This window comes from Hippopotamus amphibius, chromosome 9 (assembly GCF_030028045.1).
Source record: "Hippopotamus amphibius kiboko isolate mHipAmp2 chromosome 9, mHipAmp2.hap2, whole genome shotgun sequence".
NCBI classification, from domain to species: Eukaryota; Metazoa; Chordata; class Mammalia; order Artiodactyla; family Hippopotamidae; genus Hippopotamus; species Hippopotamus amphibius.
Window position 1 is genome coordinate 91,582,209 of NC_080194.1, and position 65,551 is coordinate 91,647,759.

A 65,551-nucleotide genomic window follows, 5' to 3' on the forward strand; every position below is an offset into this window, starting at 1 on the left:
GGGGTGGGTCGTCTCCATGCGCCCACATGCGGAACCTTTCCCTGCAAACCTGGTTTCTTGCTCTGCTTCTGCTTCAGTACATTTCCAATCCCTCTCTCTCTCCCCCTCCCTCTATTTCTCTCTTTTTCTTGGTTTGGCTTTACAAATAAAATACAAATTTAGCCAAGTGCTTATACCACAAAAAGGGAAGAAGTGATTAGTATAAGCAGCAAACGGAGCCCAGGGGTTAACACCCTGTTACCACATACGAGGGCTTCGCGGGGAGAGGACCAAGGGTCTGTGTTTCTCTATTCTCAGGGGCCCTCCAGGCTTCCCTTCCTGCTTCATGCAGAGGAGAAGACGTCCTGGGCCCCTCCCCAAACAGCAGTGCCTTTTTCAAGTAGAAAGCCTGCAGCTTCGGGAAGGCTTCCAGCTCTAAATTATCTCTATTGTCAGAGGACTGTTACTCTGAAAAAACAAGCTGACTCTTAGAAATCAAGTATCAGACATTCACATCTTAGTGTGGCTTAGCTGAATTAGCTAGCCAAGATTCAGATTCTTAGGGGACAGTCATTTTGATGGCAGTGGGGAGGGAGGAGAGGAAATTTGGAACATGGTACAGTCAGTTGGCCTGTGGAGCTGCGAGAGAGCTCTGGGCAGCTGGCCGAAGGATGTGTGTCTCTCTGCAGGTGATGACTCCATCAGTACCCTGGGCCTGATCCTCTGTGTCGGGCTTTCGCTGCTGCTCGTGTCCATCCTCGGCTACAGCCTGGCCAGGTGGTACCAGCGTGGGTACTGCTGGGAGGGTGAGTGAGAGCTGGACCCTGTGCCCCCAGCTCAGACCAGCCCCTCCTCTCCTGTGGCGTTTGGCCACACCAAGTGGAGCTGCAAACTCTTCAGCATGGCGTCATGCAAAAATATTTCCTGCGGTGGCCGCAGTGGTTGAAGACTTGGGTGGGTGGCTGAGCACTTGAGGTGTGGGGGGTGGGGTCCTGGGGCCTTCATTGAGGGCGTGAGGGCTCTTCCCCACCCCCACCCCCCAGCAAGCAGTCAGCTTCCTCTTCTCTCAGAGCTCAGAGGAGTCCTTCTCCCGGGCCTGTGTGGGCCTCAAGGCTGAGGGTGACGGGCTAGACAGGCCACGTTCCAGGTGTCTTCTCCCCTGCCTGTGGGTCCCGGGCCCTCTCCTAAGCTTGCTGATGCTTCAGCCTCACTGGGCATCTCCTGGAATTTGCTGGGGCTCTCCCAGCCCCAGTCCATATGTGCGCTTCCCACAGAAGCTGGGAGAACTGGGAGGGTGTGCTGGACTGCCCAGAGGCAGAGAACGCTTCCCGGATCTGCACTTAAGTTCAACAGCTTCCACAGATGTTTGTTGAGCACCTACTATGCGCCAGTACACTTGTGCCTAATACGAGTTTTAAAAAATTTCCAGGCAAAGATGAAATTCTTGTCTCTGTTTTTTATAGATGTTGATGTGAGGATAAAGTCACAGAGTTGGAAGGTGGTGGAGTCAGGATTCAAGCCTCCTTCCCAGAGTAATCAGTGCCCTTGATGGCGGGGTCCCCAGTGGCAGGATCTATCCTCAAAAACCTGGTGCTTCTGTCTGGAAAGAAGGGGTGTACCCATGGGTGCGGGGCAGGAAGCAGACAATGAAGGAGCCTGGGAACCTCCCACTGCATCCTGAGGCCCAGCCTAGCCACCCCACGCCTCCCAGACAGGGGTGAGAGAGCACCAGGTGCTCCCAGAAGAGTGATGGGCTGCTCTCCCTGGAGGTGCTAACCCTCTCTTTTCTGATTCTCTTTCTAGGGCCTAATTTTGTCTTCAACTTGTACCAAATCCGGTGAGTAGATTCAGGGCAGATCTGGGTGGGATGGGCATTGGGGGTTGGGTATGCTTGAGAAAGAATCAAAGATGCAGCTCAAATTTACTGCCTCCCTTCCCTGTCTCCTCCCCAAGTCCCTAAGCAAACAAGAGAAAAGGAAGGAGCCAGGGTCCGTTTAGAAAGTTCCATGAGTGAAAACTTGAACATGGACAGGACCATGTAAGATCCGGATGACAGTGATTCTCTTAGCATTCAGCCCCAGGCAGGATCCATCCATCCATTCATGTATTCACTCACCCATCATTTATTAGGCAAAGAGCTACTGTAGCAGGTATTGTGGTGCTAGTTTCTAATGATACAAAGATAACTGGGCACAGCCTCTGTCTTCAAACATTTCACTGTCTGTGGCAGACACCTGCCTGATTACAGACGATATAATCTCAGGCATAACATGCTGTCAAAAGAGAGGAGCAGATGAAGACAATCAGGTGTTCAGGGAGTGGGATTCGAAAAGTCCTCTCATGCTAAGTCAGCTCATCTGCTCTCTGCCACACAGCAGGCCTGCTCCTCATCCAGCCTGAGAGATGGGGTAACTGATTCTGGAAGCTAAGTCAGTGAGTCAGTGAGTCACTGCCAGGAGTTCTTCCCGTGCTATGGTCCCAGGCAGAGGCCAGGTTCTCAGCCCCGATAACTTGATTGGATCGTCTTTCTCAGGAACGTGAAGGATCTGGAGATGGGTCCACCCTTCACCATTAGCAGCCACATCAGCAGTCTGGATGGCGGCTACATGAAGTTCTCCGACAGGCTGGTCTGATGAGGCGAACATCAGCTTTCTGGAGCCCCAGAGAGGTGAGTGGAAGTTTGGTGAGCTCCTGAGTGAGTTTGATGTACCAGTGTGGTCCTCAGATGGTCCAGGCACCCAAGTCTAGCACCAAGGACTGCTGGAAACCCACACATGATTCGGTTCATCCCCAGCCTTCTGGGGGGTGAGTGCTGTAGGAAATGATCCCAGGAATGAAAGCCTGGGGTCACATTGTACCCCCCACCTCCTGCTAGCACTGGGTCACACCTTTTCCAATGGACCCATGTCCTGCCTGCCTTTACTGGGGAAGTTCTATTTCTAATCAGATGGAAATTTCTAGAATAGAGCTTTCTATCTCAACCCTTTGCTCTGAGATGAAGTTTGCAGATGACCACTCTTTCCAAGAAGCATCACTATAGAGCTTCTGAACTTTCCAAACTTCCTAAACCCAGGGGTCAACCCTGCTTCCGGGCTAGCTGACCTTTTGGTCACACCTTTCCTTGCCCACCTTCAAGGCCATCCTTCTCACAGCACAGTTGCTTTCTCCCATCTAAACATTTCCTCCCTCCAGCAGTCCCTCACAGACCCTTGGTTTCTCTCTCATCTCTTCTCCACAGAACTCCACTCTCAGCTCCTCCGTGTGCTCCTCCCTCTGCCCAGATATGATGGTTTAGAGGAATCCTTCCCAAGACTCACCTCTTTGTCACTTTCCCTTTTCTTTTTCTGCAGGAGGAGGCTCCTGGCTCAGCACCTGCCCCTCCTGGGCTCCCCTGCCTTCACCGCCTGGGTCTTCCAGGCCTGGCTTGGCCCCTCTCATGAACATTGAGGAGTCTTCTCTGGGGACACCACCAGCCTGTGGCACAAAAATCCCTGGGAGAGTCAGGCCTCTGAGGACAGAGTCTGTGGAGTCACAGTGGCTTTCTCACAGAAACAAAGAGACAGCCATTTTCCAGGGAGGAAGGGCTGGTTCCTGGGAGGCCCCAGAGCCTGTGGACAGAGTTCCAGGTACCCTGGAGAGCAGAGCCCTCCTAGCTGGGTGGTGTGGGTGGGGCCTGGAGACTCCAGCGGGGAGCGCTACGTGGGGCAGCCCCAGTCACTTCCCTGCAGGACTGACACAAGGGCCAGAAAACCTGTCTTGTCCTCCATAGGCAAAGTCATGTGGGAGGGAGGGTGATTCCAGATGCTTTTAAATCTTCCTACCGGAAGCCAACTTCCCCTAAGAGCCGCAGCCTGAGCTGAGGCCTTGACTCAGCCCTGCCCCCTCTGCATTTGGTTCTGGTGCTTTCAACAAATCCCCCCACCTCACACCCCTCCCCATCCCGCAACCCCTCATGCCCTCCCACACACCTGTCCACCACCCGGTCTGTTTTTCCTGCAGCTGACCAGCCTCTGTGCCTCCTAAACCATTTTGAGGGCAGTTCTGAGAATGGTCTAGAAACACGTTCTTGTTTTCAGGTTCCTGTGATAGGGTGGGCATGGTGTGTGGACCTCTATCTCCCACGTTCTCTCTTTCCTGTGCAAGGCCTGCCTTATGATGTGGAAAGTGGACCAGAAATGGTGGGAGTGGGGAAGAGGAACCCAGATTAGCCTGAAAAAAAAAACCAGATAATGCACACTGGAGATCAAGAACCAAGTACAGCTTGTTGGACAGGAGAACAGTTTGCTCATGAGTCATCACTCCTTCCCTTGGTCTGTGCCCTACTGGACCCGAGGCGAGACCTGAACCAGGATATCGGTTAGTAGGTACTTAATGCAGATTTGTTCAGTCCAGAGACACTGAGTTCCTCGGGCATCTGTGGATGGAGCAGGGCCTGATGGGAGCCCTGCCACTGCTGAAAACTGCAGTTAGAACTACCAGCCACTGGTCTCCCTGCTGATGTCCCAGCTACAAGGCCGACGAGATGCAGAGACCTCGGACTGTGATAGGCGAGAAGGACAGGAGTCATGTTATTTGTCCTGTTATCCTCTCTATCCCGAGGCCTGATTTCTTTCTTGCTTTGGGTGCTAGCGGATTGCTGAGGAAGGAAGGAAGGAAGGAAGGAAGGAAGGAAGGAAGGAAGGGAGGAAGGAAGAGGGGGGCCTTACAGCTCCTATCGCCTTACTTCCCTCCAGGGTCTGGGGGCCATTCTCCCAATGTAGCTAGGCTCCAACTTAATAAACCAAATCTCTGGATTTGAAGGTCTTCAGCTGGGCCCCAACTCCTCTATTCCAGAGTAGGTGGGGGTGGGGAGGGGCCCCCTGTGACTGTGGATCCCCCCTTCCTTGAAGGCTCATTGGGAGAGGAGGGGGGAGGGGACATGGGCTGACTCTGGTATCCTTCGTCCTTGCATTTCAGCTCTGAGGGCTGAACCGCATTTCTTAACCCAGGGGGTGTCCAGCCTTAATAAACTCTCAGCTATGCCCTGCTCAGTGTGGATCTTGGGTCCGCAGCCCAGGCAGGGCTGTCCTAGGCCCCTGAAAGTGCTCAAGGGAAACCTTTAAGGATGGGGCCCAGGGCCCAGGTGGTTTTGGCCCCTGGTTCGGTGGCTTCAGGTAAGGAGACAGGGACAGCTGCCGAGGGCTGGGAGAATGCAGGGTATTTCCTATCCTTGGGAGCGGAACTGAGACTGGGCCACTTCCTCTTTTTGGGTCCTCTGACGTGTTCCCTGTCCTCTCTGCCTCCCCCTCGTTTTCCTGACTTCCGTAGTCTGACCGGCTAGCACAGCTTTCTCTACCCTGGATTCTACATGTTTTCGTTGGGGGCAGATCCGGCTCCTTCGGATATGATAATGCAGTGGATGCTGAGAAATCTGGTTCCAAGTCTGGTTGGTCTGGGCATCGGCTGGGCACCCAGACCCATGGCCATGCCAGCACCGCCCCCCACCCCACCCCACCGCCCAACTATTCTTCGTCTCACTGGCCCCAGGAGCCAGGAAGCAGTCACGAGCACCGGCTGTTCCTCTTTGGTGTCTTTGCAAGGCCCGTTCTCCTGCTGAGAATGCCTTCTCCTCTCCACCCCCACCCCCCAGGGGCATCTAGTCTCCATGGTTGGCTCAAGTCTCCTCTTTCCTGTGGCTTCCCTCAAGACTCTAGAGTCGATGCCACCCAACCAGGCAGGGTTACGTCCCACAGGTTTTTAGTAACTGCGAAAAGTAGGGTCCATGCAAGGAGCTTAATAAATGCATGCTGAGTGGAGAGAAACACCCAATGTGGCCACAGAAGGCGGCCTTGTCCAAGAGAAAGATGTCAAGGTGAGATGAGGAAAAGCAGCAACTGCTCATATGATACGCAGCCGGCAGAGTCCAATGTATTTGCATGCATGTTACTGTGTTTTGAAATGTGCTGCAACCTTGTGACGTGGAGATGATAATTGGCACCATTTTACATATGGAGAGACTGAGGCTCAGAGAGGTGAGATGCTTTGCCTAAGGCTGCACAGCCAGCCACTGACTGCACTGAAGCCAGAGTAGAGTCTGAGGCCTCGCAGGTGCAGCCTGATCTCAGGGCTGGTGGGAGGAGGGTTGCACACGGTAGAACAGGCTCTGGTCTCGACCTGTCCTGCCATGCTGTGTGGCCATGGGCTGTCACGTCACCACCCTGGGCTTCTGTTTCAGCATATGGCCATCCAGTGACTGGGCTGCTTTTCCAAGGCTCCTCTCTTTTACTTGAAGGAGAAAAAGAGGCTTGTCTTTTTTTTTTTTTTAAATCTCTGTACTCTCTGTGTTTAGCATAGAAACTGTCACTTAGTAGGCATTCAATACACAAAAGAGGCAAGTACAATACAGAGTGTAGTCATAACTCTCTAACTCAGGAGGTGGCAGCTGAAAGGTGATGGCTGTAGTTCCCTTAGACCCTGATGGTTTAGGGTCCTAAATATTACTCAGTCTTTCTTTGACCTTGGCTAAGTCTGACCAGCAGCCGAGACTGGAGCATTCCCAACCAAGCCCTTCTTGAGCAGGAATGTAAAACACTAACATTTGCTGAATGTGGATCAGTGCAAAGCAGGGACTTCAAATGCACTGTCTCACTTTATCCTCCCAGCCTCACAGGTGAGAGGACAGAGGCTCCGGGTCTGGTGAAATGATTTGCTTAAGGCCAGGCAAGAACGTGTTTTCTTTGTATCTCTTCCTCACTTTTAGCCTCTGCCCAAGCTAGCAGCTCCCCGAGCTCCCTGGCCCCCCCTCTCTGGTCTTGAATCTATTTCCCAGGTCCTCTGGTGTGGTGAGAAGGGCTTCTCAGAAGCCTGGGCTCTCCAGGCCCTGTCCTCAGCCCTGAGCTTCTCACTGAGCCATTCCTCATTCTTTCTTTTATTTTTTTATATTCCCTTTTGCCTCCAAATCATTAAATTCTGCCCATTCTTTATGTCAGCTCAAGTTTCACTTCCCCAGAGAAACTTTTTCAAGACCTATGGATGTTCTTGTCTTCTGATTTTTAATTACAAATACTCTCTGGTTCCCATAACTTAATTATTGATCATTCCCTTGTATTCACTCATTCACACAGCTTCTCTAACTGGCCAGGAACCATGCTAGGCACCATGGGGGAATCCAATCTCTCTTGAGATTAACCTCACTCTCTCCTATATGACGGGTACTGCTTGCAGGCAAAATTCAGATCTTATACCTTTCATGAGTTCTTTATGGTGCCTTGCACGCCTCTGGCCATAGCCAGGAACTCCTCGGGAAATTATGTTGAAGGATTCTTCAGTCTCTTCGGGGCATCTTGGGTGTTGCTTCATCCCTGGTCCAATCCCAGGTGCTCTGAAAACCAAAACTTTTGATTTTCTCTTCCTGTCCTCAATCGTGTTTAACCCTTTGATCATCAACTTTCTCCAGATCTGGGGAAAGTGCACACAGTGACTTTTTCTATTTGAGGGATAACCTAACGGATGACCAAACCCATGAAGAAGCTGGGCAGGTGAGGAGGGGGCTCTGCACTCCTCCTGCTTCCTTTTCAGTTGTAATGACCTCAGTCCATGCCAGCGACCCTGGAGGGGGCAGTGTCTCTGGTGCCCCTCTCTCTGGCCCAAGATTCTGAGAACCTCAAAGAGGGAGCAGATGGGTTTATCATTACTGTATTTTTAAAAGTGCTTAGTGATCAAAAACCATCTAGCAGCAGTGATATTTAAGCAGATCTGATACAAAACAGGAAGCCAGTGGCCTGGTGAATTCTCACACTTGGGGACCAGAAGTGAAAATATCCTGCCTGCCCAGAGCAGCAACAGGCCAACAAAACAACAGGTGGGGCAGCGCCAGAGACGCTGGTAGACTCCCTTTGCTGGACTTTTCCTGCAGAGCCATGGGGGTGGTCTCCCCCTCCCCAAAGCCCAGGATGAGTTTTCTCACACACAAGCAGGGAGCCATGGGGAGGGAGGGGGTGGAAAATGTAAAAAACCTCATCTTCAGGTCTAGCCCCAGCAGCTGGTGGGCCCCAGGTGCCTCGTTTGTATAAGGCTGCCTTTGGGCTTGAGGATTCTGAGGTCCCTTCCAGCTGCAAGGCTATTTCAGAGTGTGGGTGACTTCATTTTCTCAGTGCTGGGGGAGGGGGCCAGGGGAGGAGGGAGGCGGAGACACCTCTGAGTGTGTGTGTGGGGGGTGTGTGTGTGTGTGTGTGTGTGTGTGTGTGTCTACTGCAGAGGTGAGCCAAGGAAGAGAGAGATCATGTCTTGTTGCCTGCTGTATTCCCAGAGGGCCTGCCCAGAGTAGGTGCTCAGTGAATATTTGCTGAAGGGGTGAATGGCTGCATGTTCAATGTTTTCACGGTCCCTCACCTTGCCTCCTGACCACATCCCCTTGCTCTAGGCTTCCTGTTTAGTCTGTAGCCCTGAGTCCCTCCAACACCTAAGAGCTACGGGGTGAACACAGCAGGGAAGCGAATAATCATGGTATAATATGACGAAGCCAAGTAGATGACAAGCCTGAAAATAAAATCAAATTTATATCCTGCCTGCTTTCTTTCTGGCTCTGTCTAATGTCTCCCAAGCATCCATTCAGCCTCAGGCTACTGTTATCACCATTGCCATCTCATGTTTGGATATTATACTTCTTCAACATCTTTCACATGCTTTTCTCTGTGAGGAAATCCATTTGTTCAGGCATTCATTTATTCATCAAAAAAGTACTGAGCTCCTTTGCTATATGTTAGCCATTGGTTGGGTGTGAAGGATACAGAGAGAAATCAAGAGGAGTCTCTGCTCTCCAAGAGCTCACAGTGAAATGAAAACTAAATGTTGTACGTTCAATGATAGCAGTATGCCCAGCGCATTAATGAGAGGAGTCGGATTGAAGATTACTCTCTCCATTTGGCAGATGAGAAGACTGAGACCCAGAGTTGACATGACAAGATTGAGCTGAGAAAGGGTAGAACCCAAGTCTCCTGAGTTCCATTCCACTCCTGAGCACTCTTTCTACTCCCTGGGTCTGTCGCCTCTTCCCCTTTGCCCTTGGGGCATCTCCAGACCAACCGCCTTGCCTTGGAAGCCTGTCCATGGACTGGTCCATTCAGCCTGGGTGGACTGGTGGGCACTTCCTCCATGTGAGTGTCTTGCTTTCTTCACTCCATTGCATCATGCCACGCAGGGCTTGTTCTACCGTATGTGTGGTTTCTTTTCCCTTTTGAAGTGTGGACCCAGATCTCACAATATCTCAAGTTTTGAAAGAGTTTCCCAATCTCACTTAGCATAATCTAATAAATTGTGTATTTTACTCCCTTCAATTCAGTCCAACAAATGTGCATTGAATACTCTAGCTGGACCAAATGCCCCTCCTATGACCCCTGTGCACACCTCCATCACAGCACGTTCAGCTGGTGCCCCTGATGACCCCTTACATCCTCTTGGCTCCATCCCTGATTCTGGCCAGTTCTCCGTGGATTCCAGCCGACTTTGTGCTGACACGTCTCTTCTCCAGTGCCCACTGCATATCACTTGCTTTCAGCCCTGACTCCTTCTGCCCAAGGGGAGCCCATGTAGCCCCATGCACCAGCAGCCCAAGAGTACAGAGGAGTCAACATCTCTGGGAGAAGCCTTAACCAGGGGAGTTCAGGAGCTGATGGATCAGGACTTCTCCTGTCAATGCTCAGGGGACGGTTGGAAGAGGCTTCTATATGCTCCAAGGAACATCCCAGTGGGATCAGGGTCCAGTTGCTCCCAGCATGACCAGCTTGATAACATATTTTTGTTTTGGCTTTTCCTTCTCCTGTTCCCTCACTCTTGTTCCCTGTGTTGCCTTCTAAATAAACCACCTGCCCACAAGTCCTTGAATCAGGCTCTGCTTCTGGATGGGGCAATCTAGGCTAAGGCAGCACTTACCACCTTATACTGTAAGTCTGTCTGTATTCATTTATTTACTTACTCATGTATTCCTTCAACAAACACAAACCGAAGTTTGGGAATGTAAGAGTGAACAAAAGAGATAAAGTCCCTGTCTTTACAGATCTCATATATCATTGGGAGAGACAGACTAAACACATAAATAGATCATATCACTTAGATAATGATAAGTGCTCTGATGGAGAAAAGGTGGGGATGGAGGGGCAGAATAGAGATGGGACAGATACTCGGATAGGGTGGTCAGGGAAGATGTCTTCAAGGAGGCTCCATTTGAGGAGACACTTGAATAAAATGAGGAGGGAATGCAGGAGAAGATCTGGGAAGAACAAGGGCAAACGACTTGAGATGGAAATTAGCTTGAAGCAGAGTGGGCAGGGGGAGATTGCAGGAGGTGTTTCAGGAGAGTGGGCAGATACCAGCTCATCTGGATTTTACCTCTCATTTGGACCAAGAACAAAGGAGAGGGCTTCCAGCAGGGGAAATAACATGACCTGAGTCACTTGTTATATAGATCACATTAGCTACTGTATTAGATTAAGTATACGGTACAAATCATGCTATTAGACTAAGGGAGCAGGAGTGGAAACAGAGAGGCAGAAAGGGGATGAACAGTGGTCCAGGTGAGACATGATAATGGATTTGACCAGGATGATAGCATTAGGGTGGTGACAAGTGGTTGGATACACCATCTATTTGGGAGGTAGAGCTGATAGGACCTACCTGATGGATCAGATATGGGTAGTGAAGGGATTACTCCTGGTTTTTTGTTATGAACAGCTGGGTAAATGATGACATCATTTACTTAGGAGGGGAAGACTAGCAGAGGAATGAATGTGTGAGGGACTCAAGAATTCTGTTGTAGACATTTTTTTTCTTTTTGTTTTTTCTTTTCTTTTTTGTTTTTTTTCTCTATTTTTTTTTTTTTTTTTTTGCTTTTTTATTGGTAGATGTATTTTTGAGATGTGTGCTAGATATCTAAATGGAGCTGTTCAGGAGACAGTAGAGTTAGGGAGAAGTCCTCTTTGGGCATTTTGAAGTCATCAGCATCCAGATGGCATTTAAAGGTATGGATTGGGTGATACCATCTAGGAGGAGAGGAGAGAAGTACTGAGTTTAATAGAACAAGCAGCAAATCATCAAGTTATTCTTGAAAGGAGTGACTCTCAGACTTTAATGTGTATGGGAATCACCTGCAACTTGATCACCTATGATTTGTTTAATGAGCAGGTCCCTGGGAACTAGCCTTAGAAATTCTAGGCCTGGGGAGAAGCTTAGGAAGACAAGTACCCCCAGGTGATTCAAAGGCAGGTGATACTTTGAGAAACTGCCCTGGGGGATCAGTAGAGGAGAGGGTCGGAAGGGGAGGGCAAAGAATACTGCTAGAGTTGGCATAACTAGGTAGCAGGATCCTAAAGGATGTTTCTGTTCTCTCCAGGGCCATCATGAGGCCTTAACTTTCGCCAGCCCTTCCTTCCTTGTGCAGGTAGAGGTATACAGGTGTGGCACTCACACTCAGACCTTTGCTGGTCATGTATGTCTTCACCAGCACCCCTCCCCATCCCTACTCCAGAGCTAACCAGCCCTACAGATCAGTTGATTTACTAAAAACCCTCAGCTGCACGCTCATGATGGGCTGCGATTTTCCAAGGAAAAACATGGCACCAAGGACACTGGAGTCTGTAAGACAGGTGCCCAGCACAGGCATGGCTAAGAGCAGAGGAATGGCAAGCTGGTTTTTCTTTTTAAAAATTTTTTAAAAAATTTATTTATTGGCTGCGTTGGGTTTTCCTTGCTGCACATGGACTTCCTCTAATTGTGGTGAGTGGGGGCTACTATTCATTGTGGTGTGCAGGCTTCTCATTGCAGCAGGTTCTCTTGTTGCAGAACATGGGCTCTAGGAGCGTGGGTTTCAGTAATTGTGGCACATGGGCTTAATAGCTGTGGTTCTCAGGCTCTAGAGCACAGGCTCAGTAGTTGTGCATGGGCTTAGTTGCTCCGCGGCATATGGGATCTTCCTGGCCCAGGAATTGAACCCGTGTCCCCTGCATTGGCAGGTGGATTCTTAACCACTGCCCCACAAGGGAAGCCCACCTGCTTTTCTTGAGGTAGACAATCATCAGGTGAGTATTCTAACTGTACATTGCCTGCAGAGGGTCTTGGTGGTCTTTTCCACTCCTTTGGCTGTGGGCTAAACCCAAGATGGTCATAGCACAAAGGCATCCATGTCTGAATCCTCCGCTCTGAGCCCTCACCCAGCGCCAGGTCTGCCTTGCCAACTGCTGGAGAATGTTCTCCTTGGCTGACTTGTCATATCAACTCCAGAACTCACCATCTTCCCCCACACCCATGTCTCCCTTTCACGGCCTTATTTCACTTTTCTCATTAACCACATTCAAGTATGATTAGTAGCTGACTTCTGTTTCTCCCACTCCAGCCTGTTGTCAAATCTTGCCAATTTTCCTTTCAGAAGGAAAGTCTTTTGAATCTGTCACTTCCTCTCCCTTCTCACTGTCTCTGCTCATTTGATTGGGTTATTGTTTAAGCCTCTGCTGTGGACTGAATGTTTTTGCCCCCCCCCCCCGCCCCCATTCATATGTTGAAGCCCTAACCTCCAATGTGTTGGTATTAGGAGGTGGGGCCTTTGGGATGTAATTAGGGTTAGATGAGGTTGTGAGGGTGGAGCCCTCACAGTGGAAAAAGTGTCCTTATTAGAAGAGGAAGAGAAACCAGAGCTCTCTACCACCCCTCCCCCCATCCCACTATGGAAGGAGAAGGAGAAGGGGCAATCGTGAATTTTTAGCTTCATCTGCAAGTCAGGAAGAGAGCCTTCACCAAGAAATGAATCTGCCAACACCTTAGTCTTGGACATCCTGGCCTCCAGAATGGTGAGAAATAACTGAGTGTTGTTGAAGCCACCCAGCCTACGGTATTTTGTTACAGCAGCCTGAGCTGACTAATACAACCTCCTGTTCAGTTTCTCTGCCACTTGTCTCCATCCCTTGTGTGGATGTTAGTTTCTTTGATGGCACTTATCACTGCTTATAGTAATATATATGTTAGTCTGTTGAATAGTTTGGTGACTCCCATCATAACCAGATGGCACCCTCCACCAAGCTGTACATCTTTTGTTCACCACCCTGGACCCAGGGCCAAGCACCATGTCGGGCACATACTACGTGCTTAATAATGTTTTTTGAAGAAATGAAATACTGACAAGGAGTGCCTCCAACCAGTTCTCCCTGTCTTTATTGTGGATTTGCTTTAAAAGAAACCCCCAAACCTATGAGCACTACAGGAAATGGATGAGTCATGCCTTCCAGTACCTACTGTCCTCTAGAATGGGGTTTGATACAATCAGCCCTAACTGCTGGAACTACCTCACATGATTACCAGCATGCAACACACGGTGACAGCCCCCCTTCTTTGCTGTCTGCAGGCAGGGCTCAGAGACCCTCCACCTGCATTGCCCTCTGGGATCCATTCCATGCAGTGGGTGGGACCATCTCAGGGGTCGTGTGTGTTCTGTGACCGTGTGTGCTTTGGGAATGGGGTGGGGAGGGATGGAGATCTTTGGGGGAAGACGAGGCAGACTCTGACTACAGCTATTTACAAACTCGGGAAAACACAGTTCAATAGAATTTCCTCTTCAGTCAATGTTGGCCCACTTCCCCTCTCCTTACTAAGAGGAAGTTCCGTTAGCTCATAGAAACATAGAATCACCCATTCCTCAGCTTGGAAAAGCCCTCGAAGGAGGTTTCTCAGTGTAAGAACAAACGGGGCTGTCTCTTGGGGACTTTATTCCAAATTCCCAAGAAGCCTGGCAGTATCTCACTGCTGTTGGAAGAACTCTCTCAGTTTCCCCCATGACCCTGGCTGTGCTGGGTGGTCAGAGAGCAGCTTAAAAGTGGCGGAGACCCAGCACAAACTCCCACTTATTCCACAGAAGGGAAGCCTGTAGCAGAGCCCTCATCCTCTGACTCCACCCTCTCTTTCGAACTACCCCGTGCTGCCTCTCTTCCATCCAAACTGGCCCCAGTTTCTGAAGAGGGATTCCTCTTACTCTCTGAATCTTCTACTCACGTCTCAGCCAGCCTTCATCCAACCTGCCCCAGAGGGCTTTCCCTTGGGGCAGACGCCACCTCTAACACTCATTTCCAGAAGAATGTGACCAACTCCACACCTCTTAACAATTTGACAAGGAGGCCTTCAGGGCAAAAGTCTGAGCAGGTTCCAAATGGTATGAGATTAGTCAAATTCTCTGAAGATGATAGATCAGTGCTTCCCCAGAATTGGTTATTAGAGTAAAAGGGGAGCGGCATCATAGGAGATGACAGGGGAACAGAGACGCGGCGTCCCCGGCCACCTCCTGGAGAATCCGGGCTGCTCCACCTGCTGGGCTGAGCTGCGGAAAGCCTCAAACCCACATGCGGCTTTTCGTGGAAGGTGGAGGTTGCTTTTAGAATTGAGGGCAGATGGCTTCCGCACTTATGAGAAGCACTCCTGGGACACACTTCCAGGTTGGGAGGAGCAGCTGGTGGGGCTCCAGGGATGCCTGGTTTGCTGTCTGCCTGGGAGGGAGGGGCCGTTAGGATCTCCTTTCAAGTTATCAGAGTTCACATCCAAAACATAGTGTTTTCCGTCCCACGGTTTCCTTTCCAGTCTTCTTACAGAACCCTCTGCACACTCTTTTACTTACATTCATTTTCATTCTTTCATTACATTATATGCCCTTTACATTACGTTGCATTCATTACATTTCCTCACTTTCAGCAATTTCGTTACATACTTAACATGCATTTTCGTGATCTCTTTCATTTTCACCCGTTTCCAAGAAAAACTTTCCATTTCTCTTTACAGCTTTAAAAGTCAATGACAGCTACTTATGCCTAGAACACCACACACCTGGCATGTGTTAAACTCTTTACGTGTGATCTCACTGAAGCCTCCTGACATCCCCACGAGGAATGATTATTTCCATTTCACAGATGAGGAAACTGGGAGTTAGTAAGAAACTTGCCCAAGGTCACAGACAATAAATGTTAACATGAGGACTTGGACCTGATTTGAGCCTAAGTCCTCAGTCTTGGTACCTTAAAGTGACATCACACAACCTACTCATTTATCATCCTTGATCATTAACAACTTGATGCCTCTACCAGCCATTGTGTTATCAGGAATCTGATTGGTTTCCCGAGATTCCTGCGGTTCTGACAATTTCTCGGAAGAAAAAACAGACATCACACATTTACAGAGCACACTCATACCCACGCCCTTGGTGGAGCCGCTCATCCTTATGAATGCAACAAGTCAGGCAACATTTTCTGGTTTCACAGATGAGGAAAAGTGGCTTCCCCAAGGTCACACGGCTAGAAACAGTGAAGCTGGAACAAGGACTCCTAGGCTCTCGAAATACCAAGAACTCTTTCCCTGTATCGTACTGCCTCTTCAACAAATAAATGAACAAAATAAATAAATAAACCTTCCAAGGAAATGCTGAGAAACCCCTCCTTCACGCCTGTTTCTAGAGGGAGTTATTATCAGACTGGCACCTACGAACATTCTGGCAGAGAGGAAGGTGCTCTGGTTGGATTCCCTGGGCCTGATGTCTATTTTCAGGATGCCACGGAGAATACAGGGCCAAGGATGACTTACGGGGGGCATACCCCAGGCCTGTCACCCCTCCCACCTTCCCTGGCCACGGACTGTAAACTGGCTTTGCAGACAGATTCTGAACTGTGGGGAAGCAGGGCCCACACCTGCCCCTCTCTGGGCCCATGGTCTGGTCGTTCTCTCAGCACAATGCCATGTACTCCTGCTACACCCGTTAGCCCTCGGCATGGGAAAGAAGCCAGCTCTGTGCAGACATGTCTTTCTCCCTTTCCAGTGTCAGGTGGGGTTGGAGATGTTACCCCAGAAGACAGCCTGGCTGACATCCATCTTGGAGGGCCCCCTAGAGATTCTTTATGTCACAGATGGGATAACTGAGGCCTTCTGAGAAGTGGCTGGCCCAAGGTCGCACAGCTGATCACTGGGAGAACAGAGATCCCAGCCCAGTGCCCTGTCCTGTAGCTGGACGTCAGCAGCAGACAAAAGTGCAGGTCCTAAGCCTGACCCTCTTGGGCAGATAAGGTGGTATCCAAGCCCAGAAGCCACCTGAAGGCCTCTGTTTTGACCAGTACAACCACCCATAGTTTCCCTGGTACTATCAGCAAGACGGTGGGGGCAGCAGGGTGAGGCAGTGTGTGGCTTGGCCACTCCAAGTGCCCCAAGGGGAATGCTGCTCTATTTGCTCGAAAGAGGGGCTGTTTACAGATGGACACAAGACATCCCCAGAGCACTGGGTTCTGAGCCAGAAGCCCCCTTCTGGATCTCAGCTGTTTGGACCCTGCTCCCTCTTTCCTCCACTAGAAATGGCCCCTGCGGCGAGGCCCCGAAGGCTCCATCCTCCCAGCTCTCCATCTTGCTGGAGGCCCTGACACATGGCTGGCCTCAGCGGGGAGGCCTGGCTTTCTGTGCTGACTTCAGCCTGGTGGCCTCACAACTCCAAAAAGCCCCATGATCCTCCTGAGCAAGCGGTCCTTCACCATATGGGAACTGTCCCCAGGAGGTGGAGATCTCTGCCCTGCCCTTCTCAGCTCTGCCGGAGTCTGCGGGGCCCCGTCTGCAGGGCAGGCTCACGCCACCCGTGTCCCCTGTGCTGGTTTGGCATCCTCCTGCCCTGGACACCTACTGGGCCTGGTGCTGGCCCCACTGGGCTTGCAGAAGAGTTCCCAGACTGGCCTTGTGCTCCACTTCTGTCCCCTGGGGCCTCTCCTCTGGGTTCAGGCAGGGTGCAGCTGAAATCAAAAGCAGCCCCTTAGCCCGAGTCACTCATTTGAGTGCAGGCTGGAGATCAGGGGCAGGGTGACCAGGTCTGAGTCAAAGCTGCCCAGGAGACTGCCCGGGGCTGCCATACATTCTAGAGAGGCAAGATCATGGGCAAAGTTCCAGTCAGATGTTCCCAAGTCACCACAGCTGGGCAAGCCCAGGAGGGACCAATCCGCAGTGGGTAGGTTCCATTGTCCAGCTGGGGCCCCTGAAGGAGCAAGGGTCATTTCTGGGGGGTCCTGTTTCATATAGCCCTTGGCCAGGGCTGGTAGAGGCCAGCCTACTTCAGCATCTGAGCACGTCCTGAATTTGGGGTCAAGGCCGTCTGCTGAGGAGGACTCTTCTTCCAGGCCGCCTGCCTCGGCTGCCTTCTCCTCTGGGCAGCGGGTCTGCTTCAGGTAGCCCTGGAAGGCCTCCGCAGCTGGGTCTTCTTCTGCGGCCACCTCAGGTCCCAGGGAACTAACATGGTCCAAACCTGAGCCACCCTGAACATCTTCAGGCTGCCCCTCAGAGTTCTGGACCAGGCCAATGCCACTGTCATCCTGGTCCCGGCTGTTTCTCCCCACCTGCAGCTCCCAGTTGGGCTCCGTGCCCAGATTCTGGCGGGGCTCCTGCAAGCAGATCCCGCTGTCCGTACTGCTGCTGCCACCACTACCGCAGCTGTCCTCCAGCAACAGAGGCGCCCCCTTTCCCAGAGTCCCCCCGGCCTGGGGGCGGGGGGCAGAGAGGAGGAACTGGACCTCATCAGTCTGTAGTGATGGCTTGGCACTGCTGAAGCCACTGTCCGTGCTGCCGTGCAGCTCTGAGTTCCTCAGCTCTGGGGACACCTTGGGGAAGGCCTCCTCGTCGAGGGGATGGATGGTGTCTTGGGTCTCCGGGGAGGAAAGTTGGCCGATGAAGCTGAAGGGACTGGGCTTCTTGAAGACCTGGGGAGGAGAGGGCAGAGTGAGAGAGGTGGTGGACGGTCACCTGCAGGCACCCACCCCAGTGTGGCCATTGGAGGCCAGGGGTCCAGGAGGTACTGCTCCAGCAGGCGGGCACTGCAGAGCCTGTACCACGCTGCCACTTGCCCTTTTGGTTTGGTTTCAGGATTGAGTTTTCCTCCTCATGCAATTCTCAGTTTGACTCAGGCCAGATACGCAAGAAGCCTGTATTCTCCGAGCTGAGACAGAATGACAGGCAGAATGGGAGGCTGCAGGGAAAGGGGAACATTCCCACGTGGCTCCTTCAGCAGTGCTTTTCAAACCCGAGAGCAGGTTGGACCCATCGACATCTTGAAATGTGTTTCAGGCTTTTTTTTTTTCACTATGACCCCAAATATGAAATGTGTTACATAATAACCTGTATATAAATAACTCATAAGTATATAACTCATATATTGATATAACTGAAATCAATTTCACAAAATAATACTTATGGTTACTACCTGTGCACCGTGATCTATTGTATTCTGTCCTGTCCTATCCCATCATATCCCAGGCTATTCATTTCATCTTTGAAAATGCTGGATGTGAGACACCAAGTTAATTTCTCCACTCCCTGAGTGTGACTCACATAAACACAAGCCTGGCTGCAGCGTGGGGCAGTGAAACAAGCACAGAACTAGCAGCTGAGGAGGCCTCGCTCCCCATTAATTACCAAGAGTCCCAGGGAAGTCCCTTAACCCCACTCCCCCCTTGCTCTTCGGCCCCAGATACACTGTATTCCTTCTGCTCTGGACAGTGCTGTCTCAGGGCCTTTGCACAGGCTACTCCTGGTTGGAATACTCTTCTCCTAGCATTATGTATGGCTGTATCCTCCTTATCATTCAGGTTTCGGCTCAGATGTCATCTCCTCAGAGAGGCTTTCTCAACCACCTCTGCTAAAGCAATGTTCCAGACAACTCTCTTCCCCTTAACCTAGTTTACTTTTTCCTAGCTCTCAGTCCCTGGAGTTATTTTTTTTTGTTTTCTGCACAGACACACACACACATACATACACACACACACACACACACACATACACACACACACACACTCACTCCCCACCCCGAACAGAATAGAAGCTCTTTGAGGGCACGAGTCATCTGTTCTTGTTGGCCACTCTGTTCCCAGAGCTTAAACTGAGCGAGCACATAGTAGGCACTCCTAAGGTTTGCTGACTGCCTTACTGACTCACTGTTGCACATCTGCCCTTGTTCCCTTTGCACATGATGATTCTAATGCAACCCTAATTGGTTGGATCCCTATTGATATCGTATAGCTTGGTGACTAAGGATGTGCATTCTGGAGCCGGACTTCACCGGTTCAAATCCCAGCCCTGCCTCTTATCAGCTGTGTCACTTTGGTCAAATCATTTATCCTCTCTGTGCTTTAGTTCCTCCTACGTAAAATGGAAATAATGACAATATTGCTTCCTGATGTTGTGGTTCATGCATGTCAACTACTTAGTGCCTGATACAGAACAGTGCCTGGTAAGAGAAAGCACTCAATAAACACTTGGTGAATTGACTTTTACTCTCCAATAACTGTCTAAAGAAGCATTATTCTTTCTGCTTCCTAGAGGAGAAAACTGAACCTTAGAGAAGTTAAATGACTTGTCCAGAGTCACACAGAAGCAAGAAACAAATCTGCGATTGGTACTCAACTGTCCTGATTTGTAATACCCACTCGTATTGCTTACTTTGCTTACTTTGCTAAATTGGTGAAGATCAAAGCAGCTAATGAATGAGAACAGGCCAGGGCATGCGAAAGTGCTTTGCGCTCTCTAAGTTATTCATAGAGCTAGTAATGACTATGATCACTAGAGGAAGGAAATGGGGCTGTACTTATTTTGAGGAGGAAAAAACTCATGAGGACAAGTCAATTCTGTTGTCCAAACGTCCAGAAGGAACAAAAAAACCAGAGCTTGCTTGTCATCTCCTTTGGCATGTTTGTATTTATGTCTATTTCACTGGTTTGCATTAAACTTAATAGTTGATTTGTTGGCTGCCCCACCAGACGTAGTCACGCCCCTTGCGACCCGTGGCTGCATCACTCAGCTGCTTTTGTATGACATTTTGCATGTTGTAGGTGCTTGGTAACTGTAACTCAATTGCCACCTCTCTCTTACTAGATGTCTTTCCTCAAGCTCAATAAAGACTCCCATCCAGTGGTCCTTTCCCACCTTTCTGCTTTCCAGTTATCCATCCCTGAGGCAGGCCCCTTGGCGCAAGGCAGCCGCACCCTTCTTCTCTCCCCTCCATCCCCATCCCCACTGAGTTCTTACTCAAAATAATTTCAGAGGGCCTTTTTCTCTCTCATTTTTCCTAGAGATCCTGGGATCCCTGCGGAGGGTCCTCTTCCACCTGTGAACTTCCCTAGGCCCCTGTCTCCCTGACGGAGCCCACCCTTCCAGCCAAGCCCTTGACCATCACAGTAATGCCAGCTGTGGGGACTGTCTTTGGTCCAGTTTGAATCCCAGATCAGAGATGGGCTGAGGTTTGGAAATGCTGCTCAATGCAGCAGGTTGAACTTTCGAGGCCGGCTGACGGCAAATGCAGCGTTTGTCAGCACTGTGTAGCAGGAGGAGAGCCTATGGGAAGGGGGGAGATGCTGCCTCCTCTGTGAAGCCCTCCTCTCAGCATCCTCTCCACTCTGCGCTCTCCCACCCTGACAGCAGCCCTTTGTCTTCCTGTTCCAGAGCGCTCATCACCAGCCTCTAGGGGTGGGAAAGGCTGGGCTCCGGCCCTGACTCTTCCGGGCTGTGGGACCCTCTGCATGTAACAATCTCTCTGCGCCTCGGTTTCCTCAGTTGTAAAGTGAGGCTATAGCTACCTGACTGCGAGGTACTGATGCACAGGGGCTGGTCCGTGGCCAGTTGTTAGCAAATAGTAACAAATGGCTTGTGGCGGTGGGGGGGGGGGATTACTGTGTCTTATCTGGGGCACCACAAGGCAACATTCTCCCTGCTGGGCCTGGCATTCGAGTCCTCCCTCCGCCCCCACGCTGCTTGACGGAGGTGCCTCTGATAATGTCCGGGCTGAGGGCACGGACTGCCTGGGAGGGCACTTCCTGCCTCCCGGAGTCCTGGGGGGGCCGGGAAGGATGGGGCAGTGGCCTCCGCATGAGACTCACCAGGACGGCGGGCAGCTTTCCCCGGCGCCGCACATACAGCTGGAAGGCCAGGAAGAAGCCCAGGGCTCCGTAGAGCAGCAGGACAAAGGTGAAAAAGATGCTGAGGTTGGTCACGGTGAAATCTGCAGGCCCAGAGAGAGGGGTTTATGGCCTGGTGCTGTGGGGTGTGGAGGGGGAGTCCCCGGGGATCCCATGGCCCCTCTTAGGAGCCTCTCAGTGAGTGGCCAAGTGACCACCACCCCCGCCCTCCAGGCTACCTCTAGGCCACAACTCTGGAGGCCATGCCTGGATTCTTGGGAATCCCTGCCTGGACCTCCAACCTCTGCCCTGAAGGATTCCCTCACTAGACACATGGACTTGGCCTATCCAGCTCTCCGTGCAGAACTCACATGAAGGCACACAGAGCAGTGGGGCAGGATGCTACAGCAGGTAAGAAGGGAGGCTTTGGGAGCAGCCAGACCTGGGTTCAAATCCCAGCTCTACCACTTACTAGCTGTGAGGCTGTGGACAAATGAGCCAGCCTCTCTGAGCCTTAGTTTCACCATCTACAAAACGGGCAAAATAATAGTGCCTACCGCATAGACGGTTGTGAAGTACATGGCACTTATCACCTACCAAGCGGTTTATAATAGACCCCCTTATCTGTGGTTTTGCTTTCTGTGGTTCCAGTTACCTGTGGTCAACTGTGGTCTAAAAACATTAAATGGGAGATTTCCAGAAGTAAACAATTCATCAGTTAAATAGTGTGCCGTTCTGAGTAGCCTGATGAAATCTCACACTGTCCCGCCCTGTCCCGCCTGCAACATGAATCATCCCTTTGGCCAGCGGATCTCACCCGTGAGTAACTTAGTGCCTGCCTCAGTTATCAGATGGACTGTTGTAGTATCCAGTGCTTTTGTTCAAGTAACACTTATTTTACTCAATAACGGCCCCAATGTGCAAGAGTAGTGATGCTGGCAATTTGGGCATTCTCTTAAAATTTTCTTAAATTTAATTTATAAATTAAACTTTGTCATAGGTATGTATGTATAGGAAAAAAAACATAGTATATATACTTGCTTTCAAGGCATCCACTGGGGGTCTTGGAACATATGAGCCACGGTTAAGGGGGCACTACTGTACTTATGTTATCTGATTCTCATAACCACCTTAGGAGGTAAATACTATGATCACCCCTGTTTTTATAGATTAGCATCCTGAGGCCCAGAGAGGTTAAGCAAGTTGCTCAAGGTCGTATATTTCATAAGTGGTGAAGCTGAGATTTGAACCTAGATCTGTACACAAAACGATTTCTACATCAATGAGCGGATGTTGAAAAAGTTCTTAAGGCTCCCTGGCACACAGATGGTGCCTTACTCTGCTTCAGTGTGAGTGAGGCTTAGATGACAGTGAGCTTGTGAGTGTCTGCCATAGGCTGAAATGTACTATAGAAAAGGAAGGAGTCCCTCTGGTCATTGCTGGACGCTGCCCACACTGGACTGGGGGCACTCCCAGTGCACTGACTGTTGGCATGATTCGCCGGGCACTTGACAGACGTTGTCCTGCGTAGCCGGCTACAGCCTCCTCTGGGCACACCCTATCTTCCCAGCCAGACTGTAAGATCCTTGCGGGCAGGACCATGGCCTTCACACTCCATATTCCCTTCCCTCCCTCCCCTTCCCAGTACTTGGCTGAGAGCCTGGCACAGTATTTGCTGACTTTCGCAGCTATGGGAGACATCAGCTCAGTTCTGCTTCCTCTGAGGGGGAGGAGGGGAAGTTCTGAGAAGCCTTTGGTGCCCCCAGCTCCAAGAAAGGACAGCAGAGGAATATAACAAACAGGAACCAACACAGCTGACTGAGGGGGGCTGGGGAGGGGCTCCCGGGAGCACAGCGGGGCTCCAGGGGAAGCACCTGCAGAATTGGGAGACCTGGCTCTGTGGCCACACCCTGGAAGTTGCTTGTGGGTACTGAGCCTCAATTTCCATATCTCTAAAATGGGGACAATAGGAGCTCTTTCACAGGGCTGTGTGAGGATGGAGAGCTGTGTTGGGGTGGGAGGCCCGAGCACAGTGCCCTATATCGGCAGCCCTCAATGGATGCTTTCCGGACCTGTGAGGCCCTCCTTGGCTTCCTCCTGCCTCCCTCCTGCCCAGACAGCAGCCCTGACCAACTCACACTGTGGGGCGAGCGTGATGCACTTCTCCTCGGACCAGACCTCCTTGTTCACTCGGGAGCTGACAGACGGTTTCACCCTGACACAGAACTCTCCCACCCCTCTCGGCGCTGGGAGGCTGAAGTTTTCATATGCTACCTTGGCATGGGGCTGAAACGGAAACAACCATAGCAATAAACACAAGAGCCTAGTTCTACGGCACATGGAAGTTGAGAGCTGGAGGGGCCTTTAGAGATGCTCTAAAGCATTGCAGGCCAACCCCCTTCAATGTTCTTTTTCTAAGATAAAAAACCTTGCATTATTAAGGCAGCCCAAGATCTCGGTGATTACTATGATTTAGTTTGTATGAAAAGAGAAAAGGAAGTATTTTAGCGATACTGAGGACCTGGAGGGTCTGGAATCAACTGTGGTGGAAAGGAAAGAGGATGGATTTTGCAGATTCCAGATCCCCCACTTATGGGAGTGTGCTTGGGCATCTACATAGCCTCTCAAGAGTCTCATTTCCCCATCTACAAAAATCCACCTGCAAGGGGATCGGAAACAATAGTTATAAAATGTCTCCCGTGCCACCTGACACCTAGCAGGCATTGTCTTCACCTGGCAGAAGCACAGCTTTGAGGGCTGCGGCCATCTCAACTCCCCCCACCTGCCCCACAACCTCCCTCAACTCTACTGGCAAAGTTCCCCAGCGGTGCAAAAAAGGCACTTCCGGCCCAGGTGACAGGGAAGCCTGGCCTTGGTGAATCCCATACCTTATAGTGTCCCGGTACCTTGCGAACTTCAATCTCGTACTCCCGGAAGTTGTGGAAGATGTTTTCATATGTGTCGCCTGCAGGGGCCACCTTGGGCCTGGGGGGCTGGATCACCCCAAAGATGTTGCCGTTGTGTATCTCTAGCTTCACGCTGTCAACTGTCAGAGTCACTGGGTGGGGAGACAACACCATGAGGCCCGCAGGCTGGGGAGGGCCTGGGCACCGCATGCATGCCTGCCCTCCAGGGTTCAGCTTTACCCACCCTAAAACCTGGGCTACAGGTTTCTCAACCTGGCAGAACATAAGGATTTCCTGGGGAGCATGTTAAAAACACAGATGTCCGGACCCACTCAAGACACAGTGAATCTGAATTTTGGAAGCTGGGCCCTGGAAACATCTATTTTAAACACACTCCTCAGTCATGTTTCTGCAGCCAGTGGAGTACTGGACTGTGGGCAGGCATTTGGGAGACAATGACCTCTAAGAGCATCATTCTGACTTCTGTAGAGCAGGCTTGCCACATAGAGCATGGCCAGTCCTCACCTACAGAATGAAAGAATCCCATCACATCTGGGCTTATTCTTTTCTCTCTGCAGAAAGAAACGCCCAACTTTGCTTCAGGAGCACCTCCCTGCTTTGAAGCCTCACACCCTGATCCTGGGGAATTCATCCCTAAAGGGAGGAGGACCCAATCTGAATCCTGCCTACTGCTTGCTGCCCTCTGCTGAGGGCTTATGGCTTCGCTTCCTGTCCCAGAAGCCTGCAAGGACAGTCACCTGGCCCTCGTGACTCAGCTGCCCCAACTCACCCAGGACTTCTCTTCTGTAGGATAAACAACTCCAGTTCCCTTTTAAATCTTGAACTACTTGGCTGTTTTCATCAAAACCTTCTCCAAAGTCCTGACTCAGGCTTGTTTGGGCAACTAAATCCCCAGCCAGGAAGCTAGGCAGTTCATGGTAAGTTATGGGAACAGAGAGAAAAGTTCTAGACTAGCATGTCTGGCTGGAAAGGACCCTGAAAGCCATGTTCTAGGCCCAGGGGAGGAAAAGCACCTTCGTCCATGGAGAAGCGGGTGATGGGATAGGTCCAGTTTGAGTGCCGGTTTCCATCCACTGCCCGAACTCTGGCTCGGTAGCCATTGCTATGGTACAGGTCCAGGGTCTCCAAGGTGAGATCACAGAACAGCACCAGGGTCTGGTTACAGCTGGGGATGCGTTTCCAGCAGATGGGCTCTACTTCATACCTAGGGAGATAGTGCAGTAGGCATTGGGAGAGGAACTTGTGCTCAAATCTAGCCCCCTTAGAGGTGAAGCAAGAGGCAAGGGGAGAGCTCTCATGACGGTACAGCCCTCAGGGGTGCCCTCCAGTCTGGGGCATCTAGTTGCAAGGCGATCTCCCTTGGTTCTGGGACCCTGTACCGATTTCTCTGTTGTGCAGAGGACTCTTAGATTGGAATATGAACAACTCAAATGCCAGCTCCTTCAGGAAGACTTGCCACTCCCTGCAACACAGCCCAGTTCCTCCCTTCTCCCAACTACATCTGCAGTCCTTAGGGCTTCCTACTCTCCAACTGTCTTATGGATGCTTTTCCTGTTTTCCCAATGAGATGGAAACATCTTGAGGGTAAAGGCAATACCTTGGCTTTCTCACCCCAGAGCTCCCGGCACACTGCTCAGTGCATATGAAACTTGATCAGTGCTTGTCAACTGATGGATGTGTGGCAGGGTCCTCGCTGGTGTCATTTCAGTAACAAGGCAGGTATTTTCCCATGCCAGGGGGTTGAAGGAGATGGACTCACCCACTCCCTTACTCACCTCCCTCCTGTCTCCATCCTCCCTTTTGCTTACCTCAGGAGCTCCACTTCATAGTAGGTACTCTCGGACTGATTCTGGATGGGTGTCCAGTGGAGGACGTGGTGGAAAAATTCTGCTTCAAACCATGCAGATGGAGGTCTGGGCAGTTCTGTCCACAGGGAGAAGAGTGTCAGTACCAGAGCTAGCAGAGCCCCCCGCCACCCCGCCTAGGGAGGACGTGATGGTGGTGATGGTGGCAAGCATTCTAACAGCTCCCATTTAACCGAGCACTTTACCTTGAGCTGAGCACTCAGCTAAGTACTTTACATACATCATCTCATTTAATTACCACAATAGTCCTACAAGGTATGTATTTATTACCCCAATTTTACCAGGGAAGAAATGAAGGTTCAGAGAGGTTATGTGACTTGCCCGAGGCCAATGGGAGTAGTGAGGGGTAGAGTGGGCCCTTGAATCCAGATGTGTCTGATCCCAGTGCTAGTGTGGTGTTCTTAAAGCACTGTCCTGTGCTATCTGTGATCAGAAGCAGAAGTGCTGGCTGAGAAGAGACAAGCTGGGTATAATGTCTCCCACGTAAGAAGGCAGGTGCTGAGGGCTAAGGTGTGCCCACAGTGAGCTCTCAGCTGAGCTGGGGCCCTGGCTCTGCCCAATCCCTCTCCCTGCTCCAGCCCCATCCCAAGGTCTGCTCCCCATCCCCACACCTGGTCCCCGCCCTGGTCCCAGCCCTGGCTCTAGCCCAAGGTCCCCCTCTCTGGAGTTCTTTGGATACACGGATACCCTTCTAGTTGGCATCTACCTGTTTCTCTTCACAGAACCCCAAGCTGAGTGCTTGCCCCTTACCCCAGGGTTCTAGGAGGGCTTTACTACAGCCAGATGTCCAGCCTCAGGCTGAGTAGGACAGGCAGTCCTGGTTCTAGACTGGGCTGAGGATGCTTCCAGAAAGAACTGGCACCCTTGGCTCCAAGGTGAGATACTAAATACCAATGCCTCTTTCCACCTCCTGTCTTTGCCTCCTATCCACACACACCATTCACCATGGGAAACTAACTTCAAGAGCCTCAAACTAGTACTTGCTAGTGTGACTCAGGCAAATCATTTAACTTTGCTGAACTGGTTCTCTCATTTGTAAGAATGAGATAAATACACCTACTTTAAGAGTCTTGCCAATTAAATGCAATTAAGTACATCAAGGTCAATACCCTCACCCAGTACCTCCTCTCTCCTCCTCAGTCCCTTAACGTCTCTCCATCTGACAGCAACTCCCAGGCTCCCCCTGTTCTCCAACTTCTCATCATCTTTCTAATAATGCTTCTTTTTTTCTGACTGTCATTCTCACTTAGAAAGCACATTTGTTCCAGTCCCTTGCTTTCTTTCTTACTCTCTTTGATCCTCAAGTCTGTGTCTCGATTTCAAAACAGTATATAGAAAGTAATTTGTTACAGTGGGTCTTTGTGGTGTTTGGGCTGCACGTCCCCAGCTCAGCTCTCGATCATGTGAATGGTGACTGCATGTTTTACTTCGTATCCTGGCGTCATGTAGAAGCAGTTTCAGTCTCTGCTCTCCCTGCCTCTGCTCCTGGTCCCTCCGACTCCTGGCCCTTTCACTCTCTCCCTCCAGGATTTAGTCTTTTCAATTGCAGAAACTTTCCAGGATCTCTGGCTGGGTTAGGAGAGCTAAGGAATAGCAGGAGGGAGGAGGGAGACAGGTGGCAGTGGGAGTGCACTGGGGGCTAAAGAAGAATGGATGATCCCATGGGGGCCACAGGTCTGAGATGGGGTGACATGGCACGGGGCAGAAATAAGTTAATTGGAGAGCTAAGGGAAGGTAGAGTCAGCCTGAGATCAAAGTAATTCCCCAGAAGGACCAGCAGTCCCATCATTTGAACTAGAACAACAAAAAAGCCGGGGTAAATTTATGACTCACAGGGAGGAGGGTGGACGATGAGTTGGGGGTGGGGGTGGGGGATTCATTTAACTTCTCTATCCACACTTTCCCACCCCCCCCAATCAATCTCAGCCTCCTCCACGTCCACAACGGGCGAGCCTGAGATCCAGGCTTGCCAGAATGAGGGAGATTCGGGGAAGGGGGAGGATAATGGGCGCCCCGCTCCGCAGAGGGCCAGTCAGACCGGATTCTTCGTGGGACGCAGAGCTTTAATGTAGGAGTGACGACGGGTGGGAGAGGGAGCCGGGCGAGCGGGGAGAGGGCAGGGCTGGACCGCGATCCTTACCGTGCGCGCGGGAGCCGAGGAGCAGGCTGAGGAGCGCCGCCAGCGGCACGATCAGGCGCGGCAGCATCCTGGGCGCGCCGCATCCTCCGGAGCGGGAGCCGGACCGGAGCCGAAGCGGGAGCCGGGATGCTCGCCTCCCGTCCCGGCTCTGCCGAGATGGGACTGGAAACCTCCGGCCGCCTGCCCCGCCCACGCCCCGCGAGGCTGACGTCCAAGGGGGCGGGGCCTCGAGACGCCCCGCCCCCGAGCCGCGGCGTCTGGGAGCCAGAATCGCCGCGGAGCGCGCACAGCCCTGGCGGTAGAGAGGAAGCCAGGGGTAGAGCCGGGGATTGCTGTCCCGGGGCGGGGCCGGGCTCTGGCCAACTCTCACCGTCGTCGCCTCTCGGGGCCCCCAGTGTAGCCGGGTGAAAGCCGTCTGGGTAGCCTGGAGGTGTGTGCGTGTGTGCGTGTGTGTTGGGGCGCAAGTGGCGCGGGACAGCCTTGCCCCTGTGGGTGCGGAAGGTGGCGTGAGGCTGTCAGAGCAAATTTTACGGAAGAGTAGGGTTGGGATCCGCAGCCGCTCGGATTTGGGAAGCAGATTGTCCCAGGTGCTCAGGGGCTGTGTGAGAGGACGCGTGTGAGAGCCTCGGTGTTGCCAAATATCTTGACGTCGGGCTCTGAGCTAAACCAACAGTAAAATAGGCAGTCCTCTGCCTGCTTAATATTTTGGAAGGGGTGCTGACGACGTCTTCCAGTCTTTTTTGGTTTCCCTCGCCTGCCTGGAATCTCATGCTTAGAGTTTTTTTGTCTGTTTTGTTTTGTTTTTGTTTGTTTTGTTTTTTGTTTTTTCCTGCTGGGTAATAGCGCTCCGGAGAACTGGGTAAACGCCATCAGTCAGTTGGCTCATATGAGGCTTCGCTCCAAGTGCACAGAACATATCAGGACATGGGACACAAACTGTCCTCTTCACCGTTGTTGGGTGGTGACATATGCTTCAGACTTTGTGTGTGTATGGGGGCGGGGGTGGGGGATGGAAATCCCATCCTGTATGTGAGGATCTACCTTGGAACTAGAAAGACCTCATTTTTGGATGGTGGTTGGTGAAAGTCAGGGATCCACTGGCCACATGGGAAAAGTGTATGTGCGAGCCCAGCAGGACACCTAGTCAGTCGGGGCCACCCTAAGTGGACAGCTCTTGTTGTCACGCTTTCACATCTGCCCCGAGGAAGAGTCCTGGGGGTTATTAATGCGTGAGGATATTTTTTGCACCCTCTGTTGCTCAACTGAGAGATTAAAAGGTAGCCAATTGCTCAGAAGTACCCAGGCATGACCCAAGGGTGTGGCTACTGTTTGAAACGGCTTCTTAGTTCCCATTGACCTTTACAAGGAGGAATATGCTGCACTGTGTTTTTCTAAACTTGTCTTTACTTTTAGTTTTGTGCTGTGCTGTAAGAGTTTACAAGTCTGTACCCCCTCACCATTTTGAAGAAGGATCAGGATTCTTCATCCATTCATATGACATACATTTAATGCATATTATTGTGAGCTTGGGGATATAATGTGCCTGCACACTGTTGAGGCTGAGGATAAAATGGTGATGAAAACAAGGTCCCTTCCCCCAAGAAATGAACTCTCAGCTAGAGACAGAAAGTGAACAGAGATTTTTAATATGCTCTGGAAAGGGAAGTAAAGGCTTGCGTGGGGACACAGGAAACAGACACTGTGCCACAACTGGGGTCAAGGATAAGGAAGGCTTCCTGGAGGAGGTGACAACTAAGCTGAGACCTGAGGAATCAGTACGAGGTAGCTGGGTGAAGAGGGGACAGGGAGGGTGTTCCAGGCACAGGCAAGTATATGCTTAGATATGAGGGGATATGGCATTTTCTGAAGAATCCTGTAGAGTGGGTAAATAAGCATCCCTATTTTAAGAAGAGGAAACCACCATGACTGACAAAGGTTAATGTTTTGTTCAGGGCAGAGTCAGCATTTGAATGTAGACTCTTCCAGTGTATCCTGGTGCCTCAAAGAAGGCACCTAGAACAGGAGTTATGTCAGACGTATGATTACCATATTTTTCTCTTTTAAGAAATTCAGTGTTTATTTTGGTTTGTATTCAGTTATTCAATCTCAGTGTTGTGAAAAGTCCATCTAAGGTTCAGTGATTTCTGGTATTCATACCAGTATCGGGACAGATAATAGAAAGTAATTATAATAGTATCTTTCGTTTATTGAACTGTCACTACATATCAGTCATTCTGCTAAATACTTAATATATTATATCAGAGACTGGCTATCCCATTTCCTTTTCCTGGGCACACATGACAACTACATTTGCTAGCTTGCTTTGTAATTATGGAATATGTGACTGGGTTTTAACCAATGTAAAGTTGAATTGATGGGTGCCACTTTCGGGCCTGGCCTCTAACGCTGACTTTGCTATTCTGTCAGCCATTGGAGGGGGCCTAGTGGAGGACTCCAAGGGGATGGAGGGAGCTTGGGTCCCTGAATCACCTCTTGGAGGGGAGCTATTCAGGAAAGATACCCAATCTACATCAGCCTGTGACTTGAGTGAGGAACAACTCTTATTGTATGTAAATCAACTGAGATTTGGGGATTTTTGTTATAGCAGCTAATGTTAACTACCCTGATTAATGTGCAAACATTGTCTCATTTAATCCTTACTACTACCCAGTTAGATTGACATAATTATTAAGGTTTTACAGATGGGGAAATGAGGTCAGGGACTATACCACTTGTTTGTATCACTCAGCCAGTGAGTGGCAGAGCTAAGATTACAGCTCAGCTCTGGTTGACTCCAGAGTTCCTGCTTTTACCACCATATAAACAATGCCCTTCCCAATCTTGGAAGAGTTCTTGGAAAAGACAAGTGTCTAGTGAGTTGAGAGAGAGAGAGAAAGAGAAGGTGAGGGTGGGGGAGGAGGAACAGCTCAGGGCTGAGTGTGGTGGGAAAAGGGAATGCGAGGACCCCCAGAGAACTGGGTAGAAGAGCTGGGTAGACGCCTTGCCCCCATGGCCACACTAGGAAAATTTTAGGACAAGTTTTGGGCTCTGGATAGTTCTGTTGTCTCATTTTCTCTCTCCTTCGCACTAGGCATCAGGCTGATACTTCTTGCATGGGCACCACCGCAGGGTAGGGTGCACATCTGAGTGGTAGGAAGTCCAGCTCGAGTGTGGTAACAGATATGGCTTGCAGTTTCTGTCCCTGGACTGGTGATTAGGGAAGTTCCAGGCCTTGTGATCACTGTGTCACAGCTAAACGTAACAGGGAGAGAAACTTCGCCGGAATCAACCCTGAGAAGAAATCAGAGAAAAGGAAGCTGTTTGGGGATACTTGGTAGTTATTGGGTCAAGCAGAATGACAGATGTGGGGGGAAGAGGTCACAGAGGGCCAGCTGAGCCCCAGGACGAGCCTTCCTGCTGTTGGGTACAGAACCTAATTTACATCCACATCCATTCACTGTCTGCCTGCTGTCTCCTGGCTGAGAATAGAAGAGCTCAGCAGGGATAGAACCCCCTTCTGAATGTCTCTCTCTCTTCTGTTCAGATGGTGGCTCAGACTTGAATGGGGAGTTGCTTGAATTTTAATTGAGTGGGTGATAGTCCTCCCTAAAGGGTTCTGGGCAGGAGAGAGACATGGCAGATTTGCATTTTAAATAGAAGAGGAAACCCAGAGCATGGAGGTAACTAGCTAAGGTGACTCAGCTAGTTAGTGGCAGAGTCAAAACCCTGGTCTCCTGATTGAAGTTAAACTCTTTGCCTGACATGCCCCAGCAACTGAGCTTGTGGAACTAGGAAAACCATTGTGAGTCGTGTGTCGTGTTTTGTGCCCACTAGCAAAGAGAAAAGGGGAAGAAATACTGGTCTCCCAGGTGAGGGGCCTCCCCTGCTAATTCCCTTGAATCAGCAGAGCTGGGGCCAAGAGCCATCTCAAGTCTGCAGTGTACCCGGGATATCATTCTTGGTCAGTGGTCAAGATTCACAAGGGTGCTGGGAGGAGCCTGTGGGCCTCAGAAACAGGAGATGTAGTTCTCGCCCCAGCTTGGCCACTGCCAGGTGTGTGCCCTTGGACCAGTCCCTTTACCTCTATTAGCTAATGATAAGACTGGAGTAATTGTCACTTTCTTGGGCTGTTGTAAGGCCTGATACTGAAGTGTTCTGACAAGTAATAGAGGCTTCCCAAATAAGAGGGGGTGTGGCTAGTGGACATTTTCAGCAGAAAGGCCTCATACTGACTAGAGGGGAGGGAGTCAGTGCCCTTCCCCGTTGTCTGCAATCACTTGTCCTTTCTCCAGGCTGTATGTTGTGCTGAGCCCCACGCCACTCCAGGATGAACAGGGCCTCTGAACATACTCGGACTCCTCCGCACCTCCAATCATCTTATCAGGAAGAGTGAGGACCTAGTCTATTGCCATTGCTCTCATGAACCTGGATAAGGTTCATGAACATTGTTAAAACATGCCATTCATGTCAAGAAACAGCTGTTTTCCTTCTGTAGTCCAGAAGACTTCTCCAGTTTTTAGGGGTGTCGTTTCCCCTTAATTCTAAACTTAGCAGTGGTCTGAGCGCCCATCCTACGCGTGGAGGAAGTTCGTCTGCTCTTGGGTTTCCACTCCCAGCAAACGTGTGGGGCTCTCCAGGGAAGCCTCCTGAGCCCAGGGCTGTCCTGGCCGTCTCACACCTCGCCTCCTAGAGTCTCATGGTGCTGGGCTGCAGCTGCTCACTTCAAGTGTGGATACAGGGCCTCTCACATTTTGACTTGCTGTTGGAAGCTTGCAAATAGCAGAAGTACCAAAGAGATCGTTTTCAACTACTTCAAGAAGTAGCCACTCGGAGCTCCCACCAGCTCAGTCCCATTCTGGAAACTTTCCTTAAGCTCCTGGCAGTCGTTGTGGCACCTTTGGAAATCTCCAGGCCTCTCTGAACAACTTTCTTGCCCCAGAGAGAGGAGAGGCCTTCCTTCCTCTGCTCAAAGTCCACTATTTCTTATTTTTTGCTTTAAGATGATTCACAGGAAGAACATCAATATCCCTCAAGGGAAATTCCTAGCCCCACCCCAAGGTATAACGTGGCTCCAATGGCCCACAAAGGCTAGTTGCTGGCATATTTCCTTAAGTCTGCCTTAGCCTTAGATAACAGCACAGGTGAAACAGCAGCCGTGTGGCCCAGACAGTGGCACGTCAAGCCCAGTCTGGGGTCTTGCACAGTCATTCCTCCACGGAGGGGAAGAGACCAGGTCTGCCTGCTCCTCCTGCATGTTTCTGGGCTCCTGATCTTCTATGAGCAAAACCAGGACAAAGAACAGTGATTTTCTGGTGTGTGATGGGACAGCCTAAATTCAGACTTGAGGAAAACTATTTCTCTAACTTCTCCGGGCTATGGATCTGCTAAGGAGATACTCAGTTGACATTGCCAAACAAAACCTCTAGATCTTGGTCTGAAGCACTTGACTCTTGGGTCCACCACTGATGTCCAGGGCTTTATCCAAAACGCTGGACGTGTGCTTACTTTCTATTGACGTGACTAAGAAGGTTCACCCAGGACAGGGGGAGGCTCCCACCTAAAGACAAATCCTAATTACTACTCTGTGATGTAGAAATTGCTTGTAACCTCTTGAATTACAGTTTTTCAGTGTGAAGAATTTAAAGGTTTCTGTTCTCCTGTACCTCTGGTAGCAGCGAGAGTGCTGGGTTGAAAGACCTAAGCTTGGGGTTTAAGCCCCAGGTTGTCAGTTGTCATCTGTGACTTTGGGCAGGTCACAAATTCCCCAGGTCTCAGGTTTCTTAGCTATAAAATAAAGGTGATACCTCTTCTCTCAGCATTTGGGGTTGTCAAGAGGATTAACGTAAGCGAGCATTTGTTAAGTACCCTTGGCTAGTGGGATACAGAAATTAGTCATACGCTGGCCTGATCAGGAGCATGTACTTTCAGGTGATTTAAACCTGTAATAAATAATGTATCAGAAGGGCCAGCTTAGATTTAAAGTGTTTTGTAGACTCTGAGGTGTAATACCCATGTAGGGTATTAGTACTGCTGGTATTTTTCTTATGGATCGAGTCTCCTTTCTGGTCCCTGCCAGGCCAAGCATATCTTGACCAGGTCACAACCCCAAGCCTGTTCTCCCCATCCCTCATGGTTTTAAGAGATCTTGCTGCCTCGTGGACTCCTGGAATCCTTATGTGGAGGTCAATTCATCTGTGCCCCTGCTTCTCTTCCAGCACTTTCTGCAGGACATATTGGAAATAAGGCCTTTCGTCTTTCACAGCATTAATGACAAGTACAGAAAAAGATAACTGGAGGTCAGCTGGGCATGGACGTAGAAAGTGAACACATGTGCCCAGCAGATGGGTGCGTGGGAGGGGGGGTACAGAAGAGGGAAGCTCTGCAGTCCGAGGGTGCAGTTCAAGTTCTTATAATTTATAGGAAAATGAAAGTCAGAGAGGAGGAGCTCAGTTAGATAAAGACAAGTTCACACCTCACCCCCAGATTCATTCTGTGGCCATCTGACCTTTTGGGACAGAAGAACAAGTAAGCTGTTGCCCTTCTCACCTTCTTCCAAGCTCTTTTTCACAAGCCAGCAGTTGGGTGACTGATACCAGGAAGTCCTGCTGGCCTCTCTGGTGGCCAGTAGCCCTTCCTTTCTGCCTGCACTAACCCGCCCTTCTTTCCTTCCAGCCCCTCCTCCCAGCACACCAAAGGAAGCCAAGTGGAAAATTCTCAGGACCCATGGCAGAAAAATGAACATTTCTTCTGCAGGTTTTTAAGCGTTCTTGCACATGGTGAGGTTATTTTTACCGTTGTTAAAACGTCGGTTTGGTAAATACATTTTTTAACGCATAAAAATTCTTTGATTAAGTAATAAGTGTTCAGAAATATCTTTGATGTGTGGTATAAAGCTCCAAATAGGTGAATCACGTTTAATGTGACCTACGTAGGAAGTCTAAGCCTGTTTCAGAAAGCTGAAGTAAATAAATGCTCTGAGGTTCATGAAATTCTCGTAAGTGGTCATTATTTGTGTCCACATTTATAAATGAACAAGGGTTTCCATGTGAGTACTGGATACTTGCCCATCCATTGTTCTCAGGAGACGCTCCCTGGACAACCAAAAAACGAAATACTTCTTCTGGCTCCTGGACCCGTAGCCTCTTTCTATTACATGTGTTCTTGAGCTCAGGACTCAATTCTTCCCCCCTCTCCATTTAATTTTCCTCCCCACGCCAACTCTGGTCATCACATACTAAAGCATAAGTCAGTAACTCAGCTCCTCTGAGATCCCACTTCGATGACAAAGTCCATTTTTGCCACATCTTCCTCATGGCACTTCTCCCTTTTGGGTCAACAGCTCGAATCTGCTCATATTCACTGAGCACTTGCTTTGTGTCAGCCATTGTGATTAGCATCAGGGGACAGAAATGAAAAAGAGACTGTTTGCCGTGGAGGATGCTTAGTTTGACAGTGAGGGGAAAAGGAAACTTGGCATTTATTATTGTGCTGGGTAATGCGCTGCTATGACTTCATCTGATCCTATTTGAGGTATTCTTTTCTCATTTCACAGAGACAGAAACTGAGAGGTTATATGATTTTCCCCAGGTTACTCAGCAAATGGTCCAGTCCAGGTGTGTCTGACTCCACATCACCGTGTCTCTCCTCTTCACCCCTACTCCTATCAGCCATGGACAAAAAGAAGCAAATGGGGCATTCCAGCTGTAAGCCAGTTGTGAGGCTGCCAGGCAAAGGACTAGGTTGAAGCCTGTTGGCAGGTGGTTGGGTACAACTGTGTCCCCCTGTGAGAGACCCAAAAACCCAAGGCAGCCAGGGTGAGATGTATGTGTCAGATCTCCCTGTCTCTTTAATAACAAGAATCTCTCAGGAACCTAAATGTAATTGCATGTAGGACTCATTTTTTTAAAGGAATAGTTTTATTTTTATTTTATTTTATTTTTTGGCCACGCCATGCGGCATGTGGGATCTTAGTTCCCTGACCAGGGATTGAACCCGTGTCCCCTGCAGTGGAAGTGGGGAGTCTCAACCACTGGACCGCCAGGGAAGTCCATGGAGCATTCATTTTGCTGATCCTTAATTTAATCATGTCTGCAAAAACCCTGTTTCCACAGGAGGGACCATTCATATGTTCCAGGGATTAGGACATAGCTTCTGGGGAGCCATCTTTATCCTATCACAGTGATCAATGTCAACATTCATTTCTGTATTCATTCAATCATATCTTGATCCAACATATATTTATTGAGCGTTTACTCAATACCAGACACTGCAGGACACTGGGAAGACATGGTGAGCAAGACAGAATCCTCTTGGAGCTTACAGTTTAGAAAGGGAGATGGGCATTGATCAAATAATCACCAAATAATATGCAAAATTGCAACTGTGGTAAGTGCTGTGAGAGTCTGTAATTGGGACTTGACCTGGTGAGAAAGGCCAAGAGAACTTCATGAGGAGGTGCTGCTTGAAATCTGAGGGACGAGTTGGGGTCACCAGGTTAAGAGGAGAGGGAAGAGTGTTGCAGGCAGAGGGAACAGGTGGCAGAACAAGGGCATGACCAGCACCGGTGGGATGTGCAGGGCTTGGGGTGGGGCCCGTGGGGAGAGGGGTGTGGGTTTCAGGGACTGGGTGGGGGGTCAATCTGTTGTGCCTCCTCCCTGTCCTTTACTGCATTCCTAACTCGTGGCCACTGCCTGGTATCCTAGGACCCTTCCTCCCTGTTCCTCCCTCAGGCCTCATCCTTTCACTTCCTGCCCAGTGTGGTATGTGGTTTAGCAAGGAAACCCCCCTGAGTTCAATGTTAAGGGCAGACCTCTAAGCTTTGATCAACAAAATTTCGTAAGAGCCTGCTGTGTGGCAGTCATTGTGTCGGGAGTTACAGAGGTTAAGACAAGAAAGTGACATTTTTCTGGCCCTTGAGGCAAGAGACTATAGGGTAGAGAGGAAAGCATGAGGGCTTGAGTGCTGAGTGGCCTGTTGACCTGTACTGAATCTCATTTCTGCTACTTACTGCTGTGTGATCTTGGGAGAATGACTTCACCTCTCTGTGCACCTTTCTCTCTGTGCACCTTTCAGGAGCACTTAAGTCAACCAACTTTTAATGTGGCCCCACTGAGTGCTAGGCGGTAGGCCATGTGCTGGAAACCTCCAGAGACCTGTCTGACTGAGAGCAGAACACTGAGGTTGATTGTCTCCTCCCCTGGGACTCCAGCTCCAGTTCTGCTGCCTGCAGTTCTTGATCCAAATAGGTTTCCAGGATAGATGCCACCAAACAGTTTCTACACAGGGGCCCCACACAAGGCATAGTGCTCCAGGAGATGGCAGTCAGAAGGAGATGAATGTTCTGGGAGTGTAGACCCATCTGGTCTTCTTTCTGCCTCCTCTTCCCTCCTTTGACAATGTCTACAGAAAACCCTCCTTGATAAACACTAGTCATTCTAGGCTTCCTTCATCACCCCCAACTTTGTGGAGTACTCTTTCGGCCAACAATTTTCATCTACATCTTTGTTTATTGGCCACTATTCCCAGGTGCCTCTACTTGATTTTTTGGTAATGACGCTGGCCCTAGTCTTTTCCATCAAACTATCTGTGTGAAAAGGCCAAGATGGGGTCAGACAACTTGCTAATTCTACTGAGTTTGGCAAATTGCTTTACATCTTTAAGCTTCCATTTCTATGGTAAAGTGAAAATATAAGTCCCTTGTCATCCTTCCAGGGCTTCTGTGAATATCAAATGATATTCTGTCCCCACGTCCTGTTTTCTAACCCCATTGTGGTGCCCAAGATAAGATTTAGGGTGGGGTAAGGAAGGGCAAAACGTTGAGCGTTGAGTGATTGAACTCTCTAAGCCTTATCATTCAGATACCCATGATTCCTCCTCCAAGGGCTGTCACGGGGGCAGGTGGGTTAACTGCCCAGAAATTGTCTTGCTGGGTTTCTTTTCCAACCATAGGGGCTTTTGCATCTTCAACTCCCTCCCTGCTCTCTCACCTTTGAACATCTGGGTGGGGGATTTTGTTCAGAGTGTGAAACAGTCTTCTAGATTGCTCAGGTTTTCATAGGTGTGAGGAGTTGTTTTGGTCCTTTAGGGGGGAGGGCATTTTCCATGTAAGCAGAGGTGTGGGGATGTAACCCCCTCATGCCCTGGGGCTGCTGTGGTAGCCAGGGTCTTGCAGTCTGTGCCTGAGAGTTCAGGCATCCATGGGAAACCATGGAACTGGATTCTGGGGTAGATTCTGGGGCAGACTCTGGGGCAAGCAAAGGAGCCAGCCTAGTTGCTACACAACAAGATCCAGAGGGAAGGGAGGATAGGCAGCCTCAGAGATAGGCTGAGAAATGTGTGAAGAAGAAGAGTCAGAGCAGGGTCTACCTAGCAGCACAAAGTATCTATGGACATTCACTCTAATTTTTTAGGGTATGGTGTGCAAGGCATAGCCAGGAACATCATCGAGTGCACAAGCAGAGTAACTCTGAGTTTCAGTTGCTTCCTCAGTGAAATGGGGATGATAGTATTTGTTGCATAAGCTTATTGCAAGGATTAAATGAAATTAGATACATGAAAGATGTTTAGTGCAGCACATGCTGCATAAGTGTCCAACAGATGTTAGATATGGGAAGGTCTAGTTCAGGGAATGGTGTGATAGTTTGTACTGGATAAACCTCTGCCTGGCAACGATGATAAGCTCGGAGTAAAACATGGAAAATCCCAACGAGGAGAAGAGATAAATCTCCCACATAGAAGAATTTCAAATCATTTTTATAAATACTCCACCCTCAACAAGGGGGTGGGCATCACTCTCCACTCCTTAAGTGTGGGCTGTGCACGGTGACTTTCAAAGAGGATGGTATGGAAAGAGGGGGCAAAGAGTAGCTTTATAGTGGAGAAACCTGACAGACGCTAACTCAGCCAGGTGATCAAGGTCAACATCAACAGTGATAAGTCATGCTGATAGTACCTACCCTTGATATGATGTGATGAGAACAGTACTTTGCCTCTGTGGTCTTCTTCTAAAGATCCTGTCATTTCAGTATAGCCATGAGGAAACCATCAAACAAATTCCAACAGAGAGGCATTCTACAAAATATCTGACTAGTACTCCTCAAAACTGGCAAGGTTGTCAAAAACAAGGAAACTCTGAAAAATTGTCCCAGCCAAGAGGAGCTTAAGGAGACATGATGACTAAACGTAGTGTGACATGGCAACCAATATAATGTGGTACCCTGGACGGGGTCCTGGAACAGAGAAAGGACATCAGGTAAAAGCTAAGGAAATATGAATAAAGTATGGACTTTAGTTAATGAAAATGTATCAGCATTGGTTCACGAATTGTAACCAACTGTTCTCATATTAATAATAGGGGAAACTGGGTGTGGGGTGAACATTCTTTCAGCTTTTGTATAACTGAAAATATCTTTATTTTAACTTTATTTTTGAGAGAGATTTTTGTGGGCATGGAATTCTAGGTGGATTGCTTTTTCCTGGAGTTCTCTAAAGATGTTGCTCGGCAGTCTTCTTGCTCACATTGTTTCTGATGAGACATATCCTTATCTTAATCCTTCCTTTGTATGTAACATGTCCTCCTTTGACTGCATTTAAGATTTTCTCTTTAACGTTGGTTTTGAGCAATTTGATTATAAGGTGCCTTGGTGTAGTTTTCTACATGTTTCTTGTGCTCAGACTTTTTGTTTATTTCTTTGGTTGGTTGGTTGGTTTCTTAGACCTGTGGGTTTGTAATTTTCATTAAATTTGGAAAACATTGCTATCATTTCTTCAAATATTTTTCTGTTTCCCCCTTCTCTCATCTCCTTCAGGGTATCTTTCAGGGAGCCAATCTTAGGCCATTCGAAGTTGGCCAGGTCACTGATATTCTTTTCTTTTTTTTTTTTTGCAGCTATTTTTTCCTCTCTGTTTCATTTTGGGTAGTTTCTATTGCTACCAAGTTCACTGATCTTTTATTCTACAGTGTCTAATCTGCTGCTAATCCCATTCAGTGTATTTTTCTTTTATGATACCTTAGTTTTCATCTCTAGAAGTTAGAATTGAGATTTTTGAAAAGTAAAAGTATCTTGCACATCTCAACTTTTTGAACCTATGAAATATGGCTATAATAATTGTTTTAATGTCTTTCTCTACCAATTCTGACATCTGTGTCAGTTCTGGGTTGTTTCAGTTGATTGACTACTTCATCATTATGGGTCATGTTTTCCTGTTTCTTTGCATGCCTTATAATCTTTAGTTGTATGCCACACATTGTGAATTTTATGTTACTGGGTGCTGGATATTTATGTATTCCTGTAATTATTCTTGAGCTGTGTTCTGGGGTGCAATTAATTTTCCTTAGCAAAAATTTTATCCTTTTGTGTCTTGCTTTTGTGATTTCTTAGGTGAGTCTGGAAACTACTTCTGTCTACTGAGGCATGACTATTCTGTCCCTGTGGATGAATGAGTTTCTCCAATCTGGATAGTGGGGACAGGTACTCTTTCCAGTTGTGTGTAAGCACCAGGTACAGTTCACTAATTCTTTCAGTTGGTTCTTTGAATGGCCTTACGTAGTTTCTTCATTTGGGCACACTAATCAGTACTGTGCTGAATACTTGAAGGGAACCTCCTTCAGATCTCTGAAGTTCTCTCTGTGTGTAGTTCTCTCCTCTCTGGTATTCTATTCTATGAACCCCAGCTGTATAGGCTCTACCCGAGTTCTCCCTCCCTGTACTATGGCCTGGAAACTCTCTCAAGGCAACATTTTGGGACAATCATATGGTTCGTAAGGTTCTTGTCTTTTGTTGCCTGAAGTTCAAGATCTTGAAAAACAATATTACATATATTTTGTCCATGGGGGAGGGGAGGGGCAGAGGTTGTTTCAGATGGGAAGGTAAAATAGTTCCTGATATTCTGTCTTGACCAGAAGTGAAAGTTCTTACTTTCATTTTTGAAGGACATATTTGCTGATTATAGAATTCTAGGTTGGCATTTATTTTCTATAAGCACCTTAAAAATATCATTCCATTGTCTTCTGCTTTCTCTTGTTTCTGTTAAAAAGTATATTAGTTTTCTAGGGCTGCCATAACAAAATAACTTTTAAACAATAGAAATGTACTTTCTCACAGTTCTGGAGGCAAGAAGTCCAAGATCAAGATGTCAACAGGGTTCCACAGAATGGGAGAAAATATTTGCAAATGATGAGACCAACAAGGGTTTAATCTCCAAAATACACAAACAGCTCATGCAGCTCTATGTCAGAAAAAACAAGCAAACCAATCAAAAAATGGGCAGAAGATCTAAATAGACATTTCTCCAAAGAAGACATACAGCTGGCCAAAAAGCACATGAAAAGATGCTCAACATCACTAATTCTCAGAGAAATGCAAATCAAAACTCCAGTGAGGTATTACTGCACACCAGTCAAAATGGCCATCACCAAAAAGTCTACAAACCATAAACGCTGGAGAGGGTGTGGAGAAAAGGGAACCCTCCTACGCTGTTGGTGGAAATGTAAATTGGGATAGCCACTATAGAGAACAGTACGGAGGTTCCTTAAGAAACTAAAAATAGAGCTACCATATGATCCAGCAGTCCCACTCCTGGGCATATATCTGGAGAAAACCATAATCCAAAAGGATACATGCACCCCAATGTTTATTGCAGCACTATTTACAATAGCCAAGACGTGGAAGCAACCTAAATGTCATGGATAAGGAAGATGTGATATATATATATGCAATGAAATACTACTCAGCCACAAAAAAGAATGAAATAATGCCATTTGCAGCAACATGGATGGACCTAGAAGTTATCATACTAAGTGAAGTAAGTCAGACAGAGAAAGACAAATATCATATGATATCACTCACATGTGGAATCTAATTTAAAAAAAGATACAAATGAACTTATTTACAATACAGAAACAGACTTACAGATATCAAAAACAAACTTCTGGTTACCAAAGGGGAAACTTCGTGGGTGGGGGTGTGGTGGGTAGGAATAAATCAGGAGCATGGTATGAACACACACTACTGTATGCAAGACAGATAACCAACAAGCACCTCCCGTATAGCACAGGGAACTCTATTCAATGTTCTGTGATAACCTATATGAATGAAGAATCTAAAAATGAATGAATATATATATATATAACTGAATCACTCTGCTGTACACCTGAAACCAACACAACATTGTAAATCAACTATACTCCAATGAAATTAAAATTTTTTTTAGCTCTTTATTGGCATATAATTTCTTTACACTCTTGTACCAGCTTATGAGGTGCACTAAAATTAAAATATTTTTTAAAAAAGTTGTCAGCAGGGTTGGTTTCTTTGGAGGCCTCTTTCCTTGGATTGCTGATGACAGTCTTCTCCCTGTGCCTTCACATGATCTTCCCTCTATAAATGTTTGTGTTCAAATCGCCTCCTCTTATAAGGACACCAGTCATTTTGGATTAGGGCCCACTCTCATGTCCTCATTTTAACTTAATTACTTCTTTAAAGACTATTGCATTCTGAGGTACTGGGGATTAGGACTTTAACATATGAATTTGGGGAGAGGGGTAAAATGCCACTTGTAACAAAAAGTCAGCCATTAGTCTTGTTTGTCTTCCTTATAAGATTATATACCTTTTTTTTTCTGAATTCTTTTCAAGATTTTCTGTTTGTGTCTGTCTTCAGCAGTTTTAATATGATGTACCTAGCCATGGTTTTCTTGGAAATCTATCCTGCTTGGGGTTTGTTGAGCTTCTTAAGAATTCTGCTCATTTACTGAGACACTCATCTTTTATTCAGAATTCTTGTGTCCATGTCAGCTTCATCTGTGTGCCGCATTCCCTAGATTTTGTATTCCCTGTTTCCTTACAGCTGTCCTGACTCTCCCATTTTGAAAGTTCATCCCTTTCCAGGTACCCTAGGGACAGGCAGTGCTAACAAAGCATAACATTTTGAAGGATTCTTATTCCTAAACAATGAGATTTTGAAATTATTTCATATTTTAAATTAAAAATGTTTTTCTTCTATAAAGAAGTTCATATTTATTAAAGAAAATTTGGAGGTACAGAAAAATTTACAACGAAGGAAAAATAAATCACCCATAGTTCTGTGATATAACTACTGCTGCTAATATGTTGGTGTGTTTTTTCCCTTTTTTTTTTAATGTTTTTATTTTCTCATTCAATTTTATTGTTATAATTGACATACAACATTGTATACATTTCAGGTGTGTAGCAGAATGACTTGACTTGCATGTATTGTAATGTGGTTACCACAATAAGTTCAGTTAACATCCACCATCTCATATAGATATAAAAAAGAAAAAAAAAAGGTTTTTTTCTCTGTGATAAGAATTTTTAGGGTCTACTCTCTTAGCAGCTTTCAAATATACTATACAGCAGTGTTAACAATAGTCACCAAAATGTACATTTCATCCCCAGTACCCACTTACCTTGTAACTGGCAGTTTGTATCTTTTCCTTCACCCCCATCCCCTCACCTCTGGTAACCACAAATATGATCTCTTTTTCTATGAACTTGGCTGTTTTGTTTTTGTAGATTTCACATATAAGTGAGATCATACAGTATTTGTCTTCCTCTGTCTGACTTTTTCACTTCTCATAATGCCTTCTAGGCCCATTCATGTTGTTACAAATGGCAGGACTTCTTTTTTTAATGGCTGAATAGTATTCATTGCATATATATGCATCACAATTTCTTTATTCATTCATTGTGGATGGACATTTAGGTTATTTTCATTTTTGGATATTGTAAATAATGCTGCAGTGAACATGGGGGCACAGGTATCTATTCAACATAGTGATTTTGTTTTCTTCAGATATATACCCAGAAGTGGAATTGCTGGATCAGATGGTAGTTCTATTTTTAATTTTTTGAGGGATGTCCATACTGTTTTCCATAGTGGCTGTACCAGTTTACAATCCCACCAACAATGCACTAGTGGTCCCTTTGCTCCACATCCTTGCCAGTATTTGTCTCTCTCTTTTTTTTTTTTTTGTAATAGCCATTCTGATAGGTGTGAGGTGGTATCTCATTGTGGTTTCGGCTTGCGTTTCCCTAATGGTTAGTGATGTTGAGCACCTTTCCATGTAGCTGTTGCTCATTTGAATATCTGCTTTGGGAGAATGTCTTTTCAGGCCCTTTGCCCATTTTTAAATTGGATTATTTGTTTTCCTGTTAATGAGTTGTATGTTATTTATATACTTTGGATATTAACCCCTTATCAGATACATGATTTGAAAATATTTTCTTCCGTTCTTTAAGTTGCCTTTTCATTTAGTTGATTGTTTCTTTGTGTAGAAGCTTTTTAGTCTGATATAGCCCTACTTGTCTATTTTTTATTTTGTTGCCTTTGCTTTTGGTGTCATATCAAAAAAATTGTTGTCAAGACTCATTTCAAATAGATTTTTCCCCTGTTTTCTTCTAGGAGTTTTATGATATCAGGTCTTACATTTAAGTTTGCAATCAATTTCAGTTAATTTTTCTGAGTAGTGTAAGATAGAGGTCTAGCTTTATTTTTTTACGTGTGGGCATCCAGTTTTTCCAGCAGACACTGTCTTTTCTTCATTGAATATTCTTGGCTTTCTTGTCAAATATTAGTTGACCATATATACATGGGTTTATTTTGGGCTGTTGGTTCTGCTCCATTGATCAATGTATCTGATTTTATGACACAGACATACTGTTTTGATTACTATAGCTTTATAATATGGCTTGAAATCAGGAAATGTGATACCTCCCACTTTGTTGTTTCTCAGAAAACAATGCTTTGGCTATTGAGGGTCTTTCGTGGTTTCATATAAAGTTTAGGATTGATTTTTCTACTTCCATAAAAAATGCCATTGGAATCTTGATAGAAATTACATTGAATCTATAGATGGCTTTGAGTAGTATAGACATTTTAACAATTTTAATTTCTCCAATCCATGAACACAGGCTACTTTTCCATTTATTTGTGTCTTCTTTGATTTCTTTCTTCAATGTCTTGTACTTTTCAGTGTAGAAATTTTTCATCTCTTGGTTAAATTTATTCCTAAATATTCTGTTGTTTTTGATGCTTTTGTAAATGGGATTACTTTTTTTAATTTCTTTTTACAGATAATTTCTTGGTAGTGTATAGAAACACTACTGATTTTTGTATGTTAACTTTGTGTCCTGCAACTTAGTGAATTCATTAATTAGATCTAACAGTTTGTGTGTGTGTGTGTGTGTGTGTGTGTGTGTGTGTGTGTGTGCGCGCGTGCATGTGGAGTCTTTAGGATTTTCTATATATAAAATCATGTCATATGCAAATACAGACAATTTTACTTCTTTTTCAATTCTGATGTTGTTTATTTCTTTCTCTTGCCCAAATGCTCTGGCTAGGACTTCCAGTACTATGTTGAATAGGAGTGGTGAGAGTGGGCACCCTTGTTTCTGATCTTAGAGGAAGAGCTTTCAAACTTTTAACATGAGTGTGATATTAACTATGGACTTATCATATATGGTCTTTATTTATGGTGAGGTACGTTCCTCCCATATCTAATTTGTTGACAGTTTTTATGAACAGATGTTGAATTTTGTTAAATATTTTTTCTGCATCTATTGAGATGATCATATGATTGTTCATTTTATTCTATTAATTTAATGTATCACATTTATTGATTTGCATATGCTGAACTATCCTTGCATCTCAGGGACAAATCCCACTTGATCATGGTGGGATAATAGTATTTTATTGAGAATTTTTGCATTTATATTAATCAGGGATATTGGCCTATAGTTTTCTTTTCTTTTAGTGTGCTTGTCTGGCTTTAGTTTTTGGCTGGCTTCATCAAATAAGTTTGGGAGTGTTCCCTCCTCTAATTTTTTGGAAGAGTTTGAGAAGGGTTGGCATTAATTCTTATTTAAATGTTTGGTAAAATTCACCAATGAAGTCATCTGGATTTGGGCTTTTCTTTGTTGGGAGATATTTGATTACTGATTTAATGTCCTTACTAGTAATTGATCTGTTCAGATTTTCTATTTCTTCATGATTCAGTGTTGACATGTTGTATGTTTCTAAGAATTTATCCATTTCTTCTAGGTTATCCAGTTTGTTGGTGTATAATTGTTGATAGTAGCCTACTTTGATCCTTTGTATTTCTGTGATATCAGTTGTAATGTCTCATTAATAGTTTTGTGGATTTGGGTCCTCTCTTTTCCTTGGTTAGTCTAGTGAAAGTTTTGTCAATTTTGTTTGTCTTTTCAAAGAATGAACTCTCAGCTTTGTTAATCTTTTCTACTATTTTCCTAATCTCTATTTCATTTATTTCTGCTCTAATCTTTATTATTTCCTTCCTTTTGCTAATTTTTGTGTTAGTTTTTTCTTTTTTCTACTTCCTTGAGGTATAAAATTAGGTTGTTTACTTAGGATCTTTCCGTTTTCTCAATGTATGCATTTATAACTACAAACTTCCTCATAGAGTTGATTTTGCTGTATCACATAAGTTTTGGCATGCTGTGTTTTCATTTTCACTTGTCTCAAGATATTTTTCTCTTTCCTCTTTAATTTCTTCTTTCATCTATTGGTTGTTCAGGAGAGCATTGTTTAATTTCCATGTATTTTTGAATTTTCCAGTTTTTCTCCTGTTATTGATTTCTACTTTTATACCATTGTAGTCAGAGAAGATATTTGATATGATTTCCATCTTGAATTTGCTAAGACTTGTTTTGTGGTCTAATGTGGTATATCCTAGGAAATGTGCCACATACAATTAAGAATATGTGTTCAGCTTTTGCTGGATAGATTGTTCTGTATGTGACTATTAGGTACTTTTGGTCTATAGTATTGATCAAATCTTCTATTTCCTTATTGATTCTCTGTCTAGATGATCTATCCATTGTTGACACTGGGATATTGAAGTCTCCAACTATTACTGTATTGCTGTTTATTTCTCCTTTTAGATTATGTTAGTATTTGCTTTATATATTTAGCTGCTCTGATGTTTGGTGCATAAATATTTCTAATGGTTGTACCTTCTTGATAAATTGACCACTTTGTCATTATATAATGGCTTTCTTTGTCTCCTTTTACCATTTTTAGTTTAAAGTCTATTTTGTCTGAAATTTACAAACAGCTCATGTAGCTTAATATCAAAACCAACAACCCAATAAAAAATGGGCAGAAGACTGAAATAGACAGTTCTCTAAAGAAGACATACAGATGCCCCAGAGCCACATGAAAAGGTGTTCAACATCACTAATTATAAGAGAAATGTAAATCAAAACTACAATGAGATATCACCTCACACCAGTCAAAATGGCTGTCATCAAAAAATCCACAAACAATAGATTCTGGAGAGGGTGTAGAAAGAATGGAACCCTCCTACACTGTTGGTGGGAATGTAAATTGGTACAGCCACTATGGAGAACAGTATGAAGATTCCTTAAAAAAACTAAAAATAGAGCTACCATATGATCCCTCAATCCCACTCCCGGGCATATAACCAGGGAAAAACATGATCTGAAAAGGCACATGCACTCCAATGTTCATTGCAGCTCTGTTTACAATAGCCAAGACATGGAAGCAACCTAAATGTCCATCGAAAGAGGGATGGGTAAAGAAGATGCAGCACATATATACAATGAAATATTAGCCATTAAAAAGAATGAAATAATGCAATTTGCAGCAACATGGACAGACCTAGAGACTGTCAGACAGAGAAAGAGAAATACATGATATTGCTTATATGTGGGATCTAAAAAGAAATGATACAAATGAATTTATTTACAAAACAGAAACAGATTCACAGACTTAGAGAACAAACTTATGGTTATTAGGGGGGAAGTGTGGGAGGAAGGGATAGTTAGGGAGTTTGGGGTTGACATGTACACACTGCTATATTTAAAATGGATAACCAACAAGGACCTACTGTATAGTACAGGGAACTCTGCTCAATATTATGTAACAACCTAAATGGGAAAAGAATTTGAAAAAGAATAGATACATATATATGTATAACTGAGTCACTTTGCTGTACACCTGAAATTATAACAACATTGTTAATCAACTATACTCCAATATAAAATAAAAAGTTAAAAAAATAAAGTCTGTTTTGTCTGATATAAGTGTAGTTACTCCTATTCTTTTTTTGTATTGTTTTGTTACCATTTGCTTGAAATATATTTTTCCATCACTTCACTCTCAGTCTATGCTTGTCTTTATTAAAGCTAAAGTCTTTTGTAAACAGCATATCACTGGATCTTATCCTCTCTCTCTTTTTAAAAAAAATCCATTCAGCCATCCTATGTCTTTTGATTGGAGAATTTAATTCATTTAAATTTAAAGTGATTTTTCTTTTCTTTTTTTTTTTTTTTTTTTTTTTTGGCACACGGGCTTAGTTGCTCCGCGGCATGTGGGATCTTCCTGGAGCTGGGATCGAACCCATGACCTCTGCATTGGCAGGCGGATTCTTAACCACTGCGCCACCTAAGAAGCCCTAAAGTGATTTTTGATAGTTAAAGATCTTCTATTACCATTTTGTTAATTGTTTTCTGACTGTTTTATAGATCCACTGTTCCTTGCTTCTTATCCTACTGTCTTCTTTTGTGATTTGAAGTCTTGTGGTATCAGAATACTTTTTCTTTATTGTGTCTTTTTATGTAACTACTACATGTTTTTCCCTTGTGGTTACCATGAGGCTTACATAAAATATCTCAAAATTATAACACCCTATTTTAAACTAATAACAACTTAACTTCAATAGTATTCCTAAACTTTACATTTTATTTCTCTTTCCTATCACATTTTATGTTATTGATGTTACAGTTTACATATTTTTAATATTGTGTATCCAATAACAGATTGTTGTAGTTACTGTTATTTTTAATACATTTATTTTTTAACTTTAAAACTAGAGTTGTAAGTGAATTGCGGACCACCATTACTGTAATAGAGAACTCACTTTGACTATATACTTACCATTCCAATGATTTTTACACTACTTTCACATGTTTTTACAACACTAATTATCATCCTTTTACTTCCACTCAAAGAATTTCCTTTAGCATTTCTTGTAAAGCAGGTTTAGTGGTGATGAACTCCTTCAGCTTTTGTTTATTTGGGAAAGTCTTTATCTCGCCTTTATTTCTGAAGTACAGCTTTGCCATGTATAGTATTTGTGACTGACAGTTCTTTTCTTTCAAAATTTTGAATATATCATCTCAGCTCTCCTGGCCTGAAAAGTTTCTGTTGAGAAATCTGCCTATTATCCTGTGGGGGTTCCTTTGTATGTGACTTGTTGCTTTTTTCTTGCTGCCTTCAAAATTCTTTTTTTGTCTTTGACTTTTTTTTATTTTTTTTTATTTTTATTTTTTTTATTTTTTGGGGGGTACACCAGGTTCAATCATCTGTTTTTATACACATATCCCCGTATTCCCTCCCTTCCTTGACTCCCCCACCTCGAGTCCCCCCCACCCTCCCTGCCCCAGTCCTCTAAGGCATCTTCCATCCTCGAGTTGGACTCCCTTTGTTATACAACAACTTCCCACTGATTATTTTACAGTTGGTAGTATATATATGTCTGTGCTACTCTCTCACTTCGTCTCAGTTTCCCCTTCACCCCCCGCCCCCTCCCATACCTCGAGTTCTCCAGTTCATTCTCTGTATCTGCTTCCTTGTTCTTGTCACTGAGTTCATCAGTACCATTTTTAGATTCCGTATATGTGAGTTAGTATACAATATTTGTCCTTTTCTTTCTGACTTACTTCACTCTGTATGACAGATTGTAGTTCTATCCACCTCATTACATATAGCTCCATCTCATCCCTTTTTATAGCTGAGTATGTCTTTGACTTTTGACAATTTAATTATAATCTGTTTTGGTGTAGCCTTATTTGGGTTCAGCCTATTGGGTGTTCTTTAGACCTCATGGATCTGTTATTCATTTTTCTCAGGTTTGGGAAGTTTTCTGCCATTATTGCTTTAAGTATATTTTGTGCCTTTTTTTCTTTCTCTTCTTCTGGGATTCCCATAATGCAGATATTGTTTCTTTTGGTAGTGTTCTGTAAGTCCCAAAGGTTTTAGTCATTCTTTTTCATTCTTTTTTCTTTTTGCTCCTCTGGATAATTTCAAATGTTCTGTCTTCAAGGTCACTGATTCTTTCTTCTGCGTGGTTGAGTCTGCTGTTGGAGCTCTCTATTGAACAGTTCAATCAGTTTAGTCACTGTATTTGTCAACTCTAGGATTTCTGTTTTTTTCTTTTTTATTCTTTTTTTTGATGATGATGTTTTCTTCTTTGTTGAACTTCTCATTTTGTTCATGTATTGAACTTCTCTCTCATGTGTTGAACTTATTTTTTTCATGCATTGTTTTTCTAATTTCATTTAATTGTCTATCTGTGTGTTCTTGTAGTTTCTAAACTTCTTTAAGAGGATTATTCTGAATTTTTTGTCTGACAGTTCATAGATCTCCATTTCCTTAGGGTAAGTTATTGGACCTTTAATAGTTTCCTTCAGTAGTGTCATGTGTACTTGATTTTCATGATCCTTAATTCCTTACATTGGTATCTGCACATTTGAGTAAGCAGTCTTCTCTTCCAGGCTTTATAGGTTCACTTTGGCAGTGACAGTTCTTAGGAGTTCTAGATGTGTCAGCTGGTAACATCCTTGGACAGGTGGCACTTACTATCAGGATCTATTTTTGGATGAGGTCACTGCCCAAGCTCTGAGGTTGGGGGGCTGCCATTGGCTGAGGACAGTTAGACAGGACTGCTGGCTTAGTTCCCTGCATGTGCAAGACTGTAGGATAGGTTCTGTGGTTGTCTTGGTTCTATGGTCAGGCTTCCTAGATTCTTGGCACTGGGTACTATACTAAGCAGTAGATGGGGCTATGAATTAGCTTCCCTGTGCTGGTGGGGCAGCAGAATGGACCCAAGGCCTGCATGTCTTGTTGTTTGGTGACCTAAATCATGTAAGACTGTGCACTGACTTTCTAGGCAGATGGGTGCACTGGTTTTGCTCTGTAGACAGGAAAAGCTTTGGGATATGCTCTCTGTTCAAATGCCACTGGACAGAGGGTTGTAGGATGGGCTACACAGCTTCTTGTGTGCTTTGGTTAGGTTCCCTGGTTGGATGGGCTGAAGGCTGTATTCAGTAGTGGGTGGGGCTATGAGTTAGTTTCCCTGTTAGGGTAGGTCCTGCAAGGCTATTGTTTAGAGATCAAAGTTCTCTGGCCTGATGGGCCACCATCATAGCTCTACAGATAGGTAGGGCCACTGGCCAGGTTCTTTGCTCAAGTGCTGCTGTAACCAGAGTTGCAAGATAGCTCTGATTAGATTTCTTGTTCGGGTCAGGCTAGCGGCTGTATTCAGCTTTGGGCAGGGCTATAAATTAGTTTCTCTGCCAGCTGGGGCTGTAGAACAGGCCCCAGGGCTGGCAGGGCTATTTGTTGGGTGACCAAATCAGACAGACCTGCATGCTAAGCTCCCTGGACAAACATGGTCACTGAGTTGGCTCTGCAGATTCAGAGCCATCGGCTGCATTCTCCAGTCAAGTGCCATTGTGATCAGGGTTTCAGGGTGGGCTACTGAGATTCCCAGGAGCTCTGGTTAGGTTTCCTGGCTAGCAGGGTTGGAGGCTGTATTCAGCAGTACGTAGGGCTGTGAGTTAGCTCCCCTGCCTGGGTAGAGGGGCAAGCCAGACTCCAGGGTTGACAAGGCTTTTTGTTTGAGGTCTCAAATCAGGCAGACTTGCACCAGTTCTCTGGTCAGACGGCACCATTGTTTTGGCTCTACAGATAGGTAAGTTTCCTGGTTGAGACTACCATATAGGTGCTGCTTGTAGGAACTTGGTCTGCCAAAATCCAAATGCTGGTTCCTACAAGCCCTCCTCCCTTCTCCATCACAATCTGATTCCCAGTGGTCAAGCTCCACAGATTCCCCTGCAATCCCCCTGAGGCAAGACAAGAGTGGGCTCCCGATAAGTGACCCACAATAGTGGGGGAACTGGATGTCCACCCTGGGCTCTCTTTTCCCTCTGGAGGAACATAGGCTCAGGGGAGACCTCTCCATGTGGTACTGCGCTGGCTTGGGGGAGGGGCAATGTGGTCAGTGTGTAGTCGCTCCTCTTACCCTCAAGACATGGTCTGTCTTGGTCTCTGTGGTACAGGGGGTGCTTCAGCCTCACCACCATGTTCTAGGATTTTCACAGTGTTGTCTTGTGCATAAATAGTTGTTCATTGTTCTTCTTGGGGTGGGGAGGGGTGAAGTCAGGAATGACCTTTGTGGTCATTTTGGTGATATCACTCCGTTCCTGTCCTGTTTAATGCAAAAGTTAAACATTAAAAAATATATATGGTTTTAATCATATTGCAGATACAATTTTGTATTTGGCTTTTATATTTCTTATTATATCATGGGTATATATGCACATATGATATACATATGATATGTATGTATATGATTATATGTCTGTTATATGATGTATACGATATATATGTGTATCATATGTGTTATGATATATATCATACTTTTTCATATTATCAAATTATTGCTAACATTTACTGAACAGTTACTAAGTGTTGAACATTGTGTTAATTTTTTTTCATTGATTACCTTGCTCACAACAATATTATGATGTAAAAACAATCATTATCCTTGCTTTACAGATAGCTAGTTGAGGCTTAGAAAGGGAATTGGTGGAGCTGGTATTTCCAATCCAGGTCCATTTGAGGTCAGAATACAGGCTTTTAACCACTGCTCTATTCCACAATAATTTTAAAAATTGTGATGTAATTACATACAGTAAAATCCACAGATCTTAAGTGTATAACTTGGTGAGTCTTGACAAATGTATATATATGTAACCACAATCATTTTTAATGACTGCATAATTCTCCTCTGAATCTAATTAAAATTTTTAGCCTAAAAATAAGAGGATAGCCAATGGTACAATGCCCCATCTTCCCTTCCAGGCTGCCCTGGACACCCCTCCCCAACCTTTTCACAGCCAGGCAACTAGAAGATTAACACCTGCATAGTAGGGGCTTTCAGAATCCTTATCTGTGCTGGTTGTTTAATGTTTTGACTGTTGTTTCCTACCTAGCCAATTCTTCTCTTGTTTGACATTAAAACGCTGCAATGAACAACCTGTACAGATCACAGTCTTTGTGTGACTCTATTATTATTTCCTTAGAAAAGATTTCTGGAAGTGAAATTACTAGATTAAAGGGCACGGACTTTTTTAAAAACAGCTTTTGGTATATCAGTTTTGTGCGTAAAGGTTTTCTCTTTTTAAGATCATTTCCTTAGAGAAATGTCAAGAACTGGGATTATTAGGGCATAAATACATGAAAGGTCTTTGACATGCATTAAGGCAAGAGTTTTTTACCCTGACCAGGCCTCACTCTCTAGCTCACTTAGCAGATTTGGGTTTTGCTGAAGATTAGCTTTCCCTGGGACAGTCATTTGAAGGTTAGAACCATGTCCTTTCCATGGCCAACCCCAATGTGGGGATGATGGGGTCTCAGTGGGCCACTCACCAACTTCTGAATTGGTAGTGGAGATACTGCCTGCCTCCTACAGCACCTGGAGGACACCTTGTAAAAAGGCAGATCCTCTAATGCATCTCTTTGTGCCTCCAAAGCTAGCACTGAGCCTAGCATATCCTTGTGTCCAGTAAATAGTTGTTGAATAAATAAAATGAGCCTCTGCTATGGGGGAGGTCCTGCTCTGTTGGTTCACATATAGTAGCTAATTTAATAGCCAAAGCTGCCGGAGAGGTTGGCCTCATTATCTCTATTTAAAGATGGGTAAATTGGTCAAAGAGGAAAGAAACTTGCCTGAAGTCACAAAGCTAACAGGTCGCAAAGTCAAGATTTGACCCCAGATTTGATATTTCTTTCCATTATCTTTGGACTGTGATATGAGTCACACCATTTTTAAATAACAGTGAAGGGGGCTGTCTGTGCTCAGGTTGAAGGCTGACACTGAGCTTCTAAGGAGAAGACTGTGGGTCAGAGACTCAGGGAGAGGAAGGGCTCTCTCCCACTTTCTCCCTTGCTCCCTCACTCCCACCATCACTGTCTCTAGCTCAGTCTCTGTGTCTACAGATACAAATGAGCTGCAAAGAGAATTACCACCCTTACATTAAGAGGATTTCTCAAAGAGTGGGCTGCAAATCACAGGCATCAGAATCCCCTGTGGCATGCAGATCCCTGGGTATCCTCACAGCTATTAAATCAGACTTTCAGAATCAAACCCAGTCAAATCTGCATTGTAACAATTTCAGTAGGTGGTTCTCACAAGCACACCCTCAAGTTTGAGAACCGTTGCCTTAGAAAGAAGTGTCCACAGTTGGAACTGCAGGCCTGGTAGGATGGGTTGTAATCAGGGACAGGTATTCTCTGTTCAAATTTGGGTTGCCAAGGTGCTCTGGGACTGTCCGGGGAGACTGAGAGAAGGCCCTGGGCTTGTCCCATGCGAGGGTGTCACATCTCTGACGCACAGAGCTGCCCTGTGCTGTGATATGAGCAAATCAACAGTCCCATCTCAACTGACATTTGGTGGAAGCAAGATGTCATGTCAATTACTGATCAGACTGTCCCTGGACAACAGACCAGAGAAGTGTTGCCTCAAAACATAAGTCTGTTTTTTGGCTTTTTCTTCATGTTGTTAGGAATGTTATTTAACCTTCACTTGGCTTCTGGGGCCAGAGACTTCAAAGGCAGACAAGGGGGGTGGAGTGGGGAGTAAGGGAAGGATGGGAGAGGCACTTTATAGCATCAAGAGAGGAACTAGGCGGGGCCCCATGTTTTATTGAAAAACCACCACAGAAAAATATCATCTGTGGTTATTTTGGGTAGAAAAGACTCTGGGGTTAATTATTAATTTTCTTCTAACCTTTCTGTATTTTCAGATTTTCTTTAACAAACATGGAACAATAATACCTACTATGATGATACCAGGTCGAAGACACTGTTCTAAGCACTTACATGAATAAACTCATTTCATCCTCACAACTACCCCATGGTGGAGGTCCTATTTTTACCCCCTTTTACAGATGAGTAAATTGAGGTACAGAGATGTTAAATAATTGTTCCAAGGCTGCACGGCTACTAAGTGGCAGGGGTGGGATCTAGGCAGTTTGACTTCAGAGGCTATGTGGTTAGCCTCTATCCTGCACTGTATATTATGTTTGTAAGAAGATGAGCATTAAAAAAAGACTTTGACACAAAATTATTCAGAGTCCCCCCCACCCCTGCCTCTGTGTGCTATTTCAAGTGGTGAAGTAATAACACCAACATTTACCCTGCGTTTACTTGGGACCAACTGAATTGTGTAACTTCCTAGCACTGCACTGTCCAGTATGGCAGCTACTCCCTACACATGGCCACTGGGTACCTGAAACCTGGTTAGTCTGAATTGAGATGTGCTGTGTATAAAAAATACATGCTGGATTTTGAAGACTTAGTATAAAAAAAAAAAGACTATAAAACAGCCTCTTAATTTTTTCATTGATTATATGTTGAAATGATAATCTTGTGGATATCTTGGGCTAAATAAAGTATATTAAGATCAATTTTGTCTGTTTCTTTTCACTCTTTATAATATAGGTGCTAAATTTTAAAAAATTGCATCTATGTGGTTTGCATTTGTGACTCACGTTATATTTCTGTTGCGTAGTGCTTGTCTGGAAGGTAGGTGTGTGTTGTCACCAGCTCACTTTTCAGATGAAGAAACTGAGAGGTGAAGTAACTTGCCAGGGTGATCCAGGAGGAGGCAGGCTTGACATCCAGGCTCCGGGCTCCACCTCGCTGCACTGTTTTCCCCTCTGCCTTCGCAGAGTATCTAATCCACACAGACTGGACAAGCACATGTGCATGAAATGAGTAGTGAACAAGGAGTTCCGCACTGATTCCCCAAGTCACAAACACGTGCTGGGCACAGGTCAGGAGGGAAGCATGGTGGGAGGTGCCACCACCCTTGCTAGGCCCCATGCAAGGTGACAGCTACGGTGATCACTGACTTTTCCCGGGGGCTCACCTTTGCCAGGCACCGTGCAAGGCACTTCATCTGCATCCCCTCATTTAGTCCTCACACCAGCCCCATGAGATTGCCATTTGTAGCCCTAACGAACAGACGAGAGGACTGAGACTTGGTGAGGTTAAAGCCATCACCCAGGGTCACACAGCCAGTGTGGGCTGCAGGTGGGACTCCGTCTCGACTTTGACCACATGGGGAGTTTGTGCTGTTGAATCTGCCTTGCCAACCACAGACTGAGAGTCAGGAGGCAAGATACATACTTGGGGAACAATTACAGTGTAGGAGGTGACGGGGGTGCCAGCACAGAGCCGGGGTGCCAGCACAGAGCCGAGGCGCAGGGGACAGCCCCCTCTCCCCCAGCCCCACCAGCCATGAACTAGCATTGGTGAATGAGGGAAATGAAGGAGTCTCTCGAGAGCTAACCTAGAAAATCAACACATCTCAGGTCAAATCAAGAGACCTGTTGGCTTCCATGTTCTAAGAAAGACTGACCACAACCTGGGCAACGTGCCTGCAGGAGGAAGACGTGTGGGTGAGGAGGGCGGTTGGCAGAGGAATCCAGGTCTCCCTGGGACTGAGAACTTGAAGGTCATCTGCACCCAAGACTAGAATCTTTCTGGAAGAGTATGGCTTAGTCAGACCTGGAGTGAGAAAAGCACTGTCAACGGAGATTATTGAGTTCATTCCTCTGTGGAGATTCCCTCCAAACTGAATGAGCAGTTGGTTTTCTGAGGGTTTGCTTCTGGGGAGAATTTATTTCTATGCCAATGAGAAAATTTTAGACTGTGTGACTATTAATAATCTGTGGTAAATTAGTGCAGCTTTGGAGAATTCACTAGTCTCACATGGGTGGTATTTGACCTCATTCCTGGGCTCTTTCCCTTTGGCATTTTCCCCGTGGATCTCAGACTATCTCCAGGGCTGGATCTTTCTAGAAGAGCTGCTTCTGGTATCTGTTCTCAGGTGCTAGTGCAGCAGCTCTGGACGACTGGTGCCCAGCTGTGCATAGGTACCCAGGGCTCTTCCTCCCCTGCCTGCTGGGGAAGGAGGTCAGATACGCCAAGACTTTGAATGGACTTGAGGTTTCCTTTCATACCCCTCCTTTGTTTTTTCTAGGGTTTATTGCAATAGCATCTATGAATAGTGGGGAGAGTTCTTACTGGTTTTGTTTTGGTTCTGGGGATCCATCTACTTCAAACATTTAAAAGCTCTAGTACTTATGCTTTTTGGCTTGAGGTGAGTCATTTGTTCAGGACCTTATCATCTCAGAGAATTCATAAAATCTAGGTTCTGGGTTCTTCTAGCTGAGAAACAGCCCCCTGACTGAGGTTAAGTCATCATCAAGATAATGTCAAGTTGGCAAGGTAGTGGCTTTCCTTGATGACATCTTCCACATCAGAGTTTCTCAACCTCAGCAAGAGTGACATTTTGGTCTGAATAATTCTTTGTTGTGGGTCCCCTGCATTGTAAGATGTTTAGCAGCATCCTAGCCTCTACCCACTAGATGCATGCCACCACCATACCACCAACAACCAGAAATGAATCTGGACATGGCCAAATGTCCCTGGGGGAGAACACTTGCTCTGTGTAGTCAAGGTCGCTTTCAATTTGCAACAGACCAGGTACTATGGGGGAGTCAGAGGAGTGAGGAATCACTTGTGTTTATGGGTGTCTGAGTGTTGGGGTGAGAGGGAAGGAGAAGCACTCATTAAAAAATGCATTGTATTCACATTGTAGAGTGTGATCCAGGGCACAGAGTTAGAGTCAGACTTGAATTCAAATCCTGTGTCTTCCACTTATGAGTTACATAATCTTCAGCAAGTTACTTAATCTCTCTTACCTTAGTGTCCTCATCTATCATGTGGAAATAGCAGTGGTACTTAGGTGCAAGGCTAAAATGAGGTATTGGGAGTAAAGTGTAAGTATGCAATAAACACTGGGAATTCTATCCCTACTCCTTGGGATCTAGCTGAGTTTGAGCCCCAAGTCCCAGACTGGCTGTGGTCTGAAGCCCTGCTCAAGAGGAATTCCCAGGGTAGACCTCTGAGCTCACACTTCCTTTATCTGTGCGTTTCTGTTTCTAGACGTGTTTTCTGTTCTGCTCCATGGGTGAAAATCTCACTTCTTCCCTTGATTTCCACCAAAACCAAAACAGAAACAAATGTGAAAAGAAAAAACTCCAAGGAAGAAAGATGGCAGTGAGGTAGAAGGACATGGAATGCATCCCTCTCCACAGATGCATCAGGAATACACCCAAAGATGCAATAATTCCCACAGAGAACCAGCTGAACACCAGCAAAAGACCTTGGATACCAGAAAGGACTGCAAAGATCCCGACATAACTGGGTAGGACAGAGGGGAAAAAAAAAAAGGAGAAAGAGGAGGAGAAGAAAGGAAAGGGACACGTCCCACACCCTGGAGCGGGGGGATCTGAAACAGAGGGGAGATTGCCGAATTTGGGAAAACGTCCCTTATCTGATGGGAAAACCCTTTCTCCCATGGGGAATTTCCCTAGGTCAGAAGGGAGGCATTTGGTACTGTTCAAAGGGGGTGAAGCGGCTGAGCTGTGGCAGATGGGAAAGGGTGAGAAATACATGGAGGGTTTGTACCACAGCTCAGCATGTCCAGACTGAGACATCAGTTCACAGTTGAACAGCGGGTCTGGGAGCTGGAAAGTGGGAACCAGAGAACTGGTTCAGGGTGAGAAACAGTTGTTGGCAGTGGGGAGATGGACTGAGAGGACAGGAGGGAAGAAATCTGCAGCAGAGAGTGCCTACCACGGAAAGCTGGGCGGCCATGGCAGCAGCTCGATACTGCTAACTCACAAGCAGTGGGGAGGAGCCGCGGTTGTAGCTTCTCTCTCGGCACCTGCCACGGACAAAGGAAGGACCCCTCTGGGCCTGGTTAATGCACTCAGGGATAACAAAGGCCCCCAGGTGGGGCTGACCTAGAGTGCCTGCGGCTGAGAGCCAAAAGTCCACAGAGTGGCCCAGCTCTGGAGACATTCTGTTTATACCTGAGCCACTGGCACCCCTCTGCAACAGGCACCGCCATGGCCGACTGAGCCACCATAACCCAGGCAGGGTGCCCCAGCAGTCATAGCAGTGGGGAGGAGCCATGGTTGGAGTCACTCTCTCGGCCTGAGCTGCCCAAGCCACTGTGACCCAGGCAGGGCACAACTGCTTACTCACTCCCAGAGGCAGGAGCGACTATTGTACCCTCTTTCTCCCCACACACCGGCGCTTACAGAGGAACAATAAAGGAAGCTCTGCTGGTCTCAGAGTAATACAAAAAACCCAAGGTGGGTAGACTTACAGCTGAGACCCCAAGGAAACAGAAATATTATTATTAATTTTATTGATCTGCTCCATTCTGGAGTCAGTTCTAGTTTTTGTTTGTTTGTTTGTTTTTTAATTACGATCTTAGTCCTAAGGCATCTACACATTTTATACCATATTTTTAATTCTATTTTTATTTTTAGCCTTTATATATATTTCTATTTCTAGCTAAGTTTTTTTGTAGTATTGACTGTATCTCTTCTACCTTCTTTTCATCTCTATCTTTTATACATTTCCATTTCTTTCTTTTTCTTTTCATATTTCCAGTCACACTAGGCTCTTCTGTTGCCCTGTCTTCTATCCTTTTATAGTTCATTTTATCTTAATATACTTATAAGCAATATTATTGGTCTGCTCTGTTTCCTTGCTTTATTCTCCAGATGACACACTGCTTTGGTTTTTATTATTAGGTTTTGCCTTTATCTTGGTTCTAAGTATAATTGTCTGATTTCATTCTGAGAATCTTCAGTCTGGCTGGTGATACTCTTGCTCTTTATTATATTTTATCCTAGCTTACAATATCTCCCTGGATTTGTGTTTGTGTGTGTGGGTTTTTTGTTGTTGTTGTTGTTGTTGTTGTTGTTGTTGTTGTTGTTGTTTTGAATTTCTGTTGGTTTTCTCTTTGATTGTCTGATAGCATACTAAGTTTCCTCTGTCAGGTCTTTCTAGTGCCTTATGTTCTACTGGATTCAGTATTTGTGTGTCTTATACATGTATGTGTTTCCTTGATTTGGTATTTGTTTGACTCAACACTCTGCCATTAGTCTGGGGCTTGGACAGTCTTCTTTAAACCCCTTTATTGCCAGGACAAGCAGCCTCTGCAGTCTGGACTACTCCATCAGAAGTCAAGTAGGAGGCTCTGGGGAGGGAGCACTGAATCCAGGATGCTAGACTACTAAGGAGTCCTCAGACACAGGGAAGATTAACTACAGAGAATTCTCACAGAGCTCTGTATCAGAGTCTAAGACTCGGCTTCTTCTGACCATCTGCAACTGCCAGTGCTGGACACCTCACACCAAACTACAAATAAGACAGGAACAAAAACCCACCCATGAGCACACAGACTACCTAAAGCCATATTAACCTCACAGATACCCTAAAACACACCACCTGACACACCCCTGCTCATCAGAGAGAAAAGACACAGAGCCACACACTGGAAAGCAGACACCAGACCCCCCCACCAAGAAGCCTACTCAAGACACTGGACAAACCCCACCACAGGAGGCAGAGGGCAGAAACAAGAAGAATTACTGCTAGGCAACATAGGGAAAGGAGACAGCAAATCCTATAAATTAGACAAAATGAGAAAACAGAGAAACACCATGCAGGCAAAGGAGAAGGAAAAAAACCCACAAGACCAAATAAATGAAGAGGAAATAGGAAAATTGCCTGAAAAAGAATTCAGAGTAATGATCGTAAAGATGATACAAAATCTTGATAACAAAATACAGAAAATACAAGAAACAGTTAATAACGACTCAGAAGAACAAAAGAGCAAACAAACAGTAATGGACAACAAAATAACCAAAATTAAAAATACTCTAGATGGTATAAACAGCAGAATAACTGAGGCAGAAGAATGAATAAGTGAGTTGGAAGACAGAATGGGGGAAATAACTGCCACAGAGCAGGAAAGAGAAAAAAGAATAAAAAGAATGGAAGACAATCTCAGAGACCTTGGGGACAACATCAAGTGCACCAACATTTGAATCATAGACATCCCAGAAGAAGAAGAAAGAAAGAAAGGGTCTGAGAAAACATTTGAAGAGCTTATAGTGGAAAACATCCCCAACATGGGAAAGGAAATAATTAATCAAGTCCAAGAAGCATGGAGAGTCCCATACAGAATAAACCCAAGGAGAAATACACCAAGGCACATATTAATCACACTAATGAAAATGAAACACAAAGAAAAAATATTAAAAGCAGCAAGAGAAAAGCAACAAATAACACATAAGGGAAAACCCAAAAAGATAACAAGTGATCTTTCTGCAGAAACTCTGCAAGCCAGAAGAGAATGCAGGATATACTGAAAGTACTGAAAGAGAGAAACCTACAGCCAAGAATACTCTACCCAGCAAGAATCTCATTCAGATTCGACAGGAAATCAAAAGCTTCACAGACAAGCAAAAGTTAAGAGAATTCAGCACCACCAAACCAGCCTTACAACAATTGCTAAAGGAACTTCTCTAAGTAGGAAACACAAGAGAAGGAAAAGACCTACAAAAACAAACCCAAAACAATTAAGAAAATGGTAATAGGGAACATACATGTCAATAATCACCTTAAATGTAAATGGATTAAATGCTCCAACCAGAAGACACAGACTGGTTGAATGGATACAAAAACAAGACCCTTCTATATGCTGCCTACAAGAAACCCACTTCAGACATATACAGACTGAAAGTAAAGGGATAGAAAAAGATATTCCATGCAAATGGAAATCAAAAGAAAGCTGGAGTAGCAATACTCATATCAGACACATTAGACTTTAAAGTAAAGACTATTACAAGAGACAAGGAAGGACACTACATAATGATCAAGGGATCCATCCAAGAAGAAAACATAACAATTATAAATATCTATGCACCCAACATAGGAGCACCTCAACACATAAGGCAAAGGCTAACAGCCATAAAAGGGGAAATCAACAGTAACACAATATCAGTAGGAGACTTCAACACCCGACTTACACCAATGGACAGATCATCCAAACAGAAAATAAATAAGGACACACAAGCTTTAAATGACACATTAGACCATCTTGACTTAGTTGATATTTATAGGACATTCCATCTAGAAACTACAGAATACACTTTCTTCTCAAGTGCACATGGAACATTCTCCAGGATAGATCACATCCTGGGTCACAAATCAAGCCTCGGTAAATTCAAGAAAATTGAAATCATATCAAGCATCTTCTCTGACCACAACGGCATGGGACTAGATATGAATTACAGGAAAAAAACTGTAAAAAATACAAACACATGGAGGCCAAACATTATGTTATTAAACAACCAAGAAATTACTAAAGAAATCAAAGCAGAAATCAAAAAATATCTAGAAACAAATGACAATGAAAACACAACAACCCAAAACCTATGGGATGCAGCAAAAGCAGTTCTAAGAGGGAAGTTTATAGCAATACAGTCCTACCTCAAGAAACAAGAAAAATATCGAATAAACAACCTAACCTTACACCTAAAACAATTAGAGAAAGAAGAACAAAGAAACCCCAAAGTGAGCAGAAGGAAAGAAATCATAAAGATCAGAGCAGAAATAAATGAAAAAGAAATGAAGGAAACAATAGCAAAGGTCAATGAAACTAAAAGCTGGTTCTTTGAGAAGATTAACAAAATTGATAAGCCATTAGCCAGACTCATCAGGAAAAAAAGGGAGAAGATGCAAATCAACAGAATTAGAAATGAAAAAGAAGTAACAACTGACACTGCAGAAATACAAAAGATCATGAGAGACTGCTACAAGCAACTACATGCCAATAAATTGGATAACCTGGAAGAAATGGACAAATTCTTAGAAAAATACAATCTCCCAAGACTGAATCAGGAAGAAATAGAAACCATGAACAGACCAAACACAAGTACGAAAATTGAGACTGTGATTAAAAATCTCCCAACATGCAAAAGCCAGATGGATTCACAGGCAAATTCTATCAAACATTTAGAGGAGAGTTAACACCTATCCTTCTCAAACTCTTCCAAAATACAGCAGAAGAAGGAACACTCCCAAACTAATTCTTTGAGGCCACCATCACCCTGATACCAAAACCAGGCAAAGATGTCACAAAAAAAGAAATTACAGGCCAATATCGCTGATGAATATAGATGCAAAAATCCTCAACAAAATACTAGCTAACAGAATCCAACAGCACATTAAAAAGATTATACACCATGATCAAGTGGGGTTTATCCCTGGGATGCAAGGATTCTTCAATATATGCAAATCAATCAATGCGATACATCATATCAACAAATTGAAGGATAAAAACCATATGATCATCTCAATAGATGCAGAAAAAGCTTTTGACAAAATTCAACATCCATTTGTGATAAAAACTCTCCAGAAAATGGGCATAGAAGGAAATTACCTCAACATAATAAAAGCCATATATGAGAAACCAAAAGCCAACATCGTTCTAAATGGTGAAAAACTGAAAGAATTCCCTCTAAGAACAGGAATAAGACAAGGGTGTCCACTCTCACCATCATTATTCAACATAGTTTTGGAAGTTTAGTCACAGCAATCAGAGAAGAAAACGAAATAAAAGGAATCCAAATTGGAAAAGAAGTAAAATAGTCACTCTTTGCAGATGACATGATATTATACATAGAAAACCCTAAAGACTCTACCAGAAAACTGCTAGCACTAATTGATGAATTTAGTAACGTAGCAGGATACAAAATTAACACACAGAAATCTCTTGCATTCCTATACACTAACAACGAAGGAGCAGAAAGAGAAATTAAAGAAACTCTCCCACTTACCTTTGCAACAAAAAGAATAAAATACCTAGGAATAAACCTGCCTAAGGAGGCAAAAGACCTGTATGCAGAAAACTATAAGACACTGATGAAAGAAATCAAAGATGATACAAACAGATGGAGAGACATACCATGTTCTTGGATTGGAAGAACCAACATTGTGAAAATGACTGTACTACCCAAAGCAATTTACAGATTCAACGCAATCCCTGTCAAATTATCAATGGCATTTTTCACAGAACTAGAACAAGAAATCTTATGATTTGTATGAAAACACAAAAGACCCTGAACAGCCAAAGCAATCTTGAGAAGGCAAGATGGAGTTGGTGGAATTAGGCTTCCTGACTTCAAACTATACTACAAGGCCACAGTGATCAAGACAGTATGGTACTGGCACAAAAATAGAAAGGAAGATCAATGGAATAGAATAGAGAACTCAGAGGTAAACCCAAGCACATATGGGCACCTTATCTTTGACAAAGGAGGCACGAATATACAACGGAAAAAAAACAGCCTCTTCAATAAGTGGTGCTGGGAAAATTGGACAGCTACATGGAAAAGAATGAAATTAGAACACTTCCTAACACTGTACACAAAAATAAACTCCAAGTGGATTAAAGACCTAAATGTAAGGCCAAACACTATAAAACTCCTAGAGGAAAACATAGGCAGAACACTCTATGACATCCATCAAAGCAAGATCCTTTTGGACCCACCTCCTAGAATCATGGAAATAAAATCAAGAATAAACAAATGGGACCTAATGAAACTTAAAAGCATTTGCACAGCAAAAGAAACCGTAAACAAGACAAGAAGACAACCCTCAGAATGGGAGAAAATACTTGCCAATGAAGCAATGGGCAAAGGATTAATCTCCAAAATACATAAGCAGCTCATGCAGCTTAATACTGAAAAAGCAAATAACTCAATTCACAAATGGGCAGAAGACCTAAATAGACATTTCTCCAAAGAAGACATGCAGACAGCCAACAAACACATGAAAAGATGCTCAACATCACTAATCATTAGAGAAATGCAAGTCAAAGCCACAATGAGGTATCAACTCACACCAGTCAGAATGGCCATCATCAAAAAATCTAGAAACAATAAATGTTGGAGAGGGTGTGGAGAAAAGGGAACTCTCCTGCACTGTTGGTGGGAATGTAAGCTGGTAAAGCCACTATGGAAAACAGTTTGGAGGTTCCTTAAAAAACTAAAAATAGAACTACCATATGATCCAGTAATCCCATTCCTGGGCATATACCCAGAGAAAACCATAATCCAAAAAGAAACATGTACCATAATGTTCATTGCAGCACTATTTACAATAGCCAGGACATGGAAGCAACCTAAATGCCCATCAACAGATGAATGGATAAAGATGTGGCATATATATACAATGGAATATTACTCAGCCATAAAAAGGAATGAAATGGAGCTATACGTAATGAGGTGGATAGACCTAGAGTCTGTCATACAGAGTGAAGCAAGCCAAAAAGAGAAAAACAAATACGGTATGCTAACTCATACATACGGAATCTAAAAAAAAAAAAAAAAAAAAAAAAACGGTACTGATGAACCCAGTGACAGGGCAAGAATAAGGATGCAGATGCAGAGAATGGACTGGAGGATGCAATGTTGGGGGGGATGGGGAATGAAGGGGAAGCTAGGACAAAGTGAGAGAGTAGCATAGATACATATACACTACCAACTGTAAAATAGATAGCTAGTGGGAAGTTGCTGTATAACAAAGGGAGATCAACTCGATGATGGATGACAACTTAGAGGGTCAGTACAGGGAGAGCGGGAGGGAGTCTCAGGAGGGAGGGGATATGGGGATATATGTATAAATACAGCTGATTCACTTTGGTGTACCTCAAAAGCTGGTGCAA

At 45.6% G+C, this 65,551-nt stretch overlaps 2 protein-coding genes across 2 annotated transcripts; one reads left to right on the forward strand and one right to left on the reverse strand.

Moving 5' to 3' along the window:
- The first annotated feature begins 592 nt into the window (after positions 1 to 592).
- On the forward strand, positions 593 to 2,612 carry SMIM35 (small integral membrane protein 35). Its single transcript, XM_057749486.1, has 3 exons — positions 593 to 785; positions 1,783 to 1,816; positions 2,513 to 2,612. Exons 1-3 carry the CDS (start codon positions 593 to 595, stop codon positions 2,610 to 2,612), a joined length of 327 nt encoding a protein of 108 aa, XP_057605469.1.
- Positions 2,613 to 14,202: 11,590 nt separating this feature from the next.
- Positions 14,203 to 27,954, reverse strand: IL10RA (interleukin 10 receptor subunit alpha). The gene is made up of 7 exons (XM_057747381.1): positions 27,821 to 27,954; positions 25,624 to 25,738; positions 24,829 to 25,019; positions 23,777 to 23,946; positions 23,027 to 23,174; positions 20,871 to 20,992; positions 14,203 to 17,702 (listed from the first exon to the last, which is right to left on the reverse strand). Exons 1-7 carry the CDS (start codon positions 27,885 to 27,887, stop codon positions 16,776 to 16,778), a joined length of 1,740 nt encoding a protein of 579 aa, XP_057603364.1. The 5' UTR covers positions 27,888 to 27,954; the 3' UTR covers positions 14,203 to 16,775.
- Between the last annotated feature and the right edge of the window lie 37,597 nt (positions 27,955 to 65,551).

Coding starts and splice junctions, on each gene's coding strand:
- SMIM35 (XM_057749486.1), top strand. CDS start 593: ATGGTACAGTCAGTTGGCCTGTGGAGCTGCGAGAGAGCTCTGGGCAGC. Junction 786..1,782: donor GCGTGGGTACTGCTGGGAGG/GTGAGTGAGAGC, acceptor TTCTCTTTCTAG/GGCCTAATTTTGTCTTCAAC. Junction 1,817..2,512: donor TTCAACTTGTACCAAATCCG/GTGAGTAGATTC, acceptor CGTCTTTCTCAG/GAACGTGAAGGATCTGGAGA.
- IL10RA (XM_057747381.1), bottom strand. CDS start 27,887: ATGCTGCCGCGCCTGATCGTGCCGCTGGCGGCGCTCCTCAGCCTGCTC. Junction 25,020..25,623: donor TATGAAGTGGAGCTCCTGAG/GTAAGCAAAAGG, acceptor CTATCTCCCTAG/GTATGAAGTAGAGCCCATCT. Junction 23,175..23,776: donor AGGTACCGGGACACTATAAG/GTATGGGATTCA, acceptor TTTCCGTTTCAG/CCCCATGCCAAGGTAGCATA.